Source organism: Diadema antillarum, unplaced genomic scaffold, assembly GCF_040938485.1.
Source record: "Diadema antillarum isolate AM-2024a unplaced genomic scaffold, OU_Dant_1.0 seq00000636_RagTag, whole genome shotgun sequence".
NCBI lineage: Eukaryota > Metazoa > Echinodermata > Echinoidea > Diadematoida > Diadematidae > Diadema > Diadema antillarum.
This window is the reverse complement of record NW_027271553.1, coordinates 1,303,763-1,365,197: the sequence shown is the minus strand read 5'-3', so window position 1 is coordinate 1,365,197 and position 61,435 is coordinate 1,303,763. Positions and strand designations below refer to the sequence as shown.

Genomic DNA, 61,435 nt, shown 5'->3' with positions numbered 1-61,435 from the left:
CTCTTTATCTTCCTCCTCTGCCTCAAGTGTGCCTCCTCCCCCTCCTCCTCCTCCTCCACGCCCCTCCTCCTCCTCCTCCTCCTCCTCCTCCTCCTCCTCTTCCTCCTCCTCCCCTCCTCCTCCTCCTCCTCCTCCTCCCCTCCTCCCCTCCTCCCCCTCCTCTTCCTCCTCCCCTCCTCCTCCTCCTCCTCCTCCCCTCCTCCTCCTCCTCCTCCCCTCCTCTCCTCCTCCTTCTCCTCTTCCTCCTCTCCTCCTCCTCCTCCTCCCTCTTCTTCTTCTCCTCCTCCTCCCCTCCTCTCCTCCTCCTCCTCCTCCTCCTCCCCTCCTCCTCCTCCTCCTCCTCCTCCCTCCTCCTCCTCCTCCTCCTCCTCCTTCCTCCCTCCTCTCCTCCTCTCCTCCTCCTCTCTCCTCCCTCTTCTCCTCCTCCTTCTCCTCCTCTCCTCCTCCTCCTCCTCCTCCCCTCTTCCTCCTCCTCCTCCTCCTCCTCCCCTCCTCTTCCTCCTCCTCCTCCTCCTCCCCTCCTCCTCCTCCCTCCTCCTCCTCCTCCTCCCCTCCTCCCCTCCTCCTCCTCCTCCTCCTCCCCCCTCTTCTCTTCCTCCTCCTCCTCCTCCTCTCCCTCCCTCCCTCATATCTTTGGTTCCTCATCCTTCCTTCATCTCCTCTTCTCATGTCTCCCTTCTCTGACCTTCATTCTGACACCAATCCACCACCACTATCTCTTTCAGGGTGTTCTCCACTTCAACTGCTCCAAGTATGACCCTGATGACAGCAGCGTGCCCATCTATCCAGTCTTCAACGCCTCTAATCCTGATGTCAATGATTCGTGTTGGTGCTGCTGGGCTCCATTTGGTAAGATGCATTCACAACTCTTTATAATGTGTATCATTTTCATGATGCATTGCAGTTCAAATTCTCCTAAATTAGAGTGATCCCCACTTTCATTATATGTTCAAAAACATGTAACACCTCTATTCTTTTCTTGTAATGTTCCAACAGCTGTCTGTAGAAAGGGTTGCACTTGCAGGGATGATTTTATGATTTCAAGCCCAGATTTAGCCTTGTTATCTACAGTATTAATTTGTACATGTACTGGTGGAAAACAACAACAACAACAACAACAACAACATACACCCAAAAAGAACCGTAGCTTGGAATTCATATATTTAAAGGCATTATTTACCATTTGCATATGAAACAAAAACCCAGGTAGTGCTTCAAAATAGTTGTAAAATGTGAGTTAGGGATAGAAACAACTTATGTAAAAATTTGAATCTATACAATGAGCGTGTTTCTACTGAGCGACGAAAATTCGAGGTGATGCCAGCCGATGTGTGGTGATACCGGCCGATGCCGGCCGATACCGGCCGATGCGTGGTGACACCTCGAATTTTTCCTCAGTAGAAACAGATCGGGTAGTGGCCGATGCCGGCTGATGTGAGGTGCTCCGTCGTCCATCTATTGAGGTGGTCGATGCGTGGTGACGCGAAGGACGATTCTCAGTAGAAACACACCGGGTAGCGAAATTCGTGGTGTATCGGACGTCTAGAATTTCTCCCCGCACTTTTCAATCGGTTCATCGCTCACACTCCTTCGACACATGTGTTCAAAATATGTGTGTACACACAGCGACCGTGTTCGCATCATGCTTTGTTTGTACCAACTCGCTTATGTGTTATAGGCCCTATACGTTACGTTACATGTGAATTGTGGCATTCATCGTTTATTGTTCGCGTGATTAACAGCCTAACTTATTACATTACTAAGCCCTCATCACTTACTTGATTTTTACACCGCGTTATTTCATTTTATATTGTCTCGAATCGCGAGAGTACCACATTAGTACACGTATGTCGCAGCCTTGAGAAAATCTCAACTGGACTCTCGATCTCCAACGATTTCTCATCAGTCAGTGGCAGGATACCAGTATGTTAGTTCGGGGTATATTGGATGGGAAGACGAAGAGAAATGGCTAATCAAAAAATAGCCGACGCAGTTGTAGCAAAGCAGGCAGGGTTCAGATCGCAGTGCGCGCGTGACCCAAATCTGTGACTTAAAAATACCTGACTTCCGGAATCGCCGCATTTGCACGTCACCTTTGCATCACCTCGTATTTTATCGCTCAGTAGAAACAGCTCGAGTGGTAGTAAAATACGAGGTGGTGCGTTGAACAAAATTCGTGGCGATGCCAGGGATGTGAGGTGCTCTCAGTAGAAACACGTTCATAGTCATGTTAAGTACTGTAAAATATACAAACTGTCAACTATAGTTGTAATGAAAATATTTCTAGACTAAACCATCTACAGTTATGGTTTTTTGAGAAAAATAAAGATATTTAATCTCCTTATATTTTAGACATTATTGCAAAATTTTTGATGGTAGGATGTTTTGTGAGTCACCTGACCTACACATGTATGCAACACATGTTATATCTTGAACAATTTTTTAAGCCAGTACTCCCAATGATAAACAGTACCTTTAAATGCTCAAACAAATCCTTATTGTCATACTCTTGTCCTAATTACAATCTACCTGACATCTTTCCTGTTACTTTGAGCACAATGATCAATTTACAGGTTAAGTACACTGATAGTACTCAAGCCATTAATCACAATATAAATTGAACCTGGGTCACTTTTTTTTTTTGGGGGGGGGGGGGGAGGGAGATCAACAACAACATCATACTGGGCCAACTTCCAAGATGAAGGAAGTGCATTGGATGCTCATAATATTGCAAGTCAGTGAGATGTTCACTCTTATAAACATATAAAGTAATTTAAAGGACCTACAAAATCTGTATCAACATGTAGATTTGGTCAAAAAATGAAGCTTAGGGGACTTTTTCAAGGATGTTTTTAACTTTTTTTTTTTCATCCTGATTTTCAAGAGTTCAAGAAGAGTTCAAGGTACAATGTACATTGTGTGTAATAGTCTCAATAATGTACCGTACTTGAAAATCAGGAAGATACAAAAATGTGCAAGCAAAGGGAAGTAGTCAGCAGACCATTGTAGGATTTTTTCCCTTTTTCTCCATATTGTTGGGATGTTTACTCAGTATTATGGCAATCATTCAAAACCAATGTGTGTTGTAACAGATAAATTTTATAAGTGCTACTTCGTGCATTGGTGCATTGACATATAATTGTGTAGTATTATGAAAAGTATTCCATACATGTAATTACTCAATAGACATTTGTACAGTGCAGTGGCACTCATGGCTGCCCAAGGTGACAAAGGCATTTCAATGACTCAGATTGTATTCAATATATTTTACATTTGCCATACTTTGAGTGGTGTAATTCTTATTGAACAATACTTCATTGCCTTTGGTCTCTTTGTTTTCCATTATTTTTTGCCTAACATTAGCAATGTCAATGAGAAAATTAACAGAGTATTACATGTACATAGCATTGGATTCATGCTATATACTGGTACACGTACATACTGAAGCCTCATACCTAAAGGAGCCGAAAGTGTAATAATGCTGTATGTCCTATAAAGATCATCTGTCAGTTCATCTGACCACATGTCAGTGATTAATGCCAACATATCACATAAAAGATGGCTACGTAACACTTCACCCATTAACCTCAGGTACAGTGCATTCCTATTTAAACGAACAAAGTTGTAACAATATGTTTATTACAACAAAGTACTGGTAAAAATTTAAGTCAAAAGATCATCACCTGTATTCTTTTTGTACTTTACAGTTCAGCTTAACAAGAATTTTGATTTAACAAAACAATGCCACCTGTCATGAGGACTTAGTTACATGTATAGGAGTGCACTGTACACCCTGGCAGCTGGAAGAGAGGCGTGATGCTAATACGGATGTGGCACTGTCCAAGCCATTGTACAGATTGTTTAAATTACATTAATGTTTGGATTCATGTCAACTCCATGATAAACTTATACATATTTCACTTTGCATTTCCCTATTGTTCAGCTAGAAGTCAAGACTTGTTTTAATTCGGCCTTGAATTTGCTTCATCTTTGTGTACAATGGAGTGCCTTTCTCGTGCTGTATGCACATTTCCTGTTCCATTAAAGTTTCAGTCAAATATGGGGACTCACTCCACACGCACACATCTAGGCGAGTAATTATTGTGCATACAGTAGCGCAAAGACATTTACTGTTTCTTCAGTTTTATGAGTTCATTGTTGAACTTTTGTAGATTGCCTTCAGATTAAAGATTGATAAAATAATCGTGGTAGACTTCACTTTGTCAACACAGTTCACCTTGTTCAAACTGATTTTAGAATAGAAGTAAATTCCTCAGCAGGTTGCCATGGGATATCAAAATGTCAACACTTTCTTCATTGTAGGCCACTGGCCTATACAAATATGTAAAATGAGGCCATAATTGGTATCAAAGAAAGGAAAAAGGAAACTATGTTTGTATTATAGGAGAAGTATGATTAACTGGGTGAGCCAACAGGTTAGGGCTAAGTCTAACATTTTAAAGGCATAATTTACCATTTGCAGATGAAACAAAAACCCAGCTTTAGTGCTTCAAAGTAGTTTAAAAAAAACCAGTTAGGGATAGAAGTTACAACCAATGATGTAAAATTTAGAATCAATAAAAGTTACACGTTGTAAGTATTGTCATACAAAATGTGAACAATAATTGATAATAGCAATGTTTCGAGACTAAACCGTGTACAGTTATGGTTTATTGAGAAAAATAGTGATATCTCCTTTATGTTTTAGGCTTTATTGCAAAATGTTTACATGGTAGGATGTTTTGTGATACAACTGACCCAACACCTATGCATCAAATGTGATATCTTGAACATGTTTTAAATCACTGTTCCTGAAGGTAAACTGGTACAGTTGTACCTGTAAGCCCCATTACTATTAGTGTTACTCAGTGAATATTGACTTGCATCAGGTTACACTGGAGAGGCAGCTGCCATTTTAGGCCTATGCAATGTCTTTTGCCCAATTTCTGTCTTATTGGTGTATAGTGGTGACATAAAATCCAGCTGATGAATACAGTACATGGTGAAGGTGGTCGCCATGATATGATTGATTGCATCCAAATGGAGTAAAAAGTTCATCAAATTCATTTCTTGTACTGAAACATGCTGCGTACAGTTGTACTGTATGGCCCTATTGAAACCACAGAGTGATGACAGATAAATTCACAAATTTGAAATTTTGTTCTTCCCTGACTTCAGAACATTGATAATAATTACAATCCTTCAAACTACCACTGCCCCACATGTAAAAGCTAAAGTGGAAAAAAAAAAAGTTTGTAAAGACCTTGAAGTACTTATGGATTCATTGTGAAGTCCTTGTATTCATGTGATACTGCTGACAACTTGATCAGACCAAGACCAGGGAAGTTAATTGTACTGAAGCCACAAGAGTGTTCTTTATCACACTTCCTATTAAAACAATCAGGCCTTGGGGGAGTCACTGGGAAGAGTTGTGGGTGTTTGTGTTATCGATATCAGATGAACGTCAATAGCTGACCCTGTGTTTAACCAGGGATTCCTCTCACCTCCCTGGTTTAACAAACTTCTGTTTAAAGTTGTTCGCAGGGCATTACAGGGCCCAAGATTACAGGGAGTGCACTAGCACATGTGACCATACACGTAGTAGTAGTCCTGTAATCTATAGATTACTGCAGGGTCCTCTGTGAAGAAAAGGCAGACTCGAGTGCTTTTATTCACAGCAATGTGAATGAGTTATTGTGTGAGTGTTAATCATGCAGTAACTTAGAAGACAATTTCTTTTTTCTTTTCTTTTTTATCTTGTCAAAAATGTGGAAAGCAGAGACTTCAACCTTCCCGCTTTGAGGCCATTTTCACAAAGTCTCTCACACTCCTGCTTGAGTTTGAGTTTTTTTTTTTTTCCCGCTCTAGCTGCATGTCTCCTGTTTATAATTTATTTTTTTCCACTTAAATTCAGCTTTCTCCTGCCTATCTTTAGTTTGTCATCATATGGCCTGGACCCTGGCCATGAAGGATGTAGCACTTCACATTTGTGATGTGCGCATTGTGCACAAATACACTGGTAGTATTGTACGTGTATATGGGCAATTCCACGGTAACTGACGTTACACGTAAGGATTTTCATGAAATTGTTTATGTTGTAGTTTTGTGAATGAAAGCACCTGGGGCTTGTAATTAGCATTGATGAATGAGTTCATGAGAATGAAGAAATGGGCGGAAAGTTTTTCTCTCAAACTGCATTTCTTATCACATAGCAAGTGAAAATGTGTCGGTAACTGACGTTACGGAAAAAGGACATGGGAAATTATGGTGTAGATTTAAATGGAAATATCTCATGTCCCTGACTTCTAAACTTTATGTGCTTTATATGGCAATATACCTAGGTTCTTGGGAACAGGTGTGCAAAATAATGTGCACTTCAGATATTTCCTTTTAGCACCATGCCAATTTCAGTGAAGGCATGACGGTAACTGACGTTACGTAACTGACGTTACGCTTACATTTGCCATAGGGTTTACACATGGAAAATCATGATTAGGAATAGTTTTGTGATATTTTATAATTCTGACCTTTCAGAGTGATTTGTTTGATATGGAATCATACGTTGGTTCATCAATTACAAATACCCAAATGAAATGAAACATTAGTCCATTTTCTTTGTGTTTAATGAAAACTTAAAGGGAAACATGTCAGTAAGTGACGTTACGTAACTGACGTTACACATACTTTTGCTATGGGGTTTACAAAGAACTAACTTATTTAACAGGTTATTATACTGCTGCAGTATACCAGTAACAATCCCAGGCACTTACTTAGCAACAAATTAAAACAAAATCTAAAGACACAAATGGGATGGGGCCCTTAGAGGGCAAGCTCCCCCCCCCCCCCCCCATGCCATAGCACAGTTGAGCAAAAATCATGTAAATGCACCAGAGGATATTTCTTGACATTTGTCTTAAGATTGAATGCTTATTCAACAGTTATGATTACACAGAGCCATTTAGATTCAGCAGTTCCAAGTATTAACATTGACATAACTAAGGGGTTTTTTTTAATGTTTTTTTTAATGAACAGGAAAGTTTCTATCTAGAGTACCCCACCCATAATGCCCTGCAGTACTACACAAAACACAGATATTTTTGTGTGTGAAAAAAAAAACAACAACATATCTTTCAGGTCATGGGGAAAAAACACATACAAATAAAAACATTCATGTGAAATCCACTGTGATATATTCTTTCTTCTTTTCTTTATTTTACTCCTTCTCCCTCAAGGCATTGTTAGGGCCACAAATAACAAAATGATCTCCATTATCAATAATGATTTGAATGAATAGTGTTACATTTGTAATATTTTTTTCTGTGAAGAAGAAGCATGCTTTTTTTGGTCAAAGGGGCATTTGTTTATTCCTTGCTTGAAGGAATGTAATTGTTTTTCTTTTCCTTTTCACTGGTATATCAAGGCTTGCAAATACATCCCAGATACCAAGAAATAGGACTTTGCAATGAAAGAATTCTAAGATCAATATAAACGAATCTTCCTGTTCATAATTATCATGTATTACAAAAATGTCCCTGCATGAATGAAATAAAGTAATCAACAAATATGAACAGTCTTTTATTTTACCCTAAAATCACCTCTCACTTTGAGCAACATTATTGTTAAACGTTGAGCAACATCAGTGTTAGTTTCAAACAGTAATGACAGTACATGCCTTATGTCAGGCCTGCTTATGTACCATTTCAAGAAGCGCCATATGAACTAAACCAAACATTTAAGTGCAAGCGAAGAAATATATCTCTTCCTGTATTTGCCTTGAGGTAGAAACTTCACTAAGCTTCCAGAAAAAAAGAAAAATGCTAGCAAAAGTAGTCATTCTAAAGATTATGAAACTGTTGGTATACAGCTGTACACAAGCTTTTAGAAAAAGGTGGTTACCATGTAACCACATCATTGATTAGGCCGACAAATTTGGTAGCTTTATCATCCCGTAGGACTGTGAATGTACTGTATAGTAATTTGAGTACATTATATATTGCATGTGGTAAACCTAAACTTCCAGATGATTTAACCTTAAACTTGTGCTGAACCGAAAATCAAAAGCTCAATCCCCCTCCACCAAAAAAAAATATAAATAAATAAATAAGATAAAATGAACCACAAAAAATGTATCCATGGACATACAGTGTACCATGGTGATGACATCATTCCCTATCAAAGGGATTGCTGCTCTTTGTTGATAACCTTTGACTTCCCAGGTGTATTGAATGGCCTAAAGTCTAAAAAATTTGCCTAAGCTATGATTACTGTCATGGTAACTGACGTTACATACTGGTATATGACGTTTCGGTAACTGACGTTACACATTTTGATGTGTTCATTTGACTTTCCAGTATGCCAAGTATCCTTATTTTCTGGTATTGAAAGGAAGGCATATGGGCATACATTAGAAATCCTAAGTTACATCATACAGCTCACTTTCTTTGATGAATAAAGTTAAAAATTCCTTGTTTTTGGTAACTGACGTTACATCCATCATTGTCAAACTAATTAAAAGTTTTTATAAAATTCTTTAAAGCAACCAGCTTTTTCTTTCTATCATGTGGTAAAAGACATGTCGGGTAACTGCATACATATAAAAGATTGTTATTTAGAGTACTAGTAAAGTGGATATACAGAGGGTAAATTATGTGACAATACACTCTTTCTCACCATTGAGTTATAGGCATATTTTGGTAGCCATTTTGAAAATCAAAATGGCCGCTTTTATTGAAAAACATAATGATTCTTAAAACTTCAACTCAAGTATTGTCTGAAAATGTATGGTGTTTGAAACAAATATCATTTTGAATTTTCGGCATCTGTGTCCTACGTACCGTGGAATTGCCCACATACGTTGTATGTTCACTCGATTTCAGTTTCCAGTTACAAGGGGTCCCGGACGGGAAAATCTCCAGGTTAAAGAGATGCTTGGTATTGGAGTCTCTTGGAATATAGATTTTGAAATATGATGCTTTACATGCAGTAAATGTACAGTAAAGAGTATATTTTAACTATATTCGTGTGTTATTTTATGTTTGTTTGATTGATTGACAGATGGTGATAATGCCAACGTGTTGCTGGGTAGTCTGGATTACGCTTACCTGTTTGCCTATGCAGTTGGAATGTATGCAAGGTTAGTATTCTGCCATAAGAGTCAAGTTGCCTTTTTGAAACAGTAACTCTACGGCATCTTCAAGCTGACGTCAATAAGCAGAGTACAGTCCAGCAAACAAGAGTCTGTTGACTATTGTGTCCGACCAGTGCTGAGCTACGATTGGGGACCCTTCGCGACTTGTGGATAGAGCATTTAACCCTTCGAACTCTTGTGGTTCTAATCACTGACTTTCTAACTTTTGAGTAAGTCTACATGGGCTAAACTATGAGCTAATCATAAAAGTTTAAAACTTCAAACTAATCAGACATTCTATGTGGGTCCAACTACAGTATACACACCGATGCACATTACCTGGTACTGTGGTAATTCAAAAGGGGGGGGGGGGGACTGAGGAGTGGGTATGTGATTTACTCCTCGTGTGTGAAAACCAGACAAGCATTGGATTTTGGTAATACTCTGTTGCACTCTGAGAAAAAGGAACTCCACAGATAGAGAGCAGAATGAACTCTGATCACCAGAACTGTGCAAACATGAAATGTCAAATATCAAACATTTTCTTGTTGCGCCCGCTACAGTGCATGGTTAGAGCTTTGATTGCAGCATAAATAAATAGCAGCAGCAAAATACATATCCACATACACTGTACAGTGAGTCTGGATGCACTTCTGTATTTATAAGATACGGTATCAGGGTACACAAGTCATTACAGTGAAAAAGCCCCACTTGTCTGTTATCACAGTTACTACAATTGTACATGTATCCAAACAAAGTGCACCCTTAACTTCTTTTCGTTTTCATAGAGCAAGATTAGAGTGTTGTTTTGAGTCATACAATTATAGCACTGCCTGTTCAGAGAGTGGCGGATTATCACTTGTGTAGGTGGTATGAAGAGGGGTGTGGGCGGGGCAGTGTCACGTTCCTTCAGTCATTGACACAATGTACCTGGTATACCACAGATGGTGGTGAAACTTCAACCATATTTGCATGTCATATGCCTTCAATGCAACTCTGGGGATTGTAGACCTTTAAATAGGCAGTGCACTGTACAGTGGAAGGCAATACTTGTAAGCAAGTATTGCCTGTTAAGTCCGCACAACAATAGGGGGAAATAAATCATGGTCTCGAATCTGACCTGCTATTCTACTTTTGTTGGTTATGAATATTCCCCCCTTTCCCCCAGAAGAAAAGGAAAGAAAAAAAAAAATCATATTTTCCATCTGACCCATGCAAACACAAATCCTGGGCTAGGGTAAAACCAAAGATGGTTAGAGATAACAAGATAGGAAGGCACACGATAAAAATGGACACAAAATGGCTACCCTACATGACAATACAAAAGAGAGCTAAGTACAAACTCAGTAGGTCCTAGAAACATCATTCATTTCCAAAGGTAGTGGTATTTTTATTATCTTAAAAAGATTTAAAAATCATATTCGTAGCTTTTTTTTTTTTCGATTAAGGGGATTATTTTGAAGAACGAGATTTTAAGGTAATAATGATTATTTGATGGAGGTAAAAATTTGGCATGAACATGTTATAAAAACAATCAAAGACACTTGATTAACAATAACTTCAAAGACAGCGCATCTCAGACAAAGACACACATCACCTGAGAAGCGCTGTCTTTGAAGTTGTTGCTGTTTATCAAGCGTCTTTGAGTGGTCTCAGGTGATGTGCGTAATACGCTTGAAGACTGCGCGCCGTCCGTTTGTTTTGTACAGGATTAGCGTGCACTTTCCTCCCTTTCCAGTTAAGCATCTTTGGGTAAAATCAACCTGTTGCTTTCATACAGATGTGCCTTTTGTTTTAAATCAAACCTTTTCTCACAAATACTGGTAGTATTCTATACAAAACTTACCGGGGCTGAATAGTGCAGCACTGATGAATATAATGATAAATGCAATATTCCGATGCAGTGCATTGTTATTTTCCATATGTTGTGCCTTACTTTGAATAGGTTTGTAGTGTGAAAAAATGAAAAAATATGATTGGCCTTTTTCCAATCCAGTGATTATGATGATTGCTGTGCTCAATTATGCTTGCTTGGCACCATCCAGTATTAATAGAGAATGCCCATGCACACACAAAAGAGAAGTTTCATTTGCGAAAAGTCAGTAAAATGAAAGGTGCTGTCATTGACAGATTGAGCAAGGTTGGTGATAAGAAGTGAACTGTATGGTTGTCTCCAGATGTAGTGCCATACAGTGGTTTCTTCAGCTACCGTAAATACATGTACATCGTACAATACACAAATCACAGTCATATCAGCATCAAGTTGTATCACAGTGCTTTACATCACACAACGTTAATGTAACAGGTGTAACAAACATTGTTGGAATAGCTAAAAAAAATCAAACATTTGTTTTTGCTGTTGAAAGTAATTACGTGGTACCGTAATTGTTTTTTGTAAATTGATAGTTGGTTACTGCAGTAGTCCGTAGTGTTCTTATTGTGTACATGACTTTGCCCCACATTTCTTTCTACAGATAGTCTTTGATTGTCACTGACAGGTGAATAATGTTATCTTGCGTGTGCAATGTATTATCAATTCAATTTGTGTACAATGTACATATAGTTGTAGTAACTCTCAGAATGCATTGCGTTTTGTTATGGACCAGGAATGAATCATTTTGGGGGGTCTTTGTGATTTTTGTTTTTGTTTTGTTTTGTTTTGTTTTTTAGATACATGTACAGTGTACATGTAGTAGTCCTGCAAGTATGACATCAGGGATGCCAGTTTTCAAGCAAAATCCTGAATTCAGGTCCTGGTAGTGTCAGAGTCCAGGCCCTTTTGAGTACAAAGTTTGTAGCTTCATGTACATTGTAGGTCTATGCATTTTGGGTCCCCTATCTCTTTGATTTTGACTGGCATCCTTGTAAGAGTGTTGCTTGCATGTTTCAAACCTAGCATTTGTCCATCTTTTTTGTTGATTTGTGGAAGTCACTATCTATGAAGAGATAGGGAGTTGGCATACAGTATTAGGCTTTGATTGTTTGTGCAGTTGTAGTCTTGTGTCAAGTCTTTCATCTTTGTGTTAAAGGAGACCTCCGGATGATTTTCAGATTTTTACATTTGAACAACTATAAATTAGTTATACTAAGGACAGAGTTTGAGAATTTGAGATAATTGGGATGAAGAATAAGAATATTTTCAAAACTTAAGACAAATTGCAATGAACAAGGATGATGACATGGCAGAGTCACCATAAGAATGCATGAGTTGGGGCTCAAGGAAGCAGAACAAAAGAAGAAGGCATACATAGATTATACACAGGTGAACTCGCAAGCAAGCGGTATTGCAATGGAATTACACTGCTACATTTCTGAAATATGTGAACCTCCTATGTCATCATCCTTGGTCAGTGTAATTTGTTTAAGGTTTTTCAAAGTGTTTTTTCTCAGCTCAAGAACCTAAATAAATTCCACAAATCTGTACATGGAGTTGTCGATTTATGAACTACATGATGTGAAATTATGAAAATCGTCTGGAATGTCTCTTTAAACATTTGTTTTCCCTTTCTCGTTCTTTTTCTAGTGGTCACATCGGTGAGCGCATGGACCTGCGCTACTTCTTGTCGTTTGGCATGGTGATGTCTGGCTTCTGGACGGCCATGTTTGGCATGGCATACTTCCTGCACATCCACTCCTTCTACTACTTCATCTTCATGCAGATCATTGGGGGCATGTTTCAGGCCACGGGCTGGCCTATCCTGGTGGCTGTGGTGGCTAACTGGTTCGGCAAGGGCAGGTGAGGCTCCGAGAGTTATGATGTTCATTTCCTGTGGCATTGATCATGACATTACTGTTCATGCAGTGGCGGATCCAGGGGGGGGGGGGGGGGCGCACTGGGCGCTACCACCTCTTTGTATTTATCAAAACAAAAGAAATAAAAAGAAAAATGGGGGTGTGTGCGCCCCCTTTAATTTTGCAAAGGCGCCTCCCTTTTATGGATTTCCTGGATCCGCCCCTGGTTCATGTTGATATAAACTGCTTTTCCTGTCATTAGTATTGCCATTTGCACATTTTTGCGATTTTATTGTGGCACTGGCTATGTTGAGAATTATGATGACGATGAATTGTAGGAGTAATGATAGCAGTAGTAATGCTGCTACTATAAATAGTGATAATAGTACATCGCTCAAGTAGTAGTAAAAGTAGTGATAGTAGTAGTAGGAGTACTGCTACTACTACTTATATTAGTAGCACATGTAGTAGTAGTAGTAGTAGTAGTGATGTGGTAGTCATAGTCATAATCATACATATAGCATAGTAGTCTTAGTAGAAGTAGAATAATCATTGGCAGTGTTATCATAACCTTTATTATGAATACTGTAAAAGTGGAAATTTGGCGGTGTTGAAATTTTCGCGCATTTCGTGCAACCAGAAACTAGCGCGAAAATAAAAGCATACAAATATTTTTGCTTGCCATATGTTCCTGTGCGTGGCCGTGGAATTAAAAACACGCGAAACTCTTCTTACCTGGCAAAGTGCGAAAAATTAGTCGCCTGAAAATATCCACTTTTACGGTAGTAGAAGTTGTTGAATTACAACAATACTGATGATGCCAAACTGTGAACATCATTATCTTAATCACGATCATCAGGACTAGAAATCATGTATCACCCCCTACAGGAGAGGCCTGGTCATGGGTGTCTGGAACACCCACACAAGTCTGGGTAACATCTTGGGTTCGCTGGTTGCCGGGGCCTTTGTGGACCGGGCTTGGGGCTGGTCCTTTGTGGTACCCGGCTTCATCATCGCAGGGATGGGGGTCATCGTCTTTCTCTTCCTCGTCGTCTGTGAGTTCATCAATATGCATTGATTCAGAGAGCTATTTTTTATGTTATCTTGATTTATACTAATAGATTAAAGAAGGAGTTTGATCTATTAATTTTCTTTTTCATTCTCTATGTTAAGGGAGATATTGTTTTCTTTTCGCCAAATGCTGTTTATGGACAGTTGACGCATCATAAGTATGACCTTGCGTCAAGTTTGGCCAATTTTACAAGCAGCTGCAATTGGACAGCCTATATGAAGTGTGATGTACATGACTCAACATGTCTGGTAGGAAAGGGGTAGGGGATGGGTGTGTGTGTGTGTGGGGGGGGGGGGGGGGAGACGGGGTACCATTCTACTCGAGAGAAAGTAAGTGGTAGGCAATATTTTAACAAGTTGTTCACTATTGTCTGACCGGCTAATTCAGTGATTTTTATTGTGTTGTTGTTTGTTTAATATTTTTATGCATTTTTGTTTTATATTGTATTTTTGTATTTTTTTTTGTTTGTGAGTGAGAGAGGCAAGTATAGTTTGGAAAATGCCCAAATTGCCACAATGGTCTGTGTTGGTAATTATTTACATATGAGATGGCTGGTAGAGACAGTGATGTATCATCTCTTCATACATGTATGAATCTCCTGTCCACTTCTTTCAGATCCCACTGACATTGGCTGCAAGGCACCAGCTCAAGCAGGCTCTCCTACAGATGTAAGTGTACAGTGCTGACAGATATCCAAAGCCTGTCAGGCCTCTTATAGTATCCTATGCAGAGATGCCAAATGTTTTTGTCGTATTTTGTACTTGCCATGCCTTTTCATGGGTGTTTAGGCATAGTTCCTCCACTCTTTGAAACTTTTTGTAAAGTCAGCCAGCCTAGTAGGGGGTAAAATAGCCTCAGTCAGTCAGTGAGGCTGTGGTTAAAGGCAAGAGGGACAAAGGGAATTAGGTAATCTCTATTCATCGACAGTAAAGTCTCCGCAAATCAGTGCCCATGGGTTTAGAAAGGCTCTTCAGTGGATGTTCCAATGGGGGAATAACACACAGTAAGTGATACAGAAACAAATCATGCCAAACGTTACGACAATGTGCTCAGGCTGATAGTATTGTAAGGCATGTGGGATGTGACATGCTTAAGTATCTACACTCAAGCTAGTTCAACTTTAGCTTTTCCTTCTCAACATTGGTTGCCCATGAAATTTGTCAGGCATGGCTTTAGATTTGCAAATACGATTATAGAAATAATGATTAATCCAAAGTAAAAGCAAGGAGTCAAGTAGATTGAATGAGTTTAGGGTTACATTTCTGTTCATTCACACAAAATGTGTATATTTCCATAAAGTAAGGGACGCAATCGTGATATATTTTTCCCAGAGTCTGTTGTACTATTTGTCAAACCTGGCTGTGGCATCCTGAACTACAAAATTTGTATCTGCTAATTTCCTTACACTCTGGGAGACAAAACAAGGAACTGCAAAAAGAGAGAGAAGTACGGGCCATTTATGTTTGTGTATCGAAGAACGACACAGGCTTTGAAAGCATTATGACCTATGGGCAACCATTCTAGACAGATAGGTTGGGAAGTGCAACTATGTTTATGGAACCAGAGAGGGCATCAGCTATAGCCATTGAATGCCCTCAATTTACTTAGTTAAATAGTTTGTCTAACCTGAGAAGCCTATGCTTTGGTTACATACTGCCTACCATTGATCCATGCACCTTCCCTTCCCCTTGGCCTAACCTTCTGATCCATAATGTAATATTTTCTAATTGCCATATTTTCAGGATGTATCTGGTAATAGAGGAGAATCCAGGCGAGACGGCACAGATCCTGACAAATTGCAAGCCATCAGTATTTGGGGAGCATTAAGGATACCAGTAAGTAAATGAATGATAATCTTGTATTCTTTTTAATGAGAAGCTATGATTTTAATTCTTCATCTGTTGTTGTTGTTGTGGTGGTGGTGGTTGTACCAATCATCATGTTGGAAGAGAGAGAGCTTTGCAATGCAAACCTCAACTGTCAGCCACAAAATTGCACATTAACTCAAAATGTCCTAGTGGAATAGTGTGTGCAATGTGCAGACTGACTGGATGACTCAAATGGCACTACTTCGCATGCATATTACAATGTGTGCTTTGATTACTTGGAGCAAACATCCATTGTCATATGATTTTTATTGCTGGACGCTGAAAGGCTGGATGAAATTCATGATAGACGAATTCATTACCTAATATGTAGGCAAAAATTAGAATACACACGTAATGGAAGGTCTTGTTTCGTGGAATATATGAGAATGCTGCCCTCATCATGGGTAAATACTTTCTGATGTCCCATACACATGTATACATGCAATGATTCAGTCTGTTTGTGATTACATTATCAAATGCTCAAATAGCTCTTGAAATTTATCCATCACCATGTCTGGAAGAACTTGCTTAACATTTTTAGAGTGTTTTTATTTAACATGTATTAATTTATATGCATTGTATCTGAGTGTGCAGAGTACACCATGCGCATGCGTTCGCAAAGTGCTGACTAGTTTGTATTCAACACAAATTTGTTTTCTTCTCTTTTTGTTTCATTGTTTAGGGTGTCATTGAGTTCTCCCTCTGTCTCTTCTTCGCTAAACTTGTGAGCTACACGTTCCTCTACTGGCTGCCAGCTTATATTCACTCTACATGTAAGTATTAGTTTCCAATCCATTCTTTAGAAATGGGTGGGGGGGGGGGCAGCAAACACAATCTACACCCCCCTCACAAGGAGACACAAGCATTTGAAGTAGATATATTCTGTGTAGTTACATGCGTCTCTTCTGACTTGTAAGAAAAAGCTAATGAGCCTTGAACGTTGATGAGACAAAGCGAAAAGGGAGTGATGCATATTGTGGAATATTATCTTTGGTGTTGTGTTGTAGTGCAACAAATTTTCCGTTATTACAAATGTACTTTACTTATAGTGGAGAAAGCAAGTAACCCTTCCTTTTGTGTGTTGTGTCTGTGTCCCATGCCTACACACATTCTGTGCAACTGTCTTTTCTATGTGTATTTGTTATGAATGCCTTCAATAAACCACAAAAGGGGCTGTAACACGTACTTTTATAGTAACATTTGAATGGATGAAAATGTATGACAAAGCAAGCTTTGGTCAAGCAAGAGTGATTAGCAGCCATGCAAGACAAGTTATTCACTCAAGGGTTGCCCTTACTGCAGGGAAGAAATAAAAGATAAATAGAAGACTGTAATCCTCTTTGCACAGAGAGCAAACAATTTGTACAATGGAGTGACATATTTGGAAAATGTCATGTCATATCGCTTTTAACTACATAACTCCTAAAAAAAAATTCTACGGCATGAGACTGGAACAACAAAACCAACAAGAATGACAAAACACACATATATGCACAATCACAACACACATGATTTGTTACCTAAATCATTCTAATCCAAATGCCAACTTTACTCCAATTCAATCAATAGCTGCAATTTCCAGTGAAATTGGGACAGATTCCTCATGTTTTAGTGTAATCCGAATACAAGAAAAAAAAAATAGGAAAACATATATGTAGTGTATGAATTGAGAGCAGTTTTCTCAATTGCAAATGCATTTGGTTAGATGAGTGGAATTTCACACAATAGCAAATAGAATTAGTGAAGAAATGTAATTATGTGCTTAGGCAAGGACACAAGTCAATACCTGCCCAAAGAGCTAAAGAACACAAGGTTGCTCAATATTTTGCAGAATGAATCAAAAGAGTGGGCAGATTCATCTTTACTTCTCAAATGCTTTGTCACAAAAAATGAGATCTGCATGTATGTCATTGATTGGTGGTTAACACATCCGCATTGATTGCCTTCTTCTGCAGCCCACGTGAGTGACGAAAAGGCCGCTGACCTTTCTACTCTCTTCGATGCTGGTGGCATCCTGGGGGGAATACTGGCGGGGTTCCTGTCTGATATAGCCGACTGCAGTGGGACTATTTCATTTGTCAGCTTGCTCCTTGCTGCCCCGCTGGTGAATACTGCACTTCTGAAAACCACTTACAGAATGCCACAAGGACCAGACAAAGGCATTGTCTTGTTAGCTGTTCTTATGCAAAAGAAAAGTTCTTGTTCTTCCCTTCTAGTCTAGGAAGAACTCTGTGCAAATTTTCTGATATTGACTTCAATATGTCGTGAATGACATATTCCCTTTCATGATATAACCAACGGCATGATTTTTGATAAAAGAGACCATCTTTACATATCTTTTTGATATGATTTGTTTGTAGAAAAGCTGTTTTTAAATCTATTCATGTAAATAAACTCAGCGAAGTATAAGAAATGTGTATATTAACGAGAAATATTGGTGGTTTTTGTATGATTGTTTTATGTCCATGATGTAACCAGACCTCCCAGCTTTAGTTTGTTTCAGGGCTGTGATACTTTCAAGTGGTGGTTGCAGCATAATGTTGATACTCGCCGCATCCACAATGCAAATATGAAATAGCATTTGAATGCTACTTCAACACAAAGCATTACATGCTCCCTCATTCAGTGTTAACCAGTTTCTGAGAATCCCATTCAGGGTGTGGCAATCAGCTGTATGATAAATGCCACTGGGGGCGCTGTTCAGTTGTGATGGCAACTTTTGACTCTTACAGCTCTCTTTGCCAAACACAGGAACAAGCTGAATTCATAAAACTGCACCTTGTTTGTTAAGATAAGCTTTTGAACCTGAAACAACATGTGAAATTTATAATAGCAACTATAGAATTAGATTTTTATACCCCCGCCAAACGAAGTTTGAAGGGGGTATATAGGAATCAGCGGACGGTCGGTCGGGCGGTCGGGCGGTCGGTCCGTTGCAAATCTTGCGTCGCGAACTACTTCCTCAGTTTTCGACCGATTCCCATAAAACTTGGCACAGATGTGTGCCTTGGGTTGTAGATGTGCAAGACGTATTTTTTGACAGTACCCAAAAGTACGTTGCCATGGTAACGGCATATTATGGGCAAAAATGGGTACAAATCTTGCGTCGCGAACTCCTCCCACAGTTTTTGATCAATTTTTATGAAATTAGGTACAGATGTTCGTCTGAATATGTTAATGTGCAAGACACATATTTCCGCGGTGGCAAAAAGTGCGTTGCCATGGTAACGGCATGTTATTGGTAAAATATAGGGCAAAATGCTTCATGGCAAAACTGCTTCATCAGTGTTCTTCCAATTCTCATGGAATTCATATTGAATGTTTGTCTTAGGATATAGGTCAGCATGACACATTTCTTGACAGTGACAAAAAGTATGTTGCCATGGTAACAGCTCACATATTATGAGCCAAAATGATGAAAAATTTTGTGTTGCAAACTACTTCCTCAGTTTTTGCCCAATTTCCACGAAACTTGGGACAGATGTGTGCCTTTGGTTGTAGATGTGCAAGACCTTAAGTGATATTTCTAGTTATATCTTGAAAACAAGAAATAAGGTCACTGAAATAACCGACTGTATCTCATGTGGTCAATTTAAGAGCAGATGTTGGTAGTGTTTATGGATGTAGGAGTAGACATGACAACAAGTGAGCTGTCCTACTGTGACCTTTAGGGATATTGCAGGTGCCTACTTCTTGTGCAATGCATTCAATCCATTTTCAGTTCCCCTACATGGAACATCATGAGCTTGGAAGTACTCTTCAAATTGATTCACAGTTATTTAGTCTGATATTTGACAGGTGGAAGATGTTAGGAGTCATATTTATGGTCAGAGAAAAAGATGCTGGTTGCTTGCCTGTCTCATAGACCTCTGTATGTTCTCTTCTGCAGGTTTATGTATACAACGCGTACGGTTACATCAGCTTCACAGTCAGCATAAGTAAGTACATAATATGTGACCCTGCACCGCAAAACAAACAAAAAGTCGCCAGATATGGATTTTTAGTTGAGAGCAGATTCTTACAGAGCAGACTCTAAGCTTTAAAATGATGTATAACTCAAATCAAATGGACACCCCTAACCTATCTAAATATTGGAAAGAAAGCACACACTCTGGAAAGTGTGAACTGAGAAAAGAGGCTCTGAAGTACACGGTCTATTCAAGCACTTAATCTTTACCAAGACGTGCTAGCAGTGCAATGAAAGGGACAAAACACAGGAAGTAGACCACTGGAGCAACAACAATGAAGGGATTATCAGATTAAGCTGAATTTGAATATGTTATATCAACACATTCTGTCCGTGATTAATGCCAACTTACAAAGCAGTAGAGTTACTCTGTCAAAAGTTATTGGACATGAAAGTGAAGAGTGTGTAAAGGATTTCAAGAAATGAAAAAGGGACTCCGAGACATATCTGATCATTCTATTCTCCCCCCAAAATGGGTTGTAGAAAAACTGCTGAAACACACATTCCCATTCATGTTATGATCTCAAGCTTACAAATAATGTCAAAGAAGGATAGCTCTTTCAGAAAATATGAAAAACTCAAGATTGACTTGATTGACCCATTTCACCTTTTTGGTGTCCTCACTTAAAATCAAGGGGTGCGACTTTTTGTTCGTTTTGTGGTGCACGGTCACATATGTACTGAAGGCACTCTACACCTCATACGTGCAGAGCAAGGAATGTGATAGAACCATGACAAAACAGAGTACTGTATTCACTGTTTACAGAGCCTGCTCAATTGAGGACGTGTATCATGCACATGACAGAATCATAATGCCTCAGTGTCCCAATTTCATTTCTTTCAAAATCTCTCGCTGAACCTTGCAGTCGTGCTGGAGTCGGCTCCTATTGTGTACTGGCAGCCTCCTATTAAATCTATGTTTCATGCATGAGCACCGTAGCATTACCTGTAGTACTTGAAAAATACAATGGAAGGTGTTTGAGTGCCTTGCAAGAAACCTGGGCCCTATTTTATCAAAAGATATAATCAATTTTAAATTTCCTTAACACACAGACTGCCGTAGACGTATGATAGAAATCATCTTCATAATCAATTTTAACTCTTCATAAAACAGGGCCCTGGTGCACTCACTTACCCCTTTCTGTACCATGGACTATGACCAGTGTGTACAGTGCTATGGGGTTTTCTTTGTCAATCAGCACTCACAGCACACAGAGGGTTAGGTTTTTTTGATCCACATCTGGCCCACTGTGGTAATCAATATCCAAATTTGACGGCTGGCATGTTTGACAATGGTCACGACAGAAAACGAACTATAGGGAAAGGAAGAAGCTTTGTTGACTAATAAAAAACTAGAGAGGGGCCGTCAAAGGCGGCAGACCCACGCCTAAGTACAAAGTCGGGGTAAACATAATGTGCATTCGGTCATCTACCAGAATTCGGCCACTTAATTGCCAGTGTGCTTTATCACCAGCCAGTGAGTTCTACCAAAGATCGTACACTGTTGTGTACGATCTTTGGTTCTACAGTCACATCACACGCAAATCACATCATTACACATACGGTATCAACACTCATTCACGTACAGGAAAGTCCTTAAGTCTCCTCCAAAAATCCATCGAAAATCCCAAATTCCACCGTCAAAAGTGCAGAATCGGAACTTTTCCAAGCGCGCGCGAATTAAGTCCAGTTTTAAGAGTATTGTCTACGCGACGGGTCGCGGAAAAAGCGCTAAAAATCGAGAAATACGCCGTTTTCTTGCGGGATATTTTGAATATAGCAAGCCGAGAGTGTGATGATATCAAAGGTTGTATGAGTGTACGATCTTTGATGGTATCCACAAAAGCGCAAAAGAAAAACAAAATTTACGTACCCCCTAGGCAATTACCCCTATGATTAGTGTCTACGGGAATTATTCAATGCAAGGGTTGAATGCAAATGTCTACTGCACCAGTATTCGAGCGCCGCAACGTCCCCGGTGCAATTTTGCACCAACAGTGTAGAGCGCGATGCATTTTCAGCGGCCTTGCACAGGCATTGACATTGAGCACGCATATCGTGCAGTGTGACTGCGACCGAGCAAAATGCTCCTCCAACGAAAAAAACAATCAATGTTAATTTGAAAAATCATCAAAATACGGGCCAGTTTGTGATGACGGAGAACGAACTTTCATAAATCTAGAAGGACATAGTCCCTCAAATAGGCCTAAACGTAAATTTCGGAATTCTTACGAACATTTGAGCAGCGAAGTCGGATCGTTGGGGAGTTTATGTTTTCGTATGGTAGCGGAAAATCGCAAAGTGAGAAACGGGAAATTTTCGGAATGGTCACTATACCATGGGGTCAAAACTTCAAGGTCACACAGAATTTGCAAGGGTCAACCGATTATCACCAAAATCTAATCGATTCTTTCCTGCCATTATCCAAACATCCCCATAACATTTCGTGCAAATCCGTTTACCCGTTCTCTTGTTATCTTGTACACAAACAAACAAACAAACAAACAAACAAACAAACAAACAAACAAACAAACATACGGAACCCTTTACATAACCCCCTGCCGATTTTCATCGGCGTGGGTAATAAGACAGTTTGTGCAATGATATCTGAACTACATTGGACAATTACAAAAATAAAAGTGGATTAATATTTAGATTAGCGAGCACTTTAAATCAATATAGTCAAGCAGAAAGAGGTCATTTACATGTAAGGGGATGCTGCTTGAATGACTTTTGTTAATTTGGTTGGACAGAAAAACGTTCACCTGATCATTCTGATATGCTTGTAGTTAGTGCAGTGGCTGTCACCTACATAGAAATATTTGTTATACTTTTTCTTCCTGAAAGACCATTCTTCATTTGTCTGAAATTTGCTTGGGCTTTGAAAATTCTGTTTGAAGAAGAATGTACAAATGATTACATATGTAACTTTGTTCTTTACAGTTTCTTTTTGGTTTTGTCATTTTCTTTTTTCTCTCTCTCTCTCTCTCTCTCTCTCTCTCTCTCTCTCTGCAGCATTAATGGCCATCACTGGATTCTTTGTGAATGGCCCATATGCACTCATAACGACAGCAGTGTCCGCAGATTTGGTAAGACCAATTTTTACAATGATTCAGAGGTATTAGACTAATAACATTGATTATGGTAGAAACTACGTAACCGTGATAAACAGAGCATTTGTATATTTTAAGTTGAAATGCATTGATCACCATTGACTGAAGCAAACAATTAAATATCCTTCAAAACAGCGAGGAAGCATTCAGTTGTGTGTCCAGTTTTGTAAGAAAAATACTTTATTCTATAAAGGTGAATGCGGCATTATCAAGTGTCCTTTCTTTTGTTTTAGAATACAAATGTACATATCAATTTTCAATTCAATGGATCACATAAAAGTGTACACTATCAGTCACTAGTGGTTGTGTCTGCATGCTGACCATATGCCACTTGCAAAAGAATGAGTTGATCTCAGTGAGTGGTGACTTGAATATTATATTCTTAGTATGTTGTACTGTTTAGACAATCATTTCTGAGGCCATTGTCCTCGTCAAGCATTTGCTTATGATGGTCTCCTGTATTTCTGTTATATCCAAAATTGCTTAATTTGTCTTTTAAATGACAGATACAGGGGATCGTATGTTTGCATAAATGTATATGCATAAAATAATGCCCGCTTGTTTTCATTTTGCATTTTGTTAGAAAAAATGTTGAATGTTTGAGTTTATCATTTATCTAAACTGTCAGATTCAAATTATACTGTGCTCAGTTAGTTTGTTCAATTTACTTTGTAGCTCATTTATGTCTGAAAAAAAAAATCAGAAATCAAATCCAGTCAAATCAAATCTCACACACCCATGCGCAACACACATAGTCAAATTTTTGCGACTCACTCGTGTACTTCCCTTCTGATAATGCGAAATTACTGTGCAGTAGGCATCACCAGAGCGCATATGTAGTAATCGTACCCGGTATCTAATTTTTCTCTTTTTATCATGACTAAAATATTCTCACTTCATAACAAAAATGCATTTTCAGAGTGTACAGTTGATATTTCTTTTCCCAACACGTAGCAGTTACTATTGAAAACCTACAAAACTATTGTAGTTCTGAGATAGATATTTACTTCTATATGAATACTGAAATTTTTGCATGATTTTTATTTGTTATATACATGCATAGAAACTGTTTTATTGATTTATGCACTTCTAAGAACTGAATCTCATTAATATGGTATGAATAATCAGTGTCGATATTTATTTTCTTTTTTCTTTTCACATGTGAACAGGGCACACATCCATCAATAAAGGGCAATGCCAAGGCCCTGGCCACAGTATCAGCCATCATAGATGGTACTGGGACAATAGGGGCAGCAGTGGGTCCCCTTCTCACTGGTATTCTCAACCCCAACAATGATGCCACTGGTTGGTATAAGGTCTTCCTGATGCTGGCTGCAGCAGAGATATTGGGTGCACTGGTAAGTTTGGTCACATGTCTAGTACTCCTGTTGAGGTTGTGCACCTGAAACGCTGTTGACGTGAAATACAATATATTCAGGCATGATATTCTGTAGATTTAAATCTGATTTCTGACTATTTTCTCAAGTAGAGTTCTATACACAATTTGCATTTTTTCCATGTACAGTGTATCAAAATCACTCGAAAATTTTGATTTCCATTTATTTCAACAACCTCAATATCATCCCTGTATATTTCAAAATGTGACATTTTCCCAGCTTTTTGCATGATGTGAAAGAAGTACTGTGTTTTGAATTTTTCAAAATATGTGAAATTTGTTGCTTGCAAACATTTCAGCATGACTGATATACTGATGGGCAAAACATGGAACATGTCATGAAAAGTATATAATGATAACAATATGACCTTGCTGGAAAAATAAACCACATGAAGATTGTCACTACTGGAGTACATTGCAGGTCTTGGCTGACATTCCACACATAGAGACTTTTTTCCCTTTCTTTTTTAATGGTAGAGTCAAAGTTCTTCTTGTCTTTAGTCAACCATGAAAATTGTGTGGGTTTTTAAAATATTCTGAACATTTTTATCTCTTTCATCCTCTGAATCTCTGCCACTCTCACTCACAGATGATGGTGCGGCAAGTTTACAAAGAAGTCAGGAAGCTGTGTACCAGGAGAGACCCCGCCTACTCACCCCTGAATAGTTGTCCCTCCGATCAAGAAGGGTACGTATCTAGGAAAGACAAACCTCAGCTCAGGCCGGTTTTTGTCTTTCTTACTCTCTGATACCCTTCCCCCTCAGTTTTGGTGAGATTAACTCTGGAGTTCAAACTATAAAATGGCATGGATCATATGCACAGTTTCTTTCTTTTTCAATTTGGTTTTCAATTCATGAAGAGGCTAATATTTTATAGAGAGTAACTGTGTGCTAACTCATTCTTGTGCACCACTCCAGCTATGTTAACTTGTTCTGAGAAATGAAGTGCTCAAATGATATTTCACTATTGGGGAGAAGCTGTAAAACTTCTTTTTTTTTTCCATTAATCAGGACAATGCAGTCACAGTAGTTTGTATCTGCAGGTGTAATGTGTGAGTGTGTGTGATTTTATTTGAGATATCATTGTTGTTTTGTTTGTTTTTTTGCTTTTGTTTTTGTTTTGTTTCTTTTTTTGGTTTTTTGGTGTGGGTGATGACTCGGGGGGGGGGGGGGGGAAATTAGGTTCCTATTCTTGTTTAGATTTGTAATTTGATGGTGAAATGGAAGAGCACTAAGAAAAAGAGAGGGAAATATTGAAATTTATTAGTACATTTCTGCATTATCTCCAAGGATGGAAACTGCTAAACTTGCTCATGGAAATGGGATGGCAATTGTGTTTTATTTTTTATTTTTTATTTTTTTATTATGGAATATAACCACTCTCAAGGTTACCCTTCGATTGCCAATTGAATTATGCAAGATGCTGTACATGGCACATTCACTATTCAGCCGACCTAGACTCATGCCATATTATCATTGTCCCATTTATGTTTGCATAGGGCTTAAACTTGGCTGTGTCTCATTTTTTGTTTGTTTTTTGGGGTTTTTTTTTTGGTGAGCAGGAGGCAGTGAAGTGTGTCCTGTATGTTTGTATGGAGATATCTGCTTTGTATGACATGGTAAAAACAGCTAATGGTTGTATGGATGTATGTATGTATTACATGCATGTGTGTCTGTGTGTATGTATGTGTGTACACATCGTATGTATGGCATGAATTTATTTGTCACACCATCACATATAAAGATATTTTTTTTTCTTATCTTCTTGTTTGTTTGTCACTTTTCCCCGGAATCAAAATTCCCCTCTTGAAGGTGCACAGTATTCCTGCAGGAAACCGGGTAATGTCATTGTGAAACCTAGTTTGATATCAACCTATGATATTTGGGGTCTATTTTGCTCACATTGACTTTTCGAGATCGTATTACCTTGTATATTAGCGTGCACTGTCAAAGTGTGGTGTGACTGTTTTGCAATTTTTAGTTTGAATGCTGCAAGCATACCATGCCCTATTATTCTTTTCACAAGACCTGCAATGGTTTTTCCTTTCTGATTTGGGAGAGAAAAAAGAAGAAGATGAAATTAAATATACCTCTACCTGTCATTATCAGAAATAACATGCAGTCTGACTTGGCCCATGGAAATTCAATCTTTGACCTTCCTCTGTATCATGCATCATAAAGGAAATACAGCTTTTGTAACAACTACCATCTCCATCATTATTATAGTAACAACTAAAACACTCAGAAGGAAAAGGTTGTTCCTTTCCTTGTACTGATATGCTTATTGTTCTCTTGGGTTTCAACTGGTGTATACTTCTGATAGATGGAAGCAATGTATGGCATATTCCTTTATCTCACTAAATACATTTTTATTCATCGGTATTCTGTGTGAAAGGAAAAGGAAGTTGATAACATTTAGTGGGTTGAGAATAGAAAGAGCTGACCTCCTTTATTTTTCAAGGTTTAGCTGTCATGCTACCTATAAAATGTTTGATATTTCCCCATCAGTTACTGTTAATTTACAGATATCTTTAAGTTGAAGGAGAAAACATCAAACAAAATGATCCTATGTAAAATTACTTCAAGATTGATATAGAAAATGGCCCCAATACTGACAGAACAGTGGAAACAGCAGTATAATGGTGTGCAATTTATTTGAGGCATTTCTGATCATTTGATAGGATTTGGAATAAGTATTTCCCTCTGCATGTAATAGAAATATATACCAACTTGGTACATTTATTCATGGGAGAATCTATTCCCACCAATCCTATGCAATTATTATTAAAGCGGAGAGCTCCGTGCCATGGCCATAAAAGAAAACTACGAAGGGAAGTGTCCCCCATAATGACGGTGGTTCCTCCCCTTAAGGAATAAGCAAAACATATATGTCGTAGTAGGAAGAACTTAGCCACATCATTGCCATCCTCTCACTCTTACATGTACATGCAAATAATCACAATTTACGATAAACCAGCAAAAATTACTCTTAATTCTGTGGCATTTCTACACCTGGCTATTCGTGTGCACTGTCTCACCAAATCTCCTCGCAGCCTTTATTTAATTTTTATTTCTTAAAGTTTATTTATGTGAAGCAACCACATGTAGATAAACTTGGCAATATTTCTGATTCTGATTCTTTCTGTTTCATGTATTTTTGAATGCCTTTATCTTCAATTAAACTTTCTTCCTGTCTCCCCAAAGGAACACATACGATAGGTATTGATAGATTACTTTAGGTATTCTACAAATTGATAGATTATACAAGTCATTTGTACCAGAACTGCTGGCACTACCACCACCATATCTCTGACTACCACTTCTATATTGGCTGTATTTACCTCAACTTTTCTTATCACTTAATATCTGTGATTACTACCACTATGAACACTATTTCAACTTCTTGTTGATTTCACCGTTCATTTTGGCACAGGTTCAACTGGCAAGAAAAAAAAAAAGTGTTGCTGAACATTTCTTGCACATTTTCTTGCCCTACTGATGCTCATGAGGGAAAACATATTTTTATCTCATCAAAAAGTAGTTAGCAGATAAAATCAACTTTTCAGCTTATAACATGACAAGTTAGTTTTTTTTAGATGTGTTAGCCTTTTTTACCTGTTTCATTGGAGCCTAGTTATTTTTCCTTGGAATCCTTTGATCCCCTATGCTACATTTGATGCTTTTTCAGCATATTCTAAAATCAGGTAATTTTGTTTTGCTCTGTATGCAGATTCTGTTTATTTGTGAGCATGAAAATCAAGTCATTATTGGCCAATTTGTTTTTCCATATATACCTTAAGTTATCTAATTTTCAGGTGTCCTCAATCTTCTTGTAGTAAACTTGCATTTATAACTAGAAGCATTTCAGTGACAGACCAAGTCACATGTCCAACATATAAATATTGTGACTGAATTCTGTAGAAGAGCAATAGTTTGGTTATGTTGCATGCTGCTGTGGTAATGGTATTGGTTTTAGAGGCTTTTGTTTTTGTTTCAACTTCACACGAAAATGTCTGTGATCTCCTCATGTGGGAAAATGTCTGTACAAGAAACTAACAACTTATACAGTATATGGCATTACTTTTGGATTGTTTTGTAGTTACCTGTGTCAAGGGGTATGTACTATGGAGAATTGTGCAGAGGTTATCAACTTTAACCCGTTGAGGACGAGTCCCGAGTATACTTGGGCAGGTGTCTATGGGAAATGCGTGTTGTAGCAAAATCAAACCATCCTCAACAGGTTAAATAATGCTAAATTATGATTACATTGCCACTGTAGCAAGTGTCTGTGAAGTGTATCAATGTGTAAGGGATTAATAAATGTGGTCTAACTTCACAGCTCCATTAAATGCAATGGCCAAATAGGACCCATTGTGGGCCATCATGCAAAATTCTACCATATATTTGAAGATATGGGTGTAACTACATGTACCAGTATTAGAAACATGGGAAGCTAGACTCCTTTTCACTATCCCACAATGCTCTGCCTAGTGGTAGTCATCTCTGCCCAGGCAGTGTTATTTGTCTTCAAAATTTGTAGACTTTGTGCATGTCATGTTTATACACATAATATGATTTTGAATGAGTGGTGTGTCAGTAGTGTGTTTTTCTCTGTGTGTGTTTGTTTATGTGTGTCTGCATGCATTTCTTTTCCACCAACTGAAGGATTACATTAGAGAATTTGACAATGCTTAATAAAAATTGAATATGATCGTGTTTGGGTAACCTGTGTTTTACCCATGCACATATAATTTGTTACTCTGTCCCATTATGATTCTATCTCTGTGTTTATCTTGTTTTCTACTTTGCTTCTTATAATTTTTCTTTGGTGTTTTATGCTGTTACTACAAAAAAAAAAAGAAATCATGTGATATGCATTGTGTGCTTAACTTTTTCTTTTAGCACTTGGCACGTTCAACTGCCATTGTTTTCTTTTTCTTTATATTAGTTGAGAAATATTTGACATCAATTCCTTTTATCATCATTTCATTGTGTGGAATCTATTCCGTGTGAGATGACTTCCCTCCTCATCCAGCATCTTTTCCTCCAAATTTGTTTCCTCGTATTTTATTCCCTATCTTGTCTTTCTGTGTTCTCTTCCTCTCCTTTAATATCATCAGCAGATTTTGTTTGACTTTCAAAGAATTATGTTCCTTCTGATAACACCATCTATATGAGTAACCACAGGGCTGTCATGCTTTAATGCAGTCTTTACCTCTAGCACATGTTCAGTTATGTTTACCTTTATTCTTGACATTTACCTCCCTCTAATTAGACAGTGCTTTCTCTTTTAACAGTGCATCCATGTATCATATTTGTTTCCTTCTGTTTTCTTTTGTTTCTTTTCCACCACTTTCTATCACCTAACTCTTCTAACCCAAAGACGGAAGGCTCCGCCCCTATCTTACTCCACATTTCCTCCTGTAACAGGGACACAGCCTGCCACGAGTCCATACTCTGACCCCGAAACGGGCAGCTTCTGATGAGGCTGCTGCCAAGGAGCCAACTTGTAAGTTTGTGTCCATGTGTGAATGTCCAAAGTTAACACAGCATTGTCCTCTGTTCTGCTGTCGTTCGTGTAATAACAGCTGTTAACTTGTTCTTCTGTGGCTCCTGGGTTTGTATATATGTTGGTGATCTAACATTATAATAGAACAGTAGAATATTTTCGTGTAAATGTATATATATCGTCGCTGGGGTGACAAGACCTTGTATCTGAAATTTTGGTGAAAATGACTTTTTTGGATTGATGGTCAAATAATGGGTTAAGTGATGTCCTGGCCAAATCCCAACTGTCTTACTCCAAAAGTGAAGCCACCATGGCATGTCAAAGGAAAGGCTATCCCATTCGCTACAGTGCATTGGCCGCCATGTTTTTTTTTCTATCCTGAACATTTGACATTTTGTAGATACGAGGTCTTTTGCCCCAGCGACGATAATGCTTTTAAGACAATCTTCTGGTAGTGGAGTAGGTGACAGAGAACATCAGTGTTTTTATTCTATCTAGGTTGTGATAATCTTTAGATCAGTTATGCTGTGATTACAAAACAAGAGAAATGCAAAACAGAGAACTATAACATGGACATGAAATGAGAAAAGGAAATGTAATTATAAAACACACAAACAAAATAGATCTATGAAGTGAAAATGATTTCAGATTTACACCTAAGTTGTCCTCTGTGGGTGTAGTTTGGTTTTAATTCAATTTACATTGATGGGTGTAACAAGTTTTCTTTTTTCTTCTTTTTCTTCGATGTGACTGTCAGAGGAAAAATATATTTCCTTGCAAATAGTATTCAAACAGATATCATTGCAAAGTGAAAGTGCAGCAAGGAGAAAATTATGGTCTCATAAAAAATTCTTAGAATACTATTGAACAAATTCATTTGTCAAAAGCATAAAGTTGTCTTATTGTTCATAAGTTCCAGTAATAGTTAGTGCAATACCACATTGTGGACTCAATTCTGATATTGGACTTGTCAAGGAGAAAATTATGGTTTCATAAAAATTTCTTAAAGGAAAGAAGCCTAAATTCTTCTTTGGGTTATTCTTACATATCCTTCTTTCTTCAAGATACCAGATGACATATTCGCAACAAATTTGTTAGATCGCACAGTTATATTTCACAGAAAATTTATGTATACCCTTAATTTCTGTTCCTGGGTACAAGATTTAAGAAGTGATATCTTTATTACAAATTCTTGTCAATTCTGACAGCCTTTCTTTTATGCATTCACCACAAGTAAGCAGGAAGTCAAATGGTTTCACTGCTCATATGCTTCAAACATTCTGCTAGACATTTTTTTCCCCAGTTCAGGAATAAGTCTCATTGGAGGTGATGTTTATACACAAAACACTTTGTTTTTTCACAAACAAGATATATCAGTGAGTGGTCTTGTCCATCCAAGTTGAAGGTATTGAAAGGAAAATGTTCAAACTTACTAGTATACTTTGCAAAATATCATTTTCGTGAGCAAAATTCCTGATGTAGAATCAAGAAGGAAAAAAATGAAAAGGAATTTAGATCAGTTGTTAACACATTGATCCTAAAGAAAACCCTACCCTAATGCTGAGCCAGACATAAAAGTGAAAGTGTTGGTTAAAACCAGATACAGAGGAGAAAGTGAAAGAATCATCAATCTAAATATCTGTCTGCCAAACAGTACTGTCAGTCTCATTGAGTATTACAAAAGTGGGATTGCACTTGGATGGGATCTACTTATATTGCCTTCCCACTCTCACATTTACATCCAAAGTATTTTAGAATACTTTGAAATGAGAGATTATTAAACTACTCATAGAAAATCATAAGTGTTGACTCAGTGTAACTGACAGATCATATGATATGAAGAGACCTTTTTCTCGTGGCACACCCACATTCTGATAAATAGAGTGTATTACCTCACTAATCTCCGTATGTGATTGTGACTATATGTGACCCTGCACCTCAAAACAAACAAAAAGTCGCCAGACATGAATTTTTAGTTAAGACCATATTCTGAAAGACCAAACTTTAAGCTTTAAAATGATGTATAACTCAAATCAAATGGACTCTCCTAACCTATCTAAATATTGGAAAGAAAGCACAAACTCAGGAAAAGTGTGAACTGAGAAAAGAGGCTCTAAAGTACAGTGTCTAATCAAGCGCTTAATCTTTACCAAACCGTGCTGGCTGTGCGATGAATGGGACAAAAAACAGGAAGTAAACCACCAGAGTAACAACAGTGAAGGGATTATCAGATTAAACTGAAATTAAGCATGCCTCATTAACACATTCTGTCTATAATCAATACCAACTTTCAAAGCAGTAGCACTATCCTTTCAAAAGTTATTAGAGTTGAAAGTGAAGAGTGTGGACAAGGTTTTTCAGAAATGAAAAAGGGATTCTAAAGACACACCTAATCACACTATTCTACCAAAAATGTTCGAGATAAACTGCTAAAAAAACCACACTTTTCCGCCCGTTTTATGATACCAAATTTAAGCATAATGTAAAAGAAGACCCGCCCTTTCAGAAAATATGAACAAGTCAAGTTCGGCTAGGTTGACCCATTTCACTTATTTTCGGTCCTCACGCAAAATCAGTGTGTGCGACTTTATGTTCGTTTTGAGGTGCACTGTCACATATATATTACTGTTCTGAGAAAATATTGGATAACATGATGATAAATCATAGTCCCCCCCCCCCCTCCCCCCCCCTCCCCCCCTCCCCCGGAAAAAAAAAAAATAGCTATTAGTAGGAAATAGTGATAAAAAGTAACTTTCTCATTCAATTTGTGATTTCAGTTAGTCTTTCCCTTTGTGAATTCATTTATACAATACACCAGTAATTCTAAAAAAAAAGAAAAGTTGTAAGTCTTGTACCAAGATGTCTAACCACAAGTGTAAGATGTAGGGCAACATAATAGAGATGACTAAGAATTACATTGTTCCATGGGTAGCATCACAACAGGATTATGTAAAATTAGCTCATGTGCACATTTACCAAATGACCTGTCTTATTTTCTCCCTCAGTTGGTTAGGATTGTTTCCCAAGTAACACAGCGCTAAGCTTGCCTCATGTAACAATTAAAGGAATTACTGTTCAAACAAAGGATGAACTTGTCTAGACCAGGTGGCCAGAATGACCCACTCAATTAACACATGGGGAAATGTCATTTCATTTTTTGTTCGCATTGAATGCATTGAACAAATTTTAATTTGCCAAATGTTGGGTTGTAATTAATCTATTGTTGTCAGGTGGATGTACTGGCAAGCACCATTTATAAGGGTTGCATGAATAATTATTTGATCACAGATGCATACCAGTGAATGTAAAAATCAGCACACATATTACTGCAAAGGACCTTTTTCTGCCCTAATGCAAAGTGGAATTACGATATTGTTTTAAAATGCTCCTACTGTTACTGAGCCAAACTGAGTGAGAGTTGCATGTACATAGACTGACCTGTGAGGGCAGTATAATCAATGTGGCTCATTAGGCAAGGAAAAATTCTGTAACAACTTGAAGTGCCCTGAAACATTGCATATTATAGATTGATAACCTCCCAGAATGTCATTATGCCTGAATGTTATAAAGTGCACAAAGGGTTCAAGGGCTTTTTCGTAGACATGACACTCCTTAAAGGGGAAGGCTAGTAACTGATCAGTGGGAATCAGTGGAAATGCTGGGAGATGATTGTTCCCATCCTTATGGGATTCATTCAAGAGTTCATTGTATATCTATTGTTGTGTGAAAATGATTTGCTTGAGAATGGTCTCATATTCAAGTAATGTGCAGTTTAATGCTTCCAGGTTAGCGTCCCTGGTCAGTGACGGAGCATTAATCTGTACATTACTTGAATATGAGACCGTTCTGAAGCAAATCATTTTCACACAACAATAGATATACAATGAACTCTTGAATGAATCCCATAAGGATTGGAACAATCATCTCCCAGCATTTCCACTGATTCCCACTGATCAGTTACTAGCCTTCCCCTTTAACTCACTTAAATATCTCTAGCCACTCCACATCCCACTAAATGCAATTATCTCTAGTGTTGGTTTGAATAACATCACAAGCTCCTTCAAATTTAAGATCATGAATCATTTAGGTTTTCTTTTTGACGTGACTAGGAGGTGCTTTGAGAACTGAAAGTTAACAGAAAGATAGAATATGAAAGATATTTATATAATATATCCCTCTCTTTCACTTGAAATATGTATGTGTTGTTACATCTGTGTGATTCTGTTTTGATAAGCATGCCGAATATTCTTATGTATTAGATATCTTGTATCGTTTTTCTTGTGTGCACATGTGTATGTACAAATATTCTTCTAGAAAAATTACTTCTGTGTATAGGAAAATATGCATGCCTTTCCAGCATTACCATATTTCATTTTATTTCATCTTTTATGGGAGGATGGGCATATGCAGTATGCTAATGACATGGAACTAAAAATAAAATGCCTCACAGCCAGAGGGATTTTGTTTTCTTTTCATTTTTTCAGTAACATATTTATATTTTATTTATTTGGACAGGCACAAGAGGTGCCAAGATAGATTTCCAGGGCACCAGAATACGCTTAGTTAACATTTTATTGCTTCTCCCATGAAATTGCAGAACAGCAACAAGAATGCGCCATAAATCATTTACATGAAACAAAGAATTGGAAACAAGAAATAAGATGTTCTTCAGTTGGCATTCCTGATTGATGTAGGTATTCCCCTGAGAGCTTCAGAATTGGACTGAAAGTTTAAGTTCTAATTATAGAATTGTATAGATGGTTATTTTAAGTGACCGAATGGTACAAGAGCTATATGAAGAAAACAGTGTTTTCCTAATTTGGTATTTGCAATTTATCCCATCTTTACCAAAAACCAGCTGCAGAGTGGTAGGGAAAAAGGTGAAGATGCAGTTAAGCATATACAAAACATTAGATATTAAAACATGATAAGTCTGTCTAAAGTTTTGGTAATCCGTATTTTGCAATTTATCCCATCTTTACCAAACCCAGCTGCAGAGCGGTAGGGAAAAAGGTGAAGATGCAGTCAAGCATATACAGAACATTAGGTATTAAAACATGATAGGTCTGTCTAAAACACTGTGGCAACAAACTTCAGAAAAACCAAGAGTTACAAATTCACAGATTTAAAATTTTGGAGAAGAGTTAGTTTAGGAGTAGGTCATTTGTTTTGTTTGTTTGTTTGATAGATACTTTATTTTCTGCAAATCAATATATACATAGATTGAATAAGTGTGAACATGGGAGACATACAAAGTATATTTGAAAAAGAGTCGTTTGACTTGCATAAACAACGATATAAAAGGAAATTAATGATATTACAGTATGCATGTCTATGCAGCTGGGATTATAATAACAATATTATATTTAAGAAGTGATAATGCAGAGGGCCGCCATTGTAAGCATTGCTTGAAAAGATGGCCGGCCCGAGGAAAAGGTAGGTAGGTAAATTGGTAACAATACAAATTCTGCTGCGAAGATAGCGGGGGAAAATTTGATTTGAAAGAGATCGCAATTTTACATTTTGCGACAAGATCACAATATCAATTTTTTTTTTCTTGACTGTGAGGTTGTGATTGGCATAGTGTAGATTGGAGGGTCTCGTGAGATGTTCATGGTATTCCATGATTGTCATGCTGGTATTATTTAAACATTCTTTGTGTTGAAACTCTCATTGCCAGATAATTTTGCACTTAAAGTGACTTCCTCTCCCCTTGAGGAAAAAACTGTAAAGTAAATAAACCAGAGTCCTGTTTTATAAAGAGTTAAATTTGATTATTAAGTTGATTTCAAGTGTAAGTCTATGGCGGATTGTGTGGTAAGGAGATTTAAAATCAATTTTATCTTTTGATAAAACGGGGCCCTGTAGTTGATAGCTCTTATTTTGTTGCTGCTGGGCGCTTGAAATGTTAATATACAGATAGTGAATGGTCACGAGTGTGATAGCACAAGATTTTGCATGATGTGAAAGATAGAGGCGCTCTATTCAATGAGGCAAAGCTGAGTTGAATAGTGCAGCCTCATCTTTCACCGAGAAGTGAAGCCGATTGCCAGGATCGGATAAAGTTGTTTTAAAAAATGAGTGACAAAAGTATGCGCTTGTAAGCACGCTTGTAATTGTTGAGTGTGCATGGCAAATGTTTGTTTGTTGTAACATCAGAGCCGTGTGATGGAACAAAAACTTTGAGTCAATCAAGAGTATAACACGGGAGTCAATGGAAATGGGTGACGTCAGCCATGCGCTATCCATTTTTGCTCGAACAAAATTTGCTCAGCTGACAGGCACAGCATGCGATGGAATTTTTAACTAAATGTCACGTGATGGGCAATCGACAAATCAGATTGCTACATTCTTTTTTAATAGGTGTTGCATAAGAGTGGATAGGGAGTGACTGGCACCATTCTACATTTGTGGTTTCAGCAGAATCGGACTTTATGTGATGGGATTCTCTTTAGATATCCCTTTCCTAACTAGTGTGTGATTCATTTGACTTTGCAATTTAAATCCCTTGTACATCAATGTAGTTCTAACAATCACGTTTCTTATACAGAATAATATTCTTGTTCCAGAAGTTAATCACTAATATCTCTGGGAAAAAGTACATGCATTGTTTTCTCATACCATTTTCATGCCTGTCATTCTAAAACATTCCAGCATGCACTTAATTCACTGCACTGTTTTTATCACCTTGCATGCTAGCATATGATTGAAGTATATATAAACGCTGTATCTGTATTGTTATTTCGTATGTTTGTCTTTACAATGGATCTAATTGTATCAGGTCTGTGCAGGGAACTGAGAGATTTTCAGTGACATAATTTCATTACAATGTGCAGATATTCCAACTTTTGCTACTTTTTTCCTGTTTTTTTTTATGCTCTTTTGCCAACAACCCTGCGGGTTTCATGGAAAATTTGTTCTCCCCCCAAATAACATTAATTACTAAACTTGTCCTTTGGCAAAAAGATGATACCATAATAATAAAACTGTTTAGCCACCAAAAATGTGCATCATCAGCTCTCAAAATATTCGAGTGCTCTTTGGAAGGTTGGCATCCCTGAAAGCACATTCTTTATTTTTGTCTGTTTTGTTGTATTGGTGGCAATGTTTGTGACATTTTGCAGATGTATACCTTGTTATTGTGCTACCTAGTATGTTATATTAGATAATGATAAGTGTCATTTGAGCTCTAATGTGGTTAGTGGTGTGTTACACACAAGCTGGTCTTTTTCCAAAGAGTAACACTCATCAAAATTCTGAAAAGATGGAAATGCAAAGTGTACAATGTACATGATTGAAGTGTAAGCTGCCTTCCTGTACCCCATGTCATCTCTTGTTCCCCAACTCCAGAGTGATTTTTTTTTTTCTCATCGGTCACTCATCAGAAGCAAAATTTGTTTCTTCTGACCACCCACCGAAGTGTATCGCATCACCGTCTGTTGAATCCGTGTCGTTTGGTCGACTGTCAGATGCGTGTCAGACATATCGCTGGTGATCCGCATCGGACGATAATGCTTCATTGGATCGCCGCCAGACATGTCTGACACTGACCTGGGCCCTGTTTCATAAAGCTGTTCGTAAAGTTACGAACAACTTACGAGCGACTGGTGATCAGTTCTGAAGTGCTATACTTATCAGAATTTCAATAATTCAGCACAAGAACTGATCACCTGTCGCTCGTAAGTCGTTCGTAACTTTACGAACAGCTTTATGAAACACCCCCCAGATAGTTTATCAACACAAGTCGCATCCATCGGACTGCATTTCGATACACATCGATGGGTGGCTGGAAGCGATAATCTTTGCTTCCGACGAGTGACAGATGAAAGAAAATCTCTGCGGAATGGGGGTATTACCCTCTCATTGATATATAAAAAAAAAAAAAACCTGCCAACAACACTCAAAACCACAAATAGCCCACATTCCTGGGCAGAGGACATGCAATCATCCTTACCATCCATCGCACATGTGTGTTTATAGAATAATTGACATGCTTGTGTTTTGAATGCATTATGTCAGAGCATGTGCATTTAACCCTTAAGGATTTTATTAATAGAAGTGCAATGCCCTCTTCTTGAATTGTTCTCCCTGTTTTCGACTCCCTTGCTGAATGTGGAGTAAACAATCACAGTTTTATGTGAATCATGCAAGAACTGAATGTTTTACTTTGTCGGAGAAAGAAAGCAAGCAACATAGGCCTACACACGCTCGACAAGGTGACAGCGTGATCTTGTATCAGTGAATATAGAAACACAGTATTGACATGGCAGTATTCCTCTACCTGTCTTTGTCACAGTGAATCCTCAGGGCTTATACAGGTAAATGATGAGTGACACCACAGCCAGTACCCTGCTTCGTCTTGGACACACTAGTACTACGACATCACTGCTGGACCACCAAGCAGCTGAAGAGATGCCCTACCTGCCACCTAACATGTAGTGTTTGTCCTTGCATGGTGGACCATTTTCTCTCCTTTTTTTTTTTTTTTTCAATACCAAACTTTTTTGATAACCCTTATGTGCTAAGGTACTTACAATGCAACTTGCCATCCTTTTCTCTTAGTATTCAGTTAATGTAATAGCAAGTAACTGAGCTCTCCCGTAATACTGTGCTTCAGTGTAAAAGGTAAGGTCGTGGGGACTCGAGGTGTAGGAGGGATTGAGAAATCCTTATTCATGGTACCTGGTAGTCAGTTTCCAGATCTATTATAATAGTGCCGATTGGCAAGAAATATATCTAGCAGACATTCAGAGGTGAATGAACCAGATTAAAGGGATCGTATAGTTTTGGTTGAGACTTAACTTCAGGTTTTTATCATTTTTTGGCGAGATAGTGAGAAACATCTTATGATCTATGAAAGAGCATGTAATTCCAAGAGGGATTCAGTGTTCATTTGATGAAAATTTGTTTTTGAATTCGGCCAAGATATCCAAAACAGAGTGACCCCATCAAAGTGTGGGACCCACCTTTTATTATGATCGTTTTGTTTTACAATGTTTATGGATGTTTCAGCTATTCCAAATGCAATTTTTATCAAATAAACTTTAAATTCCTCTTAAAATGGTAGGATCTGTACTATTTCATAAGTGTTTTCTTGGTATCTTGCAAAAACTTACAGCCCAATTTTCATCTCCACCAATAATGTACCATCTGGTATACACCAATAGAAAAATACCCAATTTTATTGAAGTTGGGATATTTCAGGGATTGAAAAGCCAGAAGTATGAGGAACCATGATGAATTTCATCTATTATAAAAAGTTTAAGTTATTTCGGTAAAGTTTCAGGGAGAGTCCAATGTAATGTACAGTCTTAACAAATGCCACAGGCCTCTACATCACTGATTGTTAGTAAGTAAATTACAGTTTCCGCCATTGAAGGTATGGTTAAACTCAAACAGAAGTAAACCACAGTGCAGTGAAAGCATTTGAGAAGTGTCCAGTTTAAAATGGTCATTATTATTTGGACGTTGGGGAATGATGGAAAAATATGAAGAGTTGGTCACCAGCAAAACTGACTGGGTAGACTGTTCCAAAGATGTTGTGCAGCTGCCTGAAAAAGTTCCAGACTTTCATGTTTTGGTGAGACCGATATACTCTTCATTGACAAAAAAATCCAGATTTCTCGGGTGATTTTAAATGAAAAACTTTACTGATTTGTTTGTTTGACATTACTCTGTTTATTGAAGTCAAAAATTATGACGTGGAGTGGTTTCTTATTTTAAACGCCTGGGCAATGTGTTGCATTTTTACATCCCTGTATACTAATATCATATTGCCTGTGCAGAAATTTCATGAAGACCTAATCTATTTGAACCTGACACAGACAATTATATGTCAAAGTTAGCTTTCATTGTGAGTTGTCTGTGGTGGTTTGCAAACTATGTAATGATGACAATGATGGTAATGATAATAACAATGATAACGATGATAAGAAATTATTGGAAATGTTCTTACTGCCCTATTTATTGGTCATTTTATGAAAGGCAGACTTAGTTGTCTCATGTCGTGCTTTTGTTATTAAAACAGCATAATAATTGATGTACAATGGGCAATTACCTGATTATCTATTTAATATGGCTATTTTTTTAGAACCTTTTCCCTAATTAGTACTACTGTGGAGGCATATATGTTTGCTTTGTGGTCCTTTCTTAAAATAATTACTTTTTGTCCCCGCCGAACGAGTTCGAGCAGGGGACTATGAAACGGGCTCCGTACGTGTGTGTGTCCGTGTGTCCGTCCGTCTGTCCGTCCGTCCGTCCGTGTGTCCGTGTGTCCGTGTGTCCGTGTGTGCGTCCGTGTGTGATCAAAATCTTCAATTTGCTACTTCTCTGTCATTTATGAGCCAATTTTGATTCTGTTTGCTTTATATGATAGCACTACATGGGAGCTTTGAAACTTCTACACAGAATTTCAGTCGTGACCTTTGACCTTGACCTTTGACCTATATTGTACATTTTGCTACAAAATGCTACTCCTTCGCCATTTCTAACCCGATTTCGATTCCGTTTGCTTTATGTGATGGCGCTAGGTGAGGGCTTCAAAACTTCTACACAGAATTTTGACCTTTGACTTCTTTGACCTTTGACCTTGATTTTTTGACCTATATTGTACATTTTGCTACAAAATGCTACTCCTTCGCCATTTCTAACCCGATTTCGATTCCGTTTGCTTTATGTGATGGCACTAGGTGAGGGCTTCAAAACTTCTACACAGAATTTTGACCTTTGACTTCTTTGACCTTTGACCTTGATTTTTGACCTATATTGTACATTTTGCTACGAAATGCTACTCCTTCGCCATTTTTAACCCGATTTCGATTCCGTTTGCTTTATATGATGGCACTAGTTGAGGGCTTCAAAACTTCTACACAGAATTTTGACCTTTGACTTCTTTGACCTTTGACCTTGATTTTTGACCTATATTGTGCATTTTGCTACAGAATGCTACTCCTTCGCCATTTCTAACCCGATTTCGATTCCGTTTGCTTTATGTGATAGCACTAGGTGAGGGCTTCAAAACTTCTACACAGAATTTTGACCTTTGTCTTCTTTGACCTTTGACCTTGATTTTTGACCTATATTGTACATTGGCTACAAAATGCTACTCCTTCGCCATTTCTAACCCAATTTCGATTCCATTTGCTTTATGTGATGGCACTAGGTGAGGGCTTCAAAACTTCTACACAGAATTTTGACCTTTGACTTCTTTGACCTTTGACCTTGATTTTTTACCTATATTGCACATTTTGTTACAAAATGCTACTTCCGGCGGGGACATATGTTACGCACTGCGTAATTTCTACTTTTCCTTGTTCCCTTTTGAACCAAGTGTGCTGCAATGTATAGTGATTTGAAACACTGAGGATCATTTATAAGCCTTGGGGATGAATTTTGTAGACGGGAATGCAATATGATGCAAACCTCATCATCCACAATGTAGCCAAGATATTTATATTTACTCTTGCAACTGCAGTAGTGCATAATAGCAAAATATTACACATACAAGTTACCAGTCATGTATTGTAGATAAAGTAAAGTAAAGGGGGATGGGGGATGAGATTAACTGTAGTAGATCTGTATAAAATCTCAATACTTGGTGAGTGCACAGTGAACTGAAACTTGCAGATCAAGACAGCCCCTTTCCCCACCCCACCCCCCCCTTCCCCCTTGTCATGCAAGTCAATGTAAATTTTGTACTTGTTGGTGAGTTGATGCTGATCTTTCAAAAGGTTTTCTCCTTGTTTGTTCACGACTTCCTGGATACAATGCACTCACATTGTAGCAAGGATGATGATAATGCCCGAATTATCACCGAGATATCTTTGTACACTTTGTTTGATTGGTTAGATATTTTGATATACTGACAGAAAACTGACAGTCCAGAGGACTTCATGATACACTGTAATAGGGTTGCCTGTATTAAGTTATGAAGAGGCAAACAAACAAATACATCTAAGCAGTGAAGCTTTAACATAGTGATAACCTCTCGTTTTGTTTGAAGAGGCATGCTTTTGTGGGTCAATAGTAACTTATTTGATATATAGTGAGCATTTATCATGAAAAGATATATTTTCCTGGTGTCATGTGCTGATGTAGATCACCAAAAATTAATCATATGTTCCTCATATCTGTTCAAATCCCTCCAAGTTTACTCTTAGTCTTGTCATAACTTATTAAACTTTGTTGTAGACAAATGTACTTAGGTAATTGCTGGCAAATTACTGTCTTGGTGGCAGTTTTAATCATCTGTGCAGACAAGCTAGCCCACAAAAATAGGTGCTAGTGCTGAATTTATTGATCTGTGATCCTTTGAAAAAAATCCAGGATTCAGGGGGCGAGTCAGGTTGCCACCAGAAAGTGATCATTCCTTCACCTTTTCTGACCTGACCTGAAGTTTTGTGTAAATCTGTAGGCAACTTTCTGCAAAGAGTTGCTGATACACACTAAGGGGAAAAAAGGCACCAAAAAGGGAAGGAAAAAATACCAAAGATGAAAAAACGAACAAAACAAACCAAATAATTGTGCACTCCTTGTGTTAAACTGCCGTAAAATATATAAGAGAAATGCTTGTATGAATAAAAATTATCTCATCAAGATTTGATACTCTAAAATTCAAATTTCATCAAGGAAACGACTGCACGTGTAGTATAGTGAAGATATTTCCTGGTGATATGTGTGAGGTTGGAGACTTGGTGTTGATTGTTTTGTTTGTCAGTGTAATGACTTTAATGCACACTGCCAGCTTTATCTAACTTGAAAGTCACTTGACAAGATTGCATTGCTTCCATTGAATTCCAACGAGTGTGGTTAAAATTTCATATGATCCAGAAAGTGAAACTGCTGTACCAAAGAGTGTACTAATTTCTTCCCCATCTGCTGAAGAGTGACATACAACTACTTCCAGTACATTCAAGTGCTTCTTTGGCATGGCACTGTGGTTTCACAAGGGCTTTTGTCTAATTCAAATTGCTATTGAGTTTTTGCAGAATGTGGTTAGCATGATATTGGACGCTGCTCACTGCATCGCCCACAAGACTTCTAAAAGCGAATTGTAGGTTTTTGTTCATTTATCCCTTTGAGGACCACCAGCCTGAAGTCGGATTGACTGTGTGTGTGACATTATTTCCAACATGACTAAAAGAGTTACTTGATACATGACCATTTCCTCATATGTCCCGTTCTTAGCTACCATGTTTATTTGCAAGGCTTAGTTACTGTTTTGCTGAGAGGGGGATTCATTATTTAAATCTCCTTTTTCTCTTTGACAAACACCAAATACTATTTTCAAGTCATTGGTGAAGAAGATTCAGACATGCAAGCTATTCCTCCTTACTGTATTTCAGGTTGGCACTGTTAAGACAAGCTGTATGACAAAGAATGGGAAGTGTGTAGGAGCATTGCTTGGAGAGGGCCTTCTTGAAAGCTAGAATGGACATCACCAAAGAATTTGACTCCTGAAATGAAGAATATAAGTCGCCTGTGTGCTTTTCCCCTGTGGTGTTCTTGTAAACACTACACATCTTACAGATTCTGAAGGATATGATGTGGCATGGATTTTTATTAATATGAAGTCATCCCTGTAAGGAAAAAGCAATATGAAATTAACTGGAGTGACTACAGGAGAAAATGTGCTTTATACTGAGACTCCAACCCCAAGCACCTTCTGATCTGGAGATTCTCCTGCCTGAAACTTTATAGCAAACGGGAAACTCCAACTTGCGCGTATCCACGACAAAGTCCTTTGCAGTCTTGGGTTCTAAATGCTCTCTCGCGCTATTTAAGGCTTATTTTTCAACATACAATGAAATTAAGTAAGAAATCATTTCAAGCGGGAGAAATTAAATCTCAAGCGGGAGAACGGGAGATTCTGCAAAAACGGGCTTTCGGCGGGAGAGCTCCTGTCGAAAGCAGGAGAGTTGGAGTCTTATAGGGTACATGATTTTGTGAGTCTTGTAATATTATCACGCTTTTTTACGATATCTTTTTCTTTTTTAACTTGAGGTGTACTATACATCACTTTTTGGTTGCTTTTGTAAATTTTGAATTGTCTGTCCAGGATGCTGAGATAATGTGGCAATATTCTTGGAATGCCAATGCGACCAAGTGTTTATAGCTGTCCATGATTATTGAGAGAATTTTAAAAGACTATTTGTAAATTAATAAGATATCTCACTGTAAATATGAAGAAAATACTATTACAATAAACTTCTTTGTTATATGAATCTTACAGTTTCGGATTTGTTTAATACATTACTGTATCAATATCAAATGCTTGTGAGTGTATTTATGTGTGTGTGTATGTGTGTGTGTGTGTATGTGTGTGTGTGTGTGTGTGTGTGTGTGTATGTGTGCATGTGACGTGCACTCACGTGAACGCACATAATGTGTTTGTGTGCGCTCGTGTGATTTGGAACTCTTGAAGCTAGGTGTCGTAGGTTATTAATTACATTTTTTGATAAAAAATGTAACAAACATACAAAGTCATTCCATAAATTGAATGGTAAAATGAGATAATGGTCTCAATAATTGGCAAGTACATGTAGGCCCTCTGCACGTAAAATGATACGCATTGCACCTATAGTAAGAAGCTGGTATAAGTCTATTGGTCCCATCCACATACACAAATCCAGATGAATCGATGTCATGTAAACTTCCGTTTCAATTCATAATTTTACGTATCATCAATGATGGCAAGCCAGTGGTCTCCGGTGCATAAATCAATGCTGCCTAAAAACTGAGCTGCAATAAAAATTTGGGATTCGTCATATTTCATGACCATCACAGAGAGAGAGAGAGAAAAAAAAAAAACGTTCCCGAAACAAGTTAAATCACCCTCAATGTTGATGAAGGTGCAGTACTCAGAATCAGAAGCTGTGAGGCTTGTCACGTGTATCTTTAATACTGGATAATGCAAATTGTCAAAGTCCTTCCCTCCATCCTATCCTTATTGAATAAAAGCAGTAAATCTTTCCCTTTCTTTCTTTACCGTCATCTGTCGAAGCAAGTCTCATAAAACGTGTACGATTTATTACAGGACTGGTATTGTTTGTCTCGAGAGCTGAAATCTGAATACAGTTGTGCTGTAGCTACTTGCTCTATGTATTGATTTCGATTTTCTGCATTTCATTTTCAGAGAATATATTGTATACCTGCTATCACGTGGTAATTTACACTTTGATTCCTTTCTGTGACATCAAGGAAATCAATTTGTCAAATGAAATTAAATGAATTCAGAATAACTCGCATCATATCAAACTCATAGAAGTCAATATTATCACATTCCATCCCATTGCGGTCCAACCTGTTTTTACTATCTTTGGTTCACACCGTAGTCTGTTTCAGATCTACAGACCCTTTCATCAGACAATCCATCCTACTCCTCTGAACACCTGCCATGAATTACACCTTAAAAACCAGTGTGCGAGAAGACACTAGAATTTTACATCTCAAACACCGCATCTGCCCTAAAATCAACAGCTGCAGCTGCAGCAGACCTCAATATTCTGTAACCCCGTCATTTCAAGATCCCGACTTGAAAAGCCACTGACATTACATGCATGCCGTCTGGCAGCGGGACTGACAAGATTAAAGTGTGCTCAGATTATGCAAAATTGTTTGTTTTTATTTCTGCATTCAATCAGATACAATTTGAATACAAATTTCATAAAGTGCAAAGACAAAGAATAACAAGTGCAGTGAAATAAATCGATAACAGTACACAAATAGATACACATGGTGATTGCACTGAGCAATGTAGATTCACAGAAACATAAAATAAAATGTACAGTATTTTTCAGTAAACAACATAGATCATTGAATGCAGGAGACCACCATCGTAAGCGATTAAGCTTGAAATGGATGGAGGCCTCATAAAATGACTATCCAACGACACAACTCTCTTGGAGGAAAGTAATCAGGTGGGTGCAGTGCAGTTCCAGGTGTGAGTGCAAGATGCAGTTGAAGGAAGAAAGTAGAGATTGACAAAAAATTGATACCATTTACCACAAATATTTGTTATCTTGATTGGTTTGGAGAATATGATTGTATCAAATATCGTTTCAGTGAAGCTTTCAAAGAATAAATACTTGAGCAGGACTTTATATTGTCCGGGAGATTATTCCAAATGTCCGGACCCGAATGTCTTATAGATTTATGTGTCACTAATAATTTGGGATTCAAAAGATGGAAATTTCTACATATACGAGTAGGGTACGAATGGACAGAAGTATTAAATCTAAACTTGTTATCAAACGACGATGGAAGTTGGTCATGAATATATTTAAACATAATTACTGCTACTTGAATAATATTCAAATCAAAAACTTTCAATGTTTTAAGTTCATGAAATTAAGAATCAGCATGAGCCAGGAAATGCGATCCTGTACAAATACGTATAACTTTCTTTTGTTATTTGAAATAAAATTTATTTCGGTAGAGCCGCAAGTTCCTGAAACAACATTGCAATAACTTATATATGGGAGAATTAAGGAATTACATAATAGAAATAAAGTTGAAGGAAGAAAGAACCTCAGCTTGGAAATAATCCCTATATTTTTAGAAATACACGTTGTAACATGATGCAAATGCTCATTCCAAGTCAAACTTTCATACTCCCAATATACTCCCAATACTCCCAAATAGAAGTACACCAGAAAAAAAAGAAAGAAAAAGAAAAAAAGAAAGGTTAAATTAATGCAAAATGCATCGAGTACATCTGGCCATGGTCGGACCAATAGCTCCAACAACTGCGGTATTTTTTTATTATTATCATTATTTTTTTCAATCAATGGTGTTATCACAACCCTAACGTTACTCTAACCCTAAGTACTGGAGAAAATTACACCAGAGCGATTATATGTCACCCTTGTGATTTTCACAACATGATATGTCATGAGCTGTCAAGGAGAGATCACTGGTATATAGGGATCATCGAAGTGTATCGTACTGGTTTAGTTTCGAAAGCTTTCTGTTCCAGTCTCGTCAAAGGATAAGTTACTGTTGAAGCTACTCTCTGAGGGGATATCACATTATCAAACAATGGCAAGAATCAGTTTCCGAGAACTATTCAGGGGCAGATCCAGGAATTCTGTAAGGGGGGAGGGGGCTAAAAAAAGAAAAAAAAAAGAAAAAAAAAACCTGTGTCTCTTCCGGATTCATCGGGTGACAAGCCCCCCCCCCCCCAAAAAAAAAAAGCCTTCTGGCCCTACTATGATCGAAAATTGAAGGAGAAGGAACGCATCCACGTTTTTCTTTTTATTTCTTTTCTTTTCAGAAAAAGAAATAAAAGGGGCGTGATTCCGATGCCCCTCCCCCCCCCCCCCCCATCCGCCACTGCTATTAATAACCCACGCAATGACGAAAGCTTCACTGAAGACTGGGAAGATGATTTAACCCAACACAAGTCTCTATAGCAATTACAGCCGCGCTTTCTTCATACTATGTATCAAAATATTGGATGTAGAGGGACCTAGACCCTGTGTGTCACCGTTTTCCAGTCTTATGTCGGTGAGAAATTTGTTTCTTTTTCTTTTGTTTTGTTCGTTTTATTCGTATTCTGTCCATGTTACCGTAAGGACTTGATTTTGGGCGTAATCACGATCAAACGCCAACCTAATGGTATTTTTCAAACTGTGTGTCAGTGTGTGACTAAAACGTATGCCTGAGGTTATAACATGTATGATGATCACAACACGCGGCGTTTGTAAATTGTTACCACAACGTAAAGAAATCAGATTTTTATGCAACGTTTCACTTCATCATCTGAACAGCAACATCGATATTTGGGCTAATGCTATCTGCTTTTTTGGGAGTTGGAAGAAACTCTCTTTCTCCCTCCCCCTTCCCATATACATATACAATGACACACACACACACATCCACATACACACATCTACATATTCTATATGTGAAATAATTATGTGTGTGTGTATGTGTGTGTGTGTGTGTGCGTGAGGATGTGTGCGTGTGTGTGCTTATGTTTAGAATATATTAACTGGGGACTGCAAATGATACATATCAAGTTTGTCATAACGCATTGGTTGAAATTTATATTGTATAGTGAAGAGAAATCTGGAGGGAAAATGTAATTTGATTTTTGTTTTCGATCAGTATAGGAGGGAGGTTTTTATTTTTATGTGATTATGAGTGGTCTAGATTGACACTGATTTTTGGTAAGATATTAGATCTTCAAAATATTAAATAAAAGTATATTATGAGTATTTTGTTACAGATTTTTTTTTTATGTATACCTTGGAAATAAAACAGGGTGAAAGGAAGTGTGATTTCACTGATAAGGTGTGATGGATGATGGGTTTGTCATTACGTAATAGGAGAGTAGTTGTGTGCAAGTTATATAGGAGGGTGAAGCAGGAATATGGTTTGTTTTGACCATATAATATGTACACATGGTTGTTCTGTTTTGTACAGGGAGGTGGGAAGATAGTACCTCCCTGGTGTTGTATAAAGACATCAGATATGGGGTGGGGGTAGGTTGATAAGGTTAAAGAAAAATGATGAATTTCGTTCGGTTAATTCAAGTGTGAATATTGTTTTATTTAAAGTTTACTGCATGTTTTTGGAAATGCTGTATTCTCAAGGGAGTGTCAGAGAGTTTATGTAATGAAGCAGATATTGATTAATTTGATCAAGTTGGTCAAGATATTTTTCTTTCTCAGAGTTATGCAGAATCTAATACATTGCAAAAGGGAGTATAAAAAAGAAGGTTATTCAGCAGCACAAGTTTTTGTGTAATGAGGGAGATGTGGATTGGCTTGATTAAGTTGATCAAGATAGCTGCTTCTCAGAGTCATGCAGATATTTTTCTTATACATGGTATGATTTTCAAAAAAAAAAACAAAACCACCACAAATTAAAGTATATTGTGTTGTATGTTGAAAAAATGCATTAGCAGCACAACAGAGAAGAATACAACTGCTTATTCTTTTCATATCAATTTCATTTCTAACGTGGACCTTATATCGAATGAAATTCAAAAAGAAAATATTATCAAAAAGTGTGCGTGAGTGTGAGTGAGGTGTGTGTTTACATAATCATGGGTACCGTTTCATGAAGTTGTGAACCCTAACAAGTTGTCTGTCCCTATTAATTACCACATAACAGTCAGTGACCAGAACTTCTTAGCCCACCAAAACCAAAGACTTTACTGAAATTGTCAGCGACTGACGTTTTGTCAGGTCCGACAATTCTCATGAAACGGTGCTTCGATTCCGTTATCAGTCTTTGTTCATCTGTTACAGAAAAAAAAGAGAACCTATCATTTTGTCATCTGATGAATATATCATGTCACCATTCTACTTCATTCAAGATGGTTCGCCGATGGTCTTACTACTCAAATCTGGAATCCAGATTCCTGAAGGTAGCTGAAAAACATGTTTCGTGGCGTCGTATCTGTGTCAGTATACCTCCTGGCCTTCTATTTGAGTAAGTTGTTTTTTTTTTGCCTACGTTTATGAGACTAAAAAGATATTTGGATGTATTCAATGATAGGATTCCAATAATTATTTACAGGCTTCGGCGTATGTATTTACCGAAACATGCATCCAAAAAAGCTACCCGTCCATGTCGCGCGTTGTAATCTTGAAATTTGAAATATAACGGACATTTCGTGTTTGATTCTATATATCATCCATACTTTCTTAGAATGGGTTAGATGGGAGTTGGGAAAGATGAGAGAAAAATATCCTAACTAAATGCCAAAATATCCTATATTGTCCTATACTCTATATGATTTTTAATTTGGTGAACTCAGTTTTCCGCAATGCGAGCTAGAATACAAGACATTTTGACACTTCATACATTTTTTCCATCGACTATGGTGTAAAAAAAACTGCGCACATGGTATTGGGGAGGGGGTGGGGATTTTGATTGAAAATTCAGTGCCTATCCCTTTTCGGTTAACTACAGAACCAGGACACGGAAACCCAACTGTCGTCGGCGCAGAAGACGGAGACGACGTTGAGCTTCCATGCTGCTCGTCTTTAGATGAGGTCACCGAATTCTCATGGCGAAGAAATGATGGGAGTGTTGATCTAGTTAGATACAAACTGCAAACAAGAGAGTTTCATCGCCACGACCCGCGTTTTGATCTATCAGATTATTCTCAGCACAACAAGTCCTGTAACCTCATGATAGCAGGTGTTTCTCTTAACGACGAAGGAATATACGAGTATAACGCCCTAATCCAGGAGGAAAGCCCAGAGGAGTGTCTCGTTATTCTGAACGTTACTGGTAAGTCTTGAAATAATGTACACAAACACGTGGCTAATGTAAAAAATCTGAAAGTACAGTTGTCCACTCTTATAAACCTATATGAATAGACCTGTAAATAGTAATATCATAATGAATAATCATATTCATAATATTGAAATATAATTCTACACACACAAACACACACTCACACACACAAATATATATATATATATATATTCTATACATATTGCTACAAAAACACAAGGTCTTTTTTTATCAAGTTTATCACTGATTTCTTTGTTATTGGTTCATGACAACGTCACATCTATTGTTTCTGCAGATAGATATAGTGGCCTATGCCTTTCTCTCTCTCTCTCTGTTGTCGTAAAACTGTCCTGCATTCTGATAATGTAGAAAAGTAGAACGTTATAAAGAGAAAGCAAGCCTGAAAAGAAATAATAATTTGAGGATTATATTCAGAACATGCCTAGAAGGAACATCATGTTTATTTCCTAAAAGTAACGTCATTATTTTCTTTCTGACAATTTTGATAAAGAACTTAACAAGATTATATGCAAAAAGGATGATTTTTATATTAATGTATCCAATTCTTTCAAAAGTAACTCCATGAATGCTACTCTGTCAAACTTTTCATAGCAATATAGATTAAACTAAAAATAATATTATTACCAATCTCATTTTAGATTTAAAAAAATGTGAGATTTCTCCCTAAAAACAATAGACAGAAATCTCTCTTGGTGCAAACAGTTAAGCAATATGCCGTCTTCGATAGGTGTTGTATCACAAACTGTCACATTCATCTAAAGATAAACGATACATTTATTTTACCGTATTTCGATTATAGCTATACAATTTCTAATGTTGTCACTTTTTTGGTAGTTCCATTAAAAAGACTAACAGTGCAGAAGAAGGATTCGGATGGGACAATCACTAGCGGCAGTTTCAAAGTTTTGAACGGGTCAAGACATACCCTGATGTGCTCTACAGACCGTCCTGTAAAGCCAGCTGTAAGATTGGAGTGGCGCACAACTCTCAGAGAAACTACAGAGAGCGAAAATTTCTTGCGTCCAGATGAAAATCATTATGATCTCGTCATGAGCTCAATCAACATTTCATTTGTGGCGACGACGGAAGACAATGGAAAAGAGATCGAATGCGCTGTAAATGGCGATCAGGGCAACCACATTAGTGTTACACTTAATTTGGAAGTCCAAGGTATTATCCAGCTATTTTTTTTTCTTTCAGCAATCTAATTCTTGCTTTTTTCACCATTATTCACACATACACACACACACACACACAAATGTTCTACACGCACGTGTGTATATATATTTCTTAGCACCAGTATCAACAATTGTGTTCAAAGTGGAGGGTTAAAAAATATACAATCATCGAATGTTTTGGATGTGTGTCTTTGTTTGTGTTTGGATGAGGAACATTTACGCATCTTGTCAATTTGCGATCTTTATTTGCATTATTATCATTAATATTAATGGTTTATAAATTTCTTAACTTCCGAGAATGAAATTCTTAATTGCCTAACACATATACATAAAAACTGCATACATACATATGACTAAAATAAGCTATGAGTTATACAACAAATAGACTGTACATTAACAGCATAACAATATTGCACAATGTAAATATAGAGTAAAATGCAAAAACTATTATAGGTAAAATTTCATTTCTTTGCCACAAAAAATTGCATCTTTGGGCATTTCCAAAGATCTGTTGAGGTGCTTGTCAGAAGTAGTATGTGTCTTCTATAAACGTACCTTGTGCACTGATATTTTATGGATATGTGTGTTTGTGCATGAGTGTGTGCGTATTCAACTGTATTATCATGCGTGTTTCCAGCAATGCAAATCCTGATTTGCTCACAGTTGCACGTAAGAACATACATGATACATAAAACACCAAACTGTTTATTACTTTTCCCATTACATGTATCTGCAATTACACAATCGCTGTTCATTGCACATAATTATAGATTAAAATGTAAGAAAAAAAAAGAGATGCTTGTTCGAGCATAGGATGTACGTAAGCATCTGTATGTATGTGTGTATGTATGCACATGTATAAGTTCATTGCTTGCTGTGCATGTTATTGTGTGTGCATCCAATTGCATGATTTGTGTGTGTGTGTGTTTGTGTGTGAGTGAGTGTATGACAACAATGGTCCGTTTATGTATGCATATAGAATTACTGTTTGAGAACCGTTTTCATTAAATAGAGTTCTCTTTATACACACACATACGCAAACACCAACTACGCAAACACCCCCACACACGCACTTTGCTATCTGCACAAACTCTCTTCATTTATTTTCTTTATTATTATTATGCTGCACATTTTCGTACATACATGTTTCTCATTCGGAACCTGCTCAATGAGTGTTATCTAGATTATCGTGAGGCAATTATCCTAATAAAGCACGTGCTTATCTCAATAACAATCTCTATTACTACTAGATGTGTTTGATTTTCTTTCAAACAGCAGGTATACGTGAAATCTCATATTCATTTAATGACACCTGCTAGTAATCATTTTGTGATATTATGAACAACAGGTGTTCACATATAACCCCTCAAAATAAGTTTTGCAATCAAAGTTTGATATGCCATATTTTTCTTATCCTGGCATTTTCTTCATCAAATAAAGTTATGACATCATAAGAAAACCTGATTAATAATCTTTAACATGACACCTCATTTGCTGTAACTGGATGTTCTTGGAATTTGCAAAACAGTTGAGTATGGAGACAGATCAAAAGTGAAAAGTCGCAACAATTCTGCTTTTGATAATGTATAGTTTTGATGAAAAAAGGCCACTGGAATAAGCAATGCTGACATGAGAGCACTTTCAGAAACTCCCATTTCCTAAATATCAGATGACTGTTTGATCTATCTTTACATTTGATTTTAATCTGCAGATACTACTGCAGTTTTTAATTCATGGATGAAGCCTGGAATCGAATGATACTCTTACAATGCATTCTTTTCAAGCACATTCCTTCCCTGAAACGACAAGGCAAATGGGAATTATACTGTTTGACCTAACACGTTTGCTCTATTTTGCAACGTTTCACATTTGACCTCTCCTAACACTCAGTCGTACTGTACATTCCAAGACTGCATAATGTAAACAAGTGAGTTGGCGTTGTAAAGAAAATTAATCAGGCTTTCTTATGATGTCACATTTTAATGGAATGGTGTAGTTTTAAGAGAATATGATATATAAAATTAGAATTGCAGGACTTTTTTGAGGAGTTTATGTTAATCATAAACCTGTTTCTAAGTAATTCACTTTTCAAACACTGCTCAATAGCTTTGATCAACCTGTATGAAAAATGAACGCAGAACTAAAAGCAGATCAAACAACTTAAATCTCTAATAACAGCTCAAACTGATAATATTGGCAATCCAAGTGGTATGAACATCATATGAAAATGACCTACTTCAGACCGTTTGTCCAGGCCGTACATGTTTGTTCTTTCTTTACATTGACAATTCCATATTGAAAATATATGCAATTTTTTCTTGTAATCATAGCAGCAGAAAGTCACTTTCAAAATATGTTTTGAAGATGATAACCTTCATCTAAAACATTGGCTAGGCATGAATTTCTGTTCTGCTCGATTCAATGTTGCAGATTATATGAAATAAAGTGATATATATACATATATATGATTATAAGAAGAAAGAGTCTCAAATACGCCATGGATCCAACGAGAAGTTCTTTTTTATTACAAAATTTTCGGTCTGCCTCAGACCTTCGTCAGTGTAGACAATGATAAGTTTTTGCAAACATGAATCATAACAACATAACATCATAACAATGCTATGCACGTCATGCGCGTAGTGCGTTGCCCTGGAGCTGCGTTGTCAAGGAGAGCGCTGATACGTGGAGAATAGGGGTATGGTAGAAAGTGATGTACAATAATTAAATTATTGTACAATTAAATCTCAATGAAGACTCGACTCAAACTAAACAAAAGTTCCGAGTGTATGTATATATATATGCTATATATACTATATACAAATACATTACTACATATACGTCCATGTAATATTAGACCTTAGCGACTCCATTTTTTCGTGGATAAATATCGAAGAAAAGCATGTGATGACATACTTTTCTTCGAAGTTCCAAGATGAATATATATATATATATATATATATATATATGTATATATATATGAACTTTCCACGTGTTGGACTTCGAATGTTGTAAGTATAAGAAGAAAGAGTCTCAAATACGGCATGGATCCAACGAATAGTTTTTTTTTTTTTTATTACAACATTTTCGGTCTGCCTCAGACCTTCGTCAGTGTAGTGTATACTATTAAAGACAATGTTTGTTGTCAGAGACAACTTTCTACAAGTTTTCTATACAGTTTATACAGATCAAACAACTTAAATCTCTAATAACAGCTCAAACTGATAATATTGGCAATCCAAGTGGCATGAACATCATATGATTATGACAGTTTTCTATACATTTTTCTCTACAGTTTTCTATACAGAGTAAACTTTCTACAAGTTTACTCTGTATAGCAGTCATATTGAAAGCTCGTTATCACTGCAGTATAACATAGAAATATAGGCCCCTATGTCTTATTCTGATAAGACAGTGTAGGGTATTGTCTTTAATAGTATACACTACACTGACAAAGGTCTGAGGCAGACCGAAAATTGTGTAATAAAAAAAAAAAACTTCTCGTTGGATCCATGGCGTATTTGAGACTCTTTCTTCTTATAATAATAATAATAATGATAATAATAATAATAATAACAACGTATATATATATATATATGGGTGTGTGTGTGTGTTTGTGTGTTTGTGTCTGTGTGATATGTGTGTGTTTGACGTTTGCAAAGACGCCTTTCCAAGTAGTCCCTAAATAGATATGATATCTAATAACCACAAATGCCTAATGAGGACTGTTTAGTACACTTGAATTTTTTTCATTCTATACAAGCTTGAAATTTAAATAGTCATGCCTACAAATCTTAAGCTACTTAGTACTTTCGACAAGTTTACTCTGTATAGCAGTCATATTGGAAGTTCGTTATCGCTGCAGTATAACATAGAAATATAGGCCCCTCTGTCTTGTTCTGATAAGTTATGTGCAATTTCTTAAGACCAAACATGGTTAGGGACAAGTATATCCATGACTTTTTTCTAGACTTTAACCTTTAACCACTAGAGCTTTTATTTTTTAGAAGAGCTAAACCTTTTTTTTTAAATCATGACTTGCTTATCGTCTGAACTTGAATTGCGGTTATCCAAGCGTTTGTATACCTCCTAGACGTTTTTTTAACGTCATGTATCATCCATTTCAACAGTATGCGCCGAGTTCGTGGAGATAGAGAATTGTTCCCCGTTTAAAAGTGGCGTCAACGCTACCCTCAGTTGCACAGCCAAGGCAGCTGTTCCCGAATACCAACCATATGTCACACGCTTGGAATTTGTACCCACACTTCACCAACCACTTGGTATTTACCAGTTCGAATCAACGAACCCGATGGCCAGCTATTCATTCGTACCAGCTCCAGAAGATAATGGCAAGGAAGTCGTCTGCAATGCTGTTAATAACAGCACATGCCCGATGGTTCGTTCGGAGAAATGTTCCCTTGTTGTAAGATGTAAGCATAATTGAACTCGGTTATTACGATAAAGTGTGACACATTATCACTGAAGATCCTTGGAGGTTAAAGCTTAATATGATACAGACAGAATACATACTTCTCGACGAGAAATTTAGAGATTCGTTCTAGCCAAACTAAACGTAGTAAAAAGAAACATGATAAAAGCTTTGAAAAAACGACGATAAAAGCTATGACGAAAAAAAAAAAACAACAACACACAAACAAACTCCTGGTCTCACGTGAGCATATATCGGATGCCATTCTATCATCTCTAAAATTTCTTTTCGGCAGTTTATTGTTACGTATTGTATAAAGGTTTTTGCTTTTGCTTTTGCTTTTGCAGGTGCTGTTGTTTGCTTGTTTGTTATGTGTGCATGTGTGTATGTGTGTGTGCGTGTGTGTGTGTGCGCGTGTGTTTCGGCGGGGGGGGGGGGGGGAGCAGGGTGTAGGGGTGTGTCAGGAGACGACGAGTTTTGGTTCAGCGTTTTCGATGCTGCACCAAAAGCCCTTCTTTTCGCACGAACTGACGGGAAAAGGTTCTTTTTTTTCATTCTTTTTTTTCTTTTTGTCTTTACTTGATCATCTTTCTTACGCTTAACCTCATACAACGAGATCGGCTATAACGTGCCGACTCTCCATGCAATCCAATTATATAGCAATGTTAATTGAAACTGATATTTTGGGAAAGACTCGACTGCCCTCATGACTTACAGGCCAAGAGCCCGAAATACTCAGCAGATGGCCCGCTTGCCCACATTGCTTTTGGTGTTATGCAGGCCTACATCGCAGTGCTCATGGTTTTGATGTTTAACTTGACACTGAGTTCTCAGATATTTAGATCTATGTTTTAATCATTCTTCCCCGTCATGAAAATAAATTAGTTTTACTATACTAAGAACTACTACACACATACTCACAAATGAAGAATTACACAAAATGTATGTTGGTCTTAACAACAACTCCTTCTGACATTCATCAGTGCTAACATAACAGAAAAGAAAACGTATATAATGTCAACCATTAAATTTGTTGATTTTCTCGTAGTCACTGGAGTAGTCACTTGCTACGATTACATGTATCTTACAATCTGTGTCCAAAATTACAGCAACGCTATTGGTAAACTTGTAGATAATTTTCATTTTCTAATCTTAAATTTCGTTTCCTTGTGCGTTTCTTTGTTTGCTTGTCTTTTATGGGGATGCGGTAGATTCGCCACGTATTAATTGTACAGTCATTCATGGCTACCAAGACCAGTACAGTATCTCTTGTGAAGTTGACTCGAATCCAGAGGCAGAGGTTCGGTGGACGTATACCGAGGACATTATTACTCCTTGGGAGGTCAACCCAACCGAGAGCGCTTTCGGCTACACATTGCAATCTTCCTTGAAACTCGATGACGCTTACCTGGAATCAGATGACATTTATTCAATTAAGTGTTTGGCCGAGAATATGCAAGGAATCTCTGCCAAAGAAATTTTATTGAGGAGGGAGACTGAACCAATTGATCGAAGCTCGCCCATCACAGGTGATACACATAAACATAATTAGTATTTCATATACGTTTCTCGTCTGATAATACATGCTAGTAATACATGATTGGTCATTAACATTGTTGTTCTTTTTTTTCTACGACTAAATGTCACCATCTTTTTGCTACTGCATGGGAAGCTAACCGTCAATTCAAAATGAACCCATGAACACATAGTCAAATGATCGTTTCTAGGAATTATGGTAATGATTCGAAAGTAAGGTTATTAGTAATAAGAATGTAAAAATCAATCTTCCACTACATTCTAACATATTGTGTAAACTAGATTTAAGGGACTCCCGTGATTTATATATACATACACATATACATTATTTACATAAATGCATATCTTGCAGCTTTGGGTAGATAGGGTGCCGAATAGGAATGCGCCATTTTGTTAACGTTGTGTACCCTGCGTCACCTAAAAAAAAAGTGAGTGTAATTTCTGGTGCTTTATGGAAAGACATGTCGTGTGTGTTGCAATTAGAATAAGCACGTCAATGTAGTAGCGTGGTGAGATCAGCGCTCATCACACGTAAACACCAGGGACCTTAGTGTCACAGGCAGGCAGTAGCACTGCACTCATTGCATTACCACTCCGCGTTACATGTCGAAATAAGTAATATATGATTACTTATATCATAGAGGACGAAACTTTCTTATATCATCAGGACGAGACGGGTAGTGACTATTAAAAGCGAAATAAAAGAGCCGACGGAGCGTTTTCAACATTGGGGGCCCAATTCCGGGTTTGAAAAAAGATAATGAAAAAAAAAAGGTCTTCAGCTCATCCTCATTTCACTTCCGCGGTTTCCGGAGGAGGGGGGTAGGAAGGAGGGGGGGGGGGGGGGGTGGCAAACCACCGGCTATTCAGTATGTCGCCAAAGTCATAATCAAAGTATCATTAATGTTTTTATCATTGAAATCACGGTCAAATTTCTTAACATGGCTAAATTGGCATTGGGAGCATTACCGCCAATCACTAAATTTTGATTTCACATGATGTTAATGCAAGGGTAAATATCATAGAGATTATTACATACATGTATATGGATTCAATCATTTACACCGTCTATCAGAGAAAAATCTTATTATTACATTCCCTGCCGTTTGTTATGCAATGTTTTGTTTTTCATGTTTGATGATGTTTTTGTTTTTTTGAATAATCATCTTTTCATTAATTTTCTCCTCAGGAATTTTCCCAAGTCCGACACTAAGTGAAGCAACAGCTTCACTCAATCTAGCTACGATTCTAGTTATCGCTGGGGCGGTTGGATTTTTTATCTGTGCTGTGCTTATTTTGGCATATGATGTACGGAAATATCGCAGATGTAAGAAGTTATTCCCTTACAAACGTCTTCACTATTTACCTTTAATCATGTTAATATTGTAAAGTTGGTCCGGCGCAGTGTTATAGAGAGTAAGGAACTTTATCAGCAGTATTATGTCTTTATTTCCAATCATATCCGATGGTTAACTGCTTGGATGCAATGTAAGTGTCAGAGGCCAGCTGCTATCTCACATTGTTTCCAGTCACATTTGCTCATGACAATGAAATAAACTATAAAAGTTACGCCGTCTATCAATATATATTCTATAAACTATAAAAGACTATTATCTTGTAATTTTACAAAGAGATGATCTCTATCTTGAAGACTCTAGGTTTACTCCAAGGCAGCGACATTTGACCGTCGCCTGTCATGTCCATCTAATAAGGTGGTGTTTTCTTTTACCTATAATGCGATGAGTGGAGATGAAGATGAAGAGTCATTATGTTTGCCTGGTCGAAGATACATGGTACCATTGTCCTTCAAAGTCTTCACCAAAGAAAGGCAATGCAACTGCATGTGTGTTTTTTTTTCTGACATTATATAGGTAATCGTTATAATGTCATCTATGTCTCGACATTAATTTTTCTTTTCGTCCCAAATTTAAGCCTCTGCAGCATTGCTTACAGACCGGACCAGTAGAGTCTATGAAAACATTTCCCAAGACGTTGGGCCGAGAACCCAGCGGTCTGTAAAAGACGTAACTGCAGGTCTACGTGATGAGACAAGAGAGGTAAGCAGCTGTGAACATGAAATGAAGAATTAGCGTTTAGAGAGGATTCACCAGTTTGATTCTTTGTTTGTTTGCTATAAAGTTTTAACAAGGCAAGTGCCATAATGTGTCTCGCCCATTCACATACAAGAGATTGTACGCGAATGGGATATAACAGATGAAAAAAGAGATATAACAGATAAAGAGAGATATAAAAGCGTAAAAATTTATGGCAAAAAAGAAACGCGCCATAAAAACTTAACATTGGACTCTAAAAGTTCGTTGACCCATGCTTGTGGCCATTGACATTGTGGTCACCATCCACTCCCCAAGGGACATCTACCCTCCAAGTTTAATCACAAATGGAGTTACGGATCAGAAGTTATGACCCATAATAGAAACGTGCCATAAAAACTTAACATTGGGCTCTAAAATTTCGTTGACCCATGACCATTGACCTTGTGGTGATCATCCACTCCCCAAGGGACATCTATCATCCAAGTTTGGATGCCATAAAAACTTAACATTGGGCCCTAAAGTTCATTGACCACTGCCTGTGAGCTTTGACCTTGTGGTGACCTTCATACATGGTAAAACGTGAAACTTAGTATGACCCCTCTTCCCTCGAAGTTTGATTGCAATTGAAGCCCTGAGTAAAGAGTTATTGAAGTTTTTGCAGCGTTACGGACAGACGACGGACGGACAGACGCCGGAGGCGATCCCTTTGTCTCCCCTCATCTACGGTGGGCTCGACAAAAATGAGACCATGTGTGCCCCCACTTTTGAAAACGCATCGCCTGCCCTGCATACAGTTAGCTGAGCGATGATTCACCAGTTTATTTCTTGATTGTATGGAAGTTTTTGACAAGAGACTAAAACAGTTTTTTTTTTTAATTAGAATATACTTTTCATGAAATAAAAAAAGACAGTTCAGATAGACAACGTCATATTGGCCTTTCAGTTTGTAGTCATGTCAGCGAAATTCTACCAAGGAGTTGCAGTAACTCCTTGATCATACGGTTTGTTTTGCGGAAAGGTTATTTCAGGTGGTAATCACAAATAATTAATGTGGGGTGCAGTAGCATATAAATTTGTATTGGACGTTATAGGGACTGTACAGTTACTGGTTGAGGTGGGGATCCAAGTTTTGAGCATTCCTCAGTGAGATAATGAGAAACCTCTTATGAAATATTAAAGAGCATGTAATTTTAAGAAGGATTCAACGTTTATTTGATGAAAAATTGGTTTTCAAATGGGTGAGATATAAAAAAAAGTGATAATAAAAGGCGACAGGCAACGCTTTTTATTAGGATCTCTTTGTTTCACCTTGTTTTTAGGATATCTCAGCAATTTCAAAATCGATTTTCATCAAATAAACATTTGATACCCCTTAGAATTGCATGCTCTTTGACATGTCATAGAGTGGTTTCTGAATATCTCGCAAAACGTTAAAAGCTAAATCCTCACCTCGACCAGAACTGTACACACCCTTTAACAAAGGAGTTCCCTTGATACATTCAGATGCGGATATTCATGTTTATACCTATGTACGTTCGGTATCATTTACAAAGGATCACCTACATTGTCTCCCTCACAGAGTTGCAGGAATAAAACTCTGCAATGCTGAAGCAGTGAAAACGGGCATAACCCTCTGAAATGTTGGTAATCAAAGTGAGATGGTAAGGCCTTGCAACCAGTCGCAAAGCAGAAGACAAGAACAAGAATCCCCCCCCCCCCAGCCCCATTTAACAAGAATGATGTTGCAGACAGGCAGTATTTCAGCCGCACATTTTATCTTTCAGACCACCTTCCAGGAGCTCTCCCCTGTAGACTCCATAGACCAGACGAGGACCGATTCCCAACAGGATTCGGGCTATTTACCCATGTCATCTGGTCTACCTGCAATGTCAACATCAGACCTGCTGAAAGCCATGGACCATCTGGGTGTGTCGCCATCTTTGATGAAATCAACGACGTCATCGTTGAAGAAGCCGTCGGGTGAATCGTCTGACATTCACGGCGAGGTGTTGTATAGCCAGAGCAACTATGACTTTATGAGTGGCTCTGGCCAGTACGAGTGCATTGGTGACATGCAGAATGACACTTCTTCTGACATTGATGAAGAAACTTAAAATTTTATCCATTTGCGCTCAATTATATAAAATACTGACACACTCCTCAAATCAAACACACAAACGGGAA

The 61,435-nt window shown here is 37.7% G+C and overlaps 1 protein-coding gene across 1 annotated transcript; it reads left to right on the top strand.

Moving 5' to 3' along the window:
• Positions 1-725: 725 nt before the first annotated feature.
• LOC139736312 (glucose-6-phosphate exchanger SLC37A2-like) lies at positions 726-29,757 on the top strand (the record flags this gene model as incomplete). The annotated part of the gene is made up of 13 exons (XM_071647039.1): positions 726-849; positions 9,055-9,133; positions 12,651-12,863; positions 13,748-13,914; positions 14,547-14,599; positions 15,674-15,766; positions 16,482-16,572; positions 17,755-17,903; positions 19,689-19,737; positions 22,782-22,855; positions 24,049-24,237; positions 24,865-24,962; positions 29,658-29,757. Coding segments are annotated over 13 exons (1,479 nt in total), but the record flags the coding sequence as incomplete, so codon positions are not given.
• Between the last annotated feature and the right edge of the window lie 31,678 nt (positions 29,758-61,435).